Source organism: Bos indicus x Bos taurus, unplaced genomic scaffold (assembly GCF_003369695.1).
Source record: "Bos indicus x Bos taurus breed Angus x Brahman F1 hybrid unplaced genomic scaffold, Bos_hybrid_MaternalHap_v2.0 SuperScaffold_100166, whole genome shotgun sequence".
Taxonomy (NCBI): domain Eukaryota; kingdom Metazoa; phylum Chordata; class Mammalia; order Artiodactyla; family Bovidae; genus Bos; species Bos indicus x Bos taurus.
Window position 1 is genome coordinate 340416 of NW_020867072.1, and position 72089 is coordinate 412504.

General features: G+C 41.0%; 1 protein-coding gene across 4 annotated transcripts; it reads left to right on the forward strand.

The window, feature by feature from the left end:
* Nucleotides 1-34058: 34058 nt before the first annotated feature.
* SLITRK2 (SLIT and NTRK like family member 2) lies at nt 34059-46328 on the forward strand. Of its 4 annotated transcripts, none has more exons than XM_027535588.1 (4): nt 34059-34458; nt 38249-38302; nt 38410-38595; nt 38830-46328. In XM_027535588.1, exon 4 carries the CDS (start codon nt 38873-38875, stop codon nt 41405-41407), a length of 2535 nt encoding a protein of 844 aa, XP_027391389.1. In that variant the 5' UTR covers nt 34059-34458; nt 38249-38302; nt 38410-38595; nt 38830-38872; the 3' UTR covers nt 41408-46328. The 4 variants fall into 4 exon arrangements, 3 of the variants coding, with proteins under 3 accessions (XP_027391389.1, XP_027391390.1, XP_027391391.1); XR_003509981.1 differs by lacking the exon at nt 34059-34458 and having other exon boundaries at nt 37897-38302; nt 38830-43715; nt 44299-46328; XM_027535589.1 differs by lacking the exon at nt 34059-34458 and having other exon boundaries at nt 38062-38302; nt 38410-38605.
* The last annotated feature ends 25761 nt before the right edge of the window (nt 46329-72089 follow it).

Below are 72089 nucleotides of genomic sequence, written 5' to 3' on the forward strand. Positions count from 1 at the left end.
CATCCATACATGACTACAGGAAAAACCATAGCCTTGACTAGACGAACCTTTGTTGGCAAAGTGATGTCTCTGCTTTTCAATATGCTATCTAGGTTGGCCATAACTTTCCTTCCAAGGAGTAAGCGTCTTTTAATTTCATGGCTGCAGTCACCATCTGTAGTGATTTTGGAGCCCAGAAAAATAAAGTCTGACACTGTTTCCACTGTTTCCCCATCTATTTTCCATGAAGTGGTAGGACCAGATGCCATGATCTTCGTTTTCTGAATGTTGAGCTTTAAGCCAACTTTTTCACTCTCTACTTTCACTTTCATTAAGAGGCTTTTGAGTTCCTCTTCACTTTCTGCCATAAGGGTGCTGTCATCTGCATATCTGAGGTTATTGATATTTCTCCTGGCAATCTTGATTCCAGCTTGTGTTTCTTCCAGTCCAGCGTTTCTCATGATGTACTCTGCATAGAAGTTAAATAAGCAGGGTGACAATATACAGCCTTGATGTACTCCTTTTCCTATTTGGAACCAGTCTGTTGTTCCATGTCCAGTTCTAACTGTTGCTTCCTGACCTGCATACAAATTTCTCAAGAGGCAGATCAGGTGTTCTGGTATTCCCATCTCTTGAAGAATTTTCCACAGTTTATTGTGATCCACACAGTCAAAGGCTTTGGCATACAAAGAGGATTTTTGCTTTTTCGGGGGGAAAAAAAAGACAAAAACAAAAATAGTGTCAGTATTTGTTTTCAGTGAGCTGAGGGGTTATAGAGGCTGTGTGCACCCAGAGTACCCATAAGAATATCATGGCCAAGCTCCTCCTGGGAACCACACTCAGCATCCAGTTTCCATAACTTCAAACTGTGTCTGTGAGCATCTGTGCTTTGTCTACGTGAAGTAGTACATCTCATCTCCTTAGTAAGATATGTTCTAAGGTAATAGTTTTCTTGCTTATGGAAGATTTCATAGGTACACTTGCCTTTTGGAGAGCAGGGGAAACCTGTATTCATGTTCATACCCAAATTTGTATCCTTTTTTCCTAACTGGGTCCCCTAAATTGTAAAAGCTTCTGGCTACTCAAACAGTCAATCTGTACTTGTTGAGGATGGATAGATATATACATAGACAGAGAGATACCATTTCTTTCAAACATATTCAAAGAAGAATGACAATTTGATACCTTGGTCTAATTTATAATTCTTTTTTGTTTTTAATTTGGCCACACCACCTGGTTTGTGGGATCTTAGTTCGCCCACCAGGGATTGAACTGCACCCTCAGCAGTAAAAGCACTGAGTCTTAACCACTGGACCACCAGGGTATTCCCTAATTTATAATCCTTAACTCACACCCTTTGTCCCCCCAACTCTGTAGATGGTGATCTACTGTCTTCTTCAATTTAGTATTTTGGAGATTAAGGGTAGTCTGATCTTTTTCCTTTGTGCAGAACTATTATTAGGTTAATATGTTTGTTTGTTTGTTTGTTTGTTTTCCTTTTGGTGAGCAGTAAAGACTTGACAACCAGGATTCTTTGACTAAATTGATTTATGTGATTTGAATCTATTTTTATTTATATTTTATAGAACCCAGTGAATGCTCCCACTTTCTACATTTAATGCCTTTCTTGAGATCAGAAAGATTTCCCCATGCAGTTTTCGTCAATATTCCTTCTGTTTCGTGTGTTCTCCCCTATCTTCTAGCTGTCTTTATTTGTAGCTCCTATTTATAGGATCTCTCCGCCATATTTACTATCACCACTTTCATTATTTTCATCTCTTTTTCTCTGTGTTCTGGGAGTTTCTCAAATTTATCTTTTTATTTACGAATTCAATTTTCTGAGGTGTCAATTCAATGAGATACTCACTACTTGCACACAGTTTCTTCACTATATTATTTATTCATCTCTGAATAGTCTTTCTTTTATTTACATTTATAAAATATCAAGTGAGATGTGATAGGAACTTCAATTAAAAAAGACAGGACAGTGATGCTGGCCCTATGCATTATATCTGTTCTTATCCCAAACTCCCCAAAGAGAAAGGTCTTAAAAGTTGTCTGTGAAATCCATTTCAGTGTTAAGAATATATCAAGAAAGCACTGGAGGGGGTTACATTGTGGGGGAGTTGAGGATAGGTTTCTGACTAATGTTTCATTATAACTCTAGAACTTAAGAGAGACCCTGAGGCTCTGGCAGGTCATAACACTCCATTGTTCATCTGTGGAGCCAGGGAAAGATTGAAAAATGAGGAAGTCCACAAAGCAGAGAACTGAAAACCTTACTCTACACATGATTACCTTAATTAATTTACCTCAGCATTGCTTGGGGATGCAAGAAGGTGGAGGGCACCAGACCTACCCACCCAGTGAAACAAGAAGCAAGCGTGCCCATGGACATCAACAAATTGCCCATCCAGAATCTCTGGACAGGCTCACTGGCAAGGGGTTTTGTCTGCTGAAACCAATCTGTAAAGAATTATGGAAGAGGTGCCTACTTCCTTAAATGTGCAGACATCAACACAAGGCAACAAGGACAATAAATAATCAAGGAAACATGACACCATGAAAGGAAACTAATAAACCTCCAATTAATGACCCTAAAGAAATGGAGATCTGTGAACTATCTGACATTCAGAATAACCTTCTTAAAGAAATTCAATTAACTACAAGAAAGTAAAGACAAACAACTAAAGAGAATTAAGAAAACAATGCCTGAATGAAATTAGAATCTCAACAATGAAATAGAAACCATTAAAAACAAAACAAAACAAAAAACAGAAATCCTAGCATTAATGAATACAACAGATGAACCGAAGAATTCAGAAGAGAGCTTCAACAGAAGACTTCACTATGCAGAAGAAAGAATTAGTAATTGGGAAGACAGGTCATTTGAAATCAGGCAGTTAGAGTAGCAAAAAGAAAAAAATGAGGAAGAAAGCCTACGCAAATTATAGAATATCATTAACAGAAATAATCTATAAATTATTGGAGTTCTCAGAAGGAGAAAAAAGTGATAAAGGGATGGGAAGCTTATTCAAAGAAATAATGATTGAGAACTTCTCAAATGTGGGGAGAGATTTGGGCATCCAAGATCATGAAGCTAGTAGGTCACTCCACAATTCCAATTCAAAATGATGTTATCTAAGATATATTAAAATAAAACTATCTAAAAATCAAAGGCAAAGAAAGATTTTAAAAGAAACAAAAGAAAAAGATTCCTGACATATAAACCACTTTGGAAAACAGTATGACGTTTCCTTTAAAAACTAAAAATAGAGTTGCCATATGTCAAGAGGCAACACTTAGAACTGGACATGGAACAAGAGGATCCAAATTGGGAAAGGAGTACATCAAGGCTGTATATTGTCACCCTGCTTATTTAACTTATATGCAGAGTATATCATGTGAAATACCAGGCTGGATGAAGCACAAGCTGGACTCAAGATTTCCAGGAGAAATATCAGTAACCTTAGATATGCAGATGACACCACCCTTATGGCAGAAAGTGAAGAAGAACTAAAGAGTCTCTTGATGAAAGTGAAAGAGGAGAGTGAAAAAGTTGGCTTAAAACTCAACATTCAGAAAACTAAGATCATGGCTTTCAGTCCCATCATTTCATGGCAAATAGATGGGGAAACAGTGGAAACAGTGAGAGCCTTTATTTTTGGGGGGCTCCAAAATCACTGCAGATGGTGACTGCAGCTTTGAAATTAAAAGACTCTTGCTCCTTGGAAGAAAAGTTATGACCAACCTAGATAGCACATTAAATAGCAGAGACATTATTTTTCCAACAAAGGTCCATCTAGTTAAAGCTATAGTTTTTCCAGTAGTCATGTATAGATGTGAGAGTTGGACCATAAAGAAAGCTGAGCACCAAAAAATTGATGCTTTTGAACTATGGTGTTGGAGAAGACTCTTGAGAGTCTCTTGGACTGCAAGGAGATCCAACCAGTCCATCCTAAGGGAAATCAGTCCTGAATATTCATTGGAAGGACTGATGCTGAAGCTGAAGCTCCAATACTTTGGCCACCTGTTGCAAAGAACTGGCTCATTTGAAAAGACCCTGATGCTGGGAAAGATTGAAGGTGAAAGGAAAAGGGGACGACAGAGAATGAGATGGTTGGATGGCATCACTAACGAGATGGACATGAGTTTGAGTAGGCCCCAGGAGTTGGTGATGGACAGGAAAGCCTGGCATGCTGCAGTCCAAGGGGTCACAGAGAGTCAGACACGATGGAGTGACTGAACTAAACTGATGATCCTGCAATCCTACTCCTGGGCATATATCCAGAGAAAAACTATAATTCAAAAAGAAGCATTCTCCCACTCCAACATTCATTGCAGCACTATTTACAATTGCCAAGACATGGAAAAACATGATGTCCATCAACAGATGAATGGATAAAGAAGATGTGATATAGATATACAATGAAATATTACTTATCCATAAAAAAGAATGAAATAATGCCATTTGCAGCAACATGGATGGACCTAGAGAATATGATACTTAGAGAAACAAGTCAAACAGAGAAAGGAAATATTATATGATATCAATTATATTTGGAATTTAAAAAATAATACAAATGAATATATAGACAAAATAGAAACAGACTTACAGACATAGAAAACAAGCACGTTACCACAGGGCAAGTAGGGAAGGGATAACTTAGGAAAATGGGGTTAACAGTTACACATTACTATGTATAAAATAGATAAGTGACAAAGATTGAGTGTATAGCACTCAAATATACTTAATGTCCTGTAATAAACTATAATGGAATATAATCAACAAAAATAATGAATCACTTTGCTGTACATCTGAAATGAACACAGTGTAATTTAAAAAAAAAAGCAAACTCTAATTGAAGACTCTCAAAATGAAGTCTATTAACTTAAAAAAAAAAAAAAAAAAAAAAACACTAACAACTGGAAAAAAGAATGAGAATTACATGAGGGAAATCGAGGGTTAATTAACCTGAAGTGGAACACTGGCAGTGCATGTGCAAGAGAGGCTTTTTATCAAAACTATAGTTGGTAAAACGGAGAAGGCATTGGCACCCCACTCCAGTACTCTTGCCTGGAAAATCCCATGGATGGAGGAGCCTGGTAGGCTGCAGTCCATGGGGTTGCTAAGAGTGGGACACGACTGAATGACTTCACTTTCACTTTTCACTTTCATGCATTGGAGAAGGAAATGGCAACCCACTCCAATGTTCTTGCCTGGAGAATCCCAGGGACGGGGGGCGGGGGGGGGGTGCCTGGTGGGCTGCTGTCTATGGGGTTGCACAGAGTCGGACACGACTGAAGTGACTTAGCAGCAGCAGCAGCATAGTTGGTAAATAGTGTATGAGTTGAAGATGACTCTAGTGTTTCAGATACTCAGAGTGATTTTAATTAAGAAGTAAGATTTCTGTACAGTGAGGAGTTTTTTCTGTTTATGCATAACCCTCTTATGCAAGTAAAGAAGTAGCTACACCAAGCGAAGAAGACCTCATTGATCTGTTTTAATTAACTATGTGTATTTTCCAATACATGTATTGTTTACACTCAGGAACATCAGATTATGTCACTCAGAAATTTCATGGGTGCTCATAGTTTAAACCACCTCAAGTGGAATGGAGAAATAGAAAGAAAATGACTTTGTAGAATGTTGTAGAACAAGCCTTTTATTTTTGGCAGTAGACAGAGAGAATAAACAGAGAAGGCGATGGCACACCACTCCAGTACTCTTGCCTGGAGAATCCCAGGGATGGGGGAGCCTGGTGGGCTGCTGTCTATGGGGTCACACAGAGTCGAACACGACTGAAGTGACTTAGTAGCAGTAGCAGCAGAGAGAATAAAATCAGGTTGACCTTATCTGTGTATCCAAAAACAATCACTGTTAGGGGAACAGAGTGCTCTTTATTTTATTTATTTATTTTTTTTGAACAACCTACAGCAACCAGAGTGATATATTTTTAAATTTTATTTTATTTTTAAACTTTACAATATTGTATTAGTTTTGCCAAACATGGAAATGAATCTGCCACAGGTATACCTGTGTTCCCCATCCTGAACCCTCCTCCCTCTTCCCCCACCATACCCTCCCTCTGGGTCGTCCCAGTGCACCAGCCCCAAGCATCCAGTATCATGCATCGAACCTGGACTGGCGACTCAATATTGATCAATGGAACAAAATAGAAAGCCCAGAGATAAATCCACGCACATATGGACACCTTATCTTTGACAAAGGAGGCAAGAATATACAATGGATTAAAGACAATCTCTTTAACAAGTGGTGCTGGGAAAACTGGTCAACCACTTGTAAAAGAATGAAACTAGAACACTTTCTAACACCATACACAAAAATAAACTCAAAATGGATTAAAGATCTCAACGTAAGACCAGAAACTATAAAACTCCTAGAGGAGAACACAGAGTGCTTTTTAATGGGAGATTTCAGCTCATGTTGCCTTTAAAATCTCTCTATTACCTTAAGTAACCGTGGATGCTCCACCCCTCTGTGTTCAACAGTCTGAAAATTAAGCAATGGTATGAAAATTGATGTTAAAACATTTTTGTGCTCAAGTTAAATACCATACCTTATCTCTGTGATTATGGCATTTAGAAAGGACATCACCCAAAAGGACAGAGCATAAATCACCACAGAGAGCTACCGAATCAGTATTTGGCACGAGTGAGAAGGAAGTCCCACAAAGCATCCACTGACCTCCAAGAGAGGCTGATGGAAGGGCCATTAGCTCAGATGATGACTATGTAATCAGATACGTTAGCTGATAATTTGTACAAAGTGCTTAGGAAACTCCTTAAACTAGAAGAGTGAAGGTTGACTTATTTCTGTCTAATAAGGCACGAGGTACATTCCCACCAATAGATGATTTTAATAAGAAGATAAAGAGAAAGCTGGGCTTCAAGTATTAAAAGGTGGATTGAACACACATATGCTTCTCTTCCCTCCCAAGAGCCTCTTGAAATTATTAAAAAGAGTATTTTTTGGGGGGTGGGGGCAGGGAATGAGGGAAGAAAAAGCCATTGCAGTGTCAGAGAAGTCAGAAAGGCAGCCAGGAGTAGACTAGAGATTTCGAAGGAATTCCAGATGGTAGAAACATCGTAGAACACAGATGAGGTGGGACTGACTGAGGAAAAAAGATTGAAAACCACAGCCCAAATAGCAGAGTCAGGGGCATTAATGATAGCAGTTATGAATGGCGATGCATTGGGAATAGCTAAGACAGCCACCACTGTCTCTGTCTCCTTCAGCATTCTCCTCAGGGTGCTGGTGTCCACAACTCTGGCTCTCTGGGTCCTGAGGACTCCTTTCCAAATGACATAACCTAGTCTGCCTGGTGAGGAGTCTTGAGATATCTTTTAGGGCCTGGGAGAGAAGAGTTTGAGGTAACTCTGAATTCTCATGTAAAGTGCAGAAGGAAAAATATAAATGAAAAAAAAAAAAAAGGCAAAACAAAAAAACTCTCCTTCCTGGGGTGCAATACACTAAGAACCTCTCCTCCCCCTAGAGAGTAGGACCTTCCCTCTTTTGAAGCTTGTGGGACATGCTATTTGTCAGTGGGGTCTTCAAAATCTTCCCTTGTGGCTCAGATGGTAAAGAATCTGCCTGCATTTCGGGAGACCCGGGTTCCATCCCTGGATCAGGAAGATCCCCTAGAGAAGGGAATGGCTACCCACTCCAATATTCTTTCCTGGTGAATTCCCATGGGCAGAGGAGCCTGGTGAGCTACAGTCCTTGGAGTCACAAAGAGTCAGACACAACAGAGCAACTATCACTTGCACTTTTCAAAAGCCAAGCGAAGGAAAAGGGTAATTTTTAAAGCCCTGTTAGAACTGAGATGCTACAGAAAGTTTACTCTGGGCAGGAGAGACTGTGGGCTGAGATCAGCTGAGAAGAGTCTGAGAAATGCTGGGGTAAGATTTGACCTCCTCTCTCTTAAACTTCGAAAACTTGAGCTCAAGAGTGTGTTTTAGACATGTGATATTATAAAGGAGAAAATGATTGTTCTTGCTCAAATTTTAGTTTGAAAAGCCCGTGCTCAAGAATTCCTCTTACAATCTTCTTTTCCTTATAATGAATGTGGTCCAATGACCTTTTTTTCCTCCCTGAAGCATACTTTATTTATGGAAATGCAGATAAAGTGCCATGCAGAGAAACTCAACCTTATTTTATTTTATTTTTTTCTTGAAGATAAGGAGTTCGGTAATCAGGAGTCACCTGTCAGGGCACAGGCAAACATTGGCAGTTCCAGGGGAAAGAGCCATAGGCAGTGAGCTGAAGGCTTTCTTCTCTCCCCCCACTTGGCTCTCCTCTGGGGAGGGCACACTTCTCCAGGGAACACTGAGGAGATTGGGTGTCAAGAGCTGATAGATGAGAAGAGCTTGTGGTTATTTATAAAAATCCACTTGTATAAGATAGCTTCTGGAGTGCTCCAGTGTGTGTATTTGCTGTGAGTTCTGCTTCTGCACTGTGGCTGCCAATAAAGATGCAGAGCTGAAGAGCACAGGAGCTGAAGGCTTGGGGTGGCTAGGCATGATTAGCCTTGCTTCTGCATGAAACTTTGCACACAAATAATTAAGTACCTTTTGAGTAATCCCTAAAGAGGGAAATACCATTTCTGGCGATGATTAGGAACTGTTCTATGAAATGGCAGCTGGATTTAAACAGAACCTGACTTCCCTGGTGGCTCAGATGGTAAAGCATCTGCCTACAATGTGGGAGACCCGGGTTCGATCACTGGGTTGGGAAGATCCCCTGGAGAAGGAAATGGCAATCCACTGCAGTACTCTTGCCTGGAAAAATCCCATGGACAGAGGAGCCTGGTAGGCCATGGGGTCGCCAAGAGTCAGACTCGACTGAGCGACTTCAATTTCACTTTCCCTTTCCACAATGAGTAGATTTCAGTCTTTAGCACTCTCTTAAACCAAATAATCAGTTGAAAACACCCACAGCATTCTTATTCAAAAGTATCAGTTCAGTTCAGTTGCTCACTTGTGTCCAACTCTTTGCGACTCCATGGACTGCAAAACGCCAGGCCTCCCTGTCCATCACCAACTCCCAGAGCCTACTCAAACTCATGTCCATTGAGTCAGTGGTGCCATCCAACCATTTTATCTTCTATCGTCCCCTTCTCCTCCTGCCTTCAATCTTTCCCAGCATCAGGGTCTTTTCAAATGAGTCAGTTATTCCCATCAGGTGGCCAAAGTATTGGAGCTTCAGCTTCAGCATCAGTCCTTCCAATGAATATTCAGGACTGACTTCCTTTAGGATGGACTGGTTGGATCTCCTTGCAGTCCAAGGGACTCTCAAGAGTCTTCTCCAACACCACAGTTCAAACGTATATTTAATACTTATTGGTTGATCTTCATCCTTTGAAGGTAAATTTTCAGAAAAAGATGCCATTTGAAGCTAACACTGGAGAAAAAAAAAGTGAATGATCAACTCTGGTATTATTCTTTGAATCTAAAGCAATGTCAACTGAGAAAATAATGACATTAGTTTCATTTGTTCCTGGAAAAATAGATGAGAAGATGATTCCAAATGATTCCAGAGTGGGTCAACATCCTGAAATAAGTGGGTAGTGTCCAGAAGAAGAATAAGGCCCTCTAGGACAAGATGGGTCTTGTTGATTGTGAAGACAGAAACACTTTATGGTACTTGATTAGCCACCTATGAGTAAGGGAGGTGGACTCAAAAGAGGAGAGGGATCTGAGAATACTGGCAGGCAAAGGGGGGTGGGGTGTAGAAACAGGATTGGCCTCTAGGGCAAGACTCACATATCAGAAGTAAAGTCCAGAAAGGTTTATGGAAAATACAGCACAGGTAAAAGCTGAGAATGATGGTAGGTGAAAAATCAGGAAACAATTGTATGGGGTACGATTTCAACTACAAGAAATATTATAGATAGAAAAATCTGTTTATGTCTGTGCATCTATCTGTCTGCCTCACAGAAAGAGATTCCTACAAGATTGATGAATTTCACAGGTACTCCCCACAGTTGTGCAAACTGATGGTAATCCCAGATGCCAGGGAAGGTTGGGACAAAATCACTGTAATGTTGACTGGTGGGAAGGAAGGAAGAAGATTGTACCCCAAATCTGGGCAATAAAAGGGCTATACAGACCTTGTTGCCCATTAATGCCTGTGGGTATTAGGCCCTTTGGCTCTTTAATGTAGGAGAGTTAAAGGTTGTTACAAATGCCTTTAGTGGTTATTGAAATGTTTTTTCCTGCCCTTGTTGGATTCTGGTTCAAAGGATGAAGATCAGTCAATTGCAGTCTCCCAGGATGGAGAAATGAAATAGATCAAGCTATGGATATTGGGGATGGGCCAAGACAGAGCCCAGAATGACATTTCTAGTTTCTTGAGTTAAGAAGTCTCATTATTGGGTTGTCATAGTCGGAGAAGAAATGCCAACTGCTTCAGTTAACTTGCCTGGATTCACACTGCAAACAATTAAGAAGAAATTAATTAGAAATGCTTAGAAAATTCACAGCTATTTTGCTATTCATTATCTTTAAGGGCTCAAATACTAATGGAATTTTATTTTCACTTCAATATTTAGTGTTTGAGCAATGTCTCCAAACTTGATTCTCCTGATAGCTGCTCCTTTCCCCCTGTATTGTGGTAAACACCGTTGGCATTCTACCCAATGTTTTTATGTCCCTTCTTCCTTGCTAGGACAACCAAACTTTCGTTCAGATTTTTCTGAATTGCAATATCCTTCTCTGTACTTAGGTGATGATTTTTTTCCTTTTATATGGAAAGGCATTTTATTTTATTTTTAAAATTAATCAATTTATTTTAATTGGAGGCTAATTTCTTTACAATATTGTAGTGATTTTTGCCATACATTGACATGAATCAGCCATGGGTGTATATGTGTTCCCCATCTGAACCCTCCTCCCACCTCCTTCCCCATCCCATCCCTCAGGGTCATCCCAGTGCACCAGCCCTGAGCACCCTGCCTTATGCATCAAACCTGGATTGGCTATCTGTTTCACATATGATAATATACAAGTTTCAATGCTATTCTCTCAAATCATCCCTCCCTTGCCTTCTCCCACAGAATCCAACAGTCTGTTCTTTACATCTGTGTCTCTTTTGCCATCTCACATATAGGGTCATCATTACCATCTTTCTAAATTCCATACATATGCATTAATAAACTGTATTGGTGTTTTTCTTTCTGATTTACTTCGCTCTGTATAATAGGGTGCAGTTTCATCCACCTCATTAGAACTGATTCAAATGCATTCTTTTTAATGGCTGAGTAATATTCCATTGTGTATATGTACCACAACGTTCCTATCCATTCATCTCCCAATGGACATTAGGTTGTTTCCATGTCCTGGCTATTGTAAGCAGTGCTGCGATGAACATTGGAATACACATGTCTCTTCCAATTCTGGTTTCCTCAGTGCTTATGCCCAGCAGTGGGATTGCTGGGTCGTATGGCAGTTCTATTTCCAGTTTTTTAAGGAATCTCCACAGTATTCTCCATAGTGGCTGTACTAGTTTGCATTCCCACCAACAGTGTGAGAGGGTTCCCTTTTCTCCACACCTTCTCCAGCATTCATTGTTTGTAAACTTTTGGATAGCAGCCATTCTGACTGGTGTGAGATGGTACCTCATAGTGGTTTTGATTTGCATTTCTCTGATAATGAGTGATGTTGAGCATCTTTTCATGTGTTTGTTAGCCATCTGTATGTCTTCTTTGGAGAAGTGTCTGAGTATTTTGGTCCATTTTTTGATTGGGTCATTTATTTTTCTGGAATTGAGCTGTAGGAGTTGCTTGTATATTTTTGAGATTAATTCTTTGTCAATTGTTTTGTTTGCTATTATTTTCTCCCATTCTGAAGGCTGTCTTTTCACTTTGCTTATAGTTTCCTTCGTTGTTCAAAAGCTTTTAGGTTTAATTAGATCCTATTCATTCATTTTGGCTTTTATTTCCAATACTCTGGGAGGTGGGTCATAGAGGATCCTGCTGTGATTTATGTCAGAGAGTGTTTTGCCTATGTTTTCCTCTAGGATTTTTATAGTTTCTGGTCTTACGTTTAGATCTTTAATCCATTTTGAGTTTATTTTTTGTGTATGATGTTAGAAAGTGTTCTAGTTTCATTTTTTTACAAGTGGTTGACTGGTTTTCCCAGAACCACATGTTAAAGAGATTGTCTTTTCTCCATTGCACATTCTTGCTTCCTTTGTCAAAGATAAGGTGTCCGTAGGTGCGTGGATTTATCTCTGGGCTTTCTATTTTGTTCCATTGATCTATATTTCTGTCTTTGTGTCAGTACTATACTGTCTTGATGACTGTAGCTTTGTAGTATAGTCTGAAGTCAGGCAGGTTGATTCCTCCAGTTCCATTCTTCTTTCTCAAGATTGTTTTGGCTATTTGAGGTTTTTTATATCTCCATACAAATTGTGAAATTATTTGTTCTAATCTTGTCAAAAATGCCATTGGTAGCTTGACAGGGATTGCATTGAATCTATAGATTGCTTTGGGTAGTATACTCATTTTCACTATATTGTTTCTTCTGATCCATGAGCATGGTATATTTCTCCATGTATTTGTGTCCTCTTTGATTTCTTTCATCAGTGTTTTAAAGTTTTCTATATATAGGTCTTTTGTTTCTTTTGGTAGATATATTCCTAAGTATTTTATTCTTTTTGTTGCAATAGTGAATGGATTTTTCCCCTTAATTTCCCTTTCTGTTTTCTCATTATTTGTGTGTAAGAATGCAAGGGATTTCTCTGTGCTAATCTTATATCCTGCAACTTTACTGTATTCATTGATTAGCCCTAGTAATTTTCTGGTGAAATCTTTAGAGTTTTCTGTGTAGAGGATCATGTCATCTGCAAACAGTGAAAGTTTTACTTCTTCTTTTCCAATCTGGATTCCTTTTATTCCTTTTTCTGCTCTGGTTGCTGTGGCCAAAACTTCCAAAATTATGTTGAGTAGTAGTGGTGAGAGTGGGCACCCTTGTCTTGTTCCTGATTTTAAGGGAAATGCTTTCAATTTTTCACCATTGAGGATAATGTTTGCTGTGGGTTTATCATATACAGCTTTTATTTATGTTCAGGTATGTTCCTTCTATTCCTGCTTTATGGAGGGTTTTTATCATCAATGGATGTTGAATTTTATCAAAGGCTTTCTCTGCATCTATTGAGATAATCATATGGCTTTTATCTTTCAATTTGTTAATGTGGTGTATTACATTGATTCATTTGTGGATATTAAAGAATCCTTGCATCCCTGGGATAAAGCCCACTTGTCCATGATGTATGATCTTTTTTAATATGTTGTTGGATTCTGTTTGCTAGAATTTTGTTAAGGATTTTTGCACCTATGTTCATCAGTGATATTGGCCTGTAGTTTTCTTTTTTTGTGGCATCTTTGTCTGGTTTGGGTATTAGGGTGATTGTGGCCTCATAGAATGAGTTTGGAAGTTTACCTTCCTCTATAATTTTCTGGAAGAGTTTGAGTAGGATAGATATTAGCTTGTCTCTAAATTTTTGGTAGAATTCGGCTGTGAAGCCGTCTGGTCCTGGGCTTTTGTTTACTGGAAGATCTCTGATTAAAGTTTTGATTTCCATGCTTGTGATGGGTCTGTTAAGATTTTCTATTTCTTCCTGGTTCAGTTTTGGAAAGTTATACTTTTCTGGGAATTAGTCCATTTCTTCCAAGTTGTCCATTTTATTGGCATATAGTTGCTGATAGTAGTCTCTTATGATCCTTTGTATTTCTGTGTTGTCTGTTGTGATTTCTCCATTTTCATTTCTAATTTTGTTGAATTGAATCTTCTCTGATTTTTTTTTTTTTTTTGATGAGTCTGGCTAATGGTTTGTCTGTTTTATTCATCTCAAATAACCAGTTTTTAGCTTTGTTGAGTTTTGCTATGGTCTCCTTTGTTTCTTTTTCATTTATTTCTGCCCTAATTTTTGTGATTTCTTTCCTTCTACTAGCCCTGGGATTCTTCATTTCTTCTTTTTTCTAGTTACTTTAGTTGTAGAGTTAGCTTATTTACTTGATTTTTCTCTTATTTCTTGAGGTAAGCTTGTATTACTATGAACTTTCCCCTTAGCACTGCTTTTATTGAATTCCATAGGTTTTGGGTTGTTTTGTTTTCATTTTCATTCGTTTCTATGCATATTCTGATTTCTCAGTGTGTACACGTCAACCTCAAACTCCTCATCTCTCCCTCCCCACAATCCTTCCCCTCCTGGTAACCTTACATTCATTCTCTAAGTCTGTGAGTTTGTCTGTTTCGTAAATAACTTTATTTGTATGATTGTTTTAGATTCCACATATAAGTGATATCATATCATACTTGTGAGGAGTTTTTGATTAGACTTTCTAAGTCAAGCATTCCTCTTGCTAAGTGCTTGGTTTAGCATGGGCAAGACATGTAATTCTGGTCAATGAGACTTTAGAGGAAATCTGCTGGAGGCTTATGGGAAGATTTTATTTAAAAGGAATATAAGAGATAGACTACTGTTCTGATAATTAAATGAGCTAATATATATAAAGTGCTTTGAACAGTGACAGTACATAACAAGTCAATAATCATTTGTTATCATTGGGCTATTGTTGCTGTGTTTGTTAATGTAAATGCATAGCATCCCAGAGTGTCCATGGTATCCTAGAAGTGATATAAGATGTGTACATCACATTTCTGTCTATGTAACAAGGACAAACATTAGCCTACAGTGGAGGCACACAGCCACAGGAAGAGTTTTGACAGAAGCTGAGAAAACCAAGCTCTTCAAGAATTTTGCGACTTAAACATACAGAAGCTGGCTCAGAGCTGACAAGATGAATATGGCGCAACAGTATTCATCCCCCTGTGGCCCTGGAGAGAGCTCTGATGCATTCTCGGTAAGAAGGAGGAATAATCTCACAGAACTTGTGTTTATCTTTCTTTATTCTCCATTGGCTGTACCACTCCAACCCCCAAAACAAATCTACCATGTGTATAATTTATGTATTGGCCACACGGTAATAACAAGATTACAAAAGCTGAAATCATAAAATAATATAGCCTAGAAAATGAAAACTTCAAGTGTAATGCATCAACATTTCAATTTCCAGATAATTTCTATTTTCATTCACTTATCTCTAATATGAATACTAATGGGAAAGTTTATAAATACTGGCACATGCAGGACACAAGCGCCATGTCCTCTGTGAACTCTTCAGCAAGATATTAAAGTATAACAAGTATGAATATTAAATATTCTAGTTTTATAGTTCATTTGTGTTTTGCAAAACACTACTTAATGTGAACAAAACTAACTAATGAGCAAAAAAAAACTTTCAGTACCATAAAATAATATAATGCCACACTAGTTCGTGACTTAAAAAGTGCTGTTATTAAGTTTCCATTTTCCACCAAGCAGAAGATTGGCCCAGATGATGCTAGGAAGGGTCTAGATAACCCCTATTGCTATCTAGACACTAGGTTTTTGAATATTGGCCAGAGGTATTCTTTTGTACTGAGGGATGTTAGAATATCAGGTTTTTTGTGTCCATCCTACTTTTCATGATTTTTATATACAATATTCTGCCTTGAGAGTATTTATTGTACTGTTTTATATCATTTACAACCATTATTAGTAGTAAATAAAGTCTACAAAATAACTTTTAAACAATACATTATAATCTCAATGTTTATATAACAAGAAATCAAAATAATGTAGAAATAAAGTTAACTAGTATTTATTGTATGAAATAATATTACAACCACTCACAGAATAACCCTCAAAAATGAACCGAGTCCAAAGCTAAGGATGAGTCAGTGAGGCTTTATGGTACTCTGTCTCTCCACTTCTGTGCATATTTGAACATATTTTTGGAAAGTTTTTAGAAGATGTGGGGCAGAATATAGGCCCCAGAAAGGTGTCCACATTCTACTGTGAGAACCTATGAATATGTCAGATTACATGGCATAAAAGAATGAACACTGCTGACCACTTGATCTTGAGATGGTAGATTATCCTGGATTATCTGGCTAAGTGTAATGTCATCGCAAAGGTCCTTAAGCACAACAGGGAAGCCAAAGAGTGAGAGTCAGGGAAGGATATGTGAAGCTGGAAGGAGGGTTATAATGATTCAGTGTGAGAACAATTCGATCACACATTTCTGGCTTTGAAAATGTAGGAAGGAACCATGAGCCAAGGAATGCAGGTGGCCTCTAGAAGAGGCAAAGAAATGGATTTTGTGCTGGCACCTCCAAAGGAATGTAGCCTTCCTGACATCTTGGTTTTAGCCATTTCAGACTTTTGGCCTACAGAACTGTAAGATGATAAATTTGTGCTGTTTAAGCCACAAAGTTTGTTGTCAATGTGTTATATCAACAATGGGAAACTGGGACTTTCCTGGCAGTCCAGTGGTTAAGACTATGCACTTCCAATGCAGGGGATGCAGGTTCGATCCCAGGTTGGGAAACTAAAAGCTTACATGTTGCATGGTGTGGCCAAAAAAGAAAAAAAAAAAAAAAACAATGGGAAACTAACACAGGGAGAAACATGTGTCCTTTTCCTTCCCATTTGGACAGAAGTACAGTAGGTCCCTCCAAAGATGTACATATTCTAATCCTCAGAAACTGTGACTACGTTAATGTTACACAGCAAAGGGGACTTACAGTTGTTTCATCAACTGACCTTGCAAAGGGGAGACTACCCTAGATTATCTGGATGGGCCCACTGTCATCATAAGGGTCTTTAAAAGTGAAAGAGAGTGGCAAAGAGAGGGCAGAATCAGCCAAGTTTGAAGATGCTCTGCTGCTGGCTTTGAAGATGGAAGATGGGGTGACAAGCCAAGGAATGCAGGTGGCCTCTAAAGGCTGGGAGAGAGAAGGCAGTGGATTCTCCCTTAGACCCATCAGAAGGAACATGGACCTACTGACATCTTGATTTTAGCCCAGTGAGCCTCATTTCAGACTTTCTGTAAGATAATACATTTGTATTGTTTGAAGTGACTCCATTTTAGTTATATATTATAGCTGCATGAAAAAACTGATCTATGAAAATATTTTTGTTGTTGTTGAATATCTCTCTGTGCTTAGCACTGTGATGCTCACTTAGATGCCAAAATGATTTGGTCCATGCCTTTAAGTTGCTTTCCATCAGCTCAAGGCTTACACAAGGAATGCCTAGGGGGTAATAAAAGATGACAGAGTGTTTAGAGATAAAATGAAGGATGAAGAGGATAAATCCTCCTGGAATTCTGACCACATAAACAGACAGAAATCACAGGACCTAGCTTGCTCATAACAGAGAGTTCTGTAGGTGCAGGAGGATGGTGTTGGAGAACTGCTGACACAGCTGGGTTATCTGTACAAGCACACATTGTACTGTGTGCTTCAGGCCTGTCATGTTACAGCTGAGATCCCTGGGCATCTCAAGGGAGCAAGGGGTGATGGGTGACTCTCACCTCCCCACTGATGTGCTGCCATACACCATGACAAAAATAGTCTGTTAGCCTATGCTTTCCTGGCATTCTTAAGAATCCCTTCCACCCCCTAGACATCCCCAGCTAACACTGCCACACCACCTGTGGAATGTGTCTGTCCTTATGCCCTCATTCCAGCCCACTGCTCCTTATTTTCAACCTAACTGGTACTTCCGTTCACCTTTTCCAAGCCCCTGCAATTTGTTTCTGCCAATGGGAACTTAGCCATGGGAACTTGGGTGACTTCCCTTTTTTGTGCCTCCAATTCCTAATCTGTAAAATCTGGAGGCTAACAGCACTGATATGGTAGGGGAGGCAGCTCTGAGGATTAAATGACACACTGTAACTAAAGTGCTTAGTCTCCATCAAAGTGTAGAAAGGTTATTAGTATCATTCATTAGGACCATGTACTACTTGATCATAAATAGAGAGATCAAATGTCCAGTTTGCACAGGGCAGCCCAGGTTTATACCTGCTTTCCCAGATTAGTTATTAATAGCATCCCTTTTTGCTCACAAAAATGTCCCCACATGGCACCTTAATCATAAGGAATGAGGCAAGAAGTCAATTATTAGAATTCAGCCATCAGATCAGCATCAACAAAAAAGCTAATTTATAGTCAAACGTCTGGCTCATAGCTTCTCTCCATCTTCCCTGCCGAAGGAACAGCATTGGTGCTGGGACTCCAGAACAGGTCAAGGGCAGAGAAACGGCTATGGACAGAAGGCTTCAGAGAGATGCTATACTTTTCTTCTCCTTGAACAATTTCTTCTTCATCTTCCCTAATCCAGGGAGAAAGCAGGGATTAGAAAGATCCAACTATGCAGCCATTTGATTATTTCAAGCAGGCGTTTTTGTCTGTCTCCCTAGAAAGAACAAAGTCAAATCCTTTTGATATCAAAATGCTATGATAGTTTAAAGCTCCAGAGCTGTGATTATGGCCTGAAAATAGCTCTTGACATAAAACACAGATTAAAGATTCAGGTGAGTTTAAAGATGAGTTTTCCTTAGTTCGAAGGAGGCTAAAACCAGAGTTAGACCAAACAACAATCTATTACAGAGATAAGATAAGGAGCTGTATCCAAGTGTTCCTCCTTTATAATAGCTTTTCTTTTAGAATGACCTCTCTTTCAACCTTTCCATTCATGATTTTATATGTATATGGATGTGTGTGTGTGTATATATATATATATATATTCATATCTAAATCATCTTTATGTATTTATGTATTGTCAACTTTACCTCCCTGGAGAATTCCATGGACAGAGGAGCCTGTATGTATGTGTGTGTGTATATATATACACACACACACACATACACACAAGACTTTGACTCAATTTCTGCAAGAACCTGTGCCCCTCAACTCCCTCTATGACTGCACCTGTAGCTGAAGGTCTGTTCATGCTCTGACTCACCTTGTCTCCAACCGCCTGACCACCTTTCTCTTCCACATGAATCCTAGTCAGCTTCTCAGGCTATAGTGCTGCCTAACACTGGACATCCAACTCCAGGGGCTTCCTAGTGAGGAGTTAGAAGGTACTGGGAGCAGGAGAGTCATAAGCCACTAGAGCCACCCCTTTCTCAAATCACACCAAATTACTAGCTCAATTCTGTGCCACTGTGCATATGATGAAGTGAAAACAAGGCCCCTCCAGGAGCTCATGTGAGCTTGCACTCCACTCTTGTAATCAACCAACTTTTTTTTTGAATGGCTGTAAATATTTCTCCTAATTTTAGTAAAAGCCAATTGACTTTTCCTGCCAGGCATTTTCCACTTACACTTGAGTGCATTTCTGCATTTAACCATCTAGTTGGTTAAGAAAGAAGAAAAGAAGACATAAGTGTGAAGCCCTCCAAAGGAAAAAAGCAACCCACTCCAGTATTCTTGGAAAATCCCATGGATGGAGGACCCTGGAAGGCTACAGTCCATGGGGTCACAAAGAGTCAGACATGACTGAGCAACTTCACTTCTCCAGAGTAAAACAGTAAAAAAAAAGAAAAAGAAAGAAAAGAAAAGCAGCAGACTCAGTAACTGTAACATTGCTCACCATTAAGAGCTGTTCTGACTTTATTATCCATTACTAATGTAGCCCGTCATTTTTGCTGCAGTTTTTCATTAGTAAGCCTGTCTACAGTGTACTGTACATAATAGCAGCACTTTACTCACTCTAGGACATGGCAATCAAATGTGAATCATGATGCTCATGAGTAAATACCAGTAACTTGTGGTCATTTAATACTGGTGGGAGGGGGGTTCAGGATGGGGAACACATGTACACCCATGGTTGATTCACGTCAATGTATGGTAAAATCACTACAATATTGTAAAGTAATTAGCCTCCAATTAAAATAAATTAATAAAAAATACTAGAATGTTAAACTCAATGTTCTCAGTATTACTTTGTATCATGATTCAAAACAAAATATGTGATTATAAAAAATAAACATTGATATTAACTGCAAAACTTTTCCACTAGATATGAACTGCAAAACTCTTCCACTAGATATTCTCAGCATAACTCTTACTCTTAATACTCTGGATTCACATACATGTTTCCACGTTCTTCCTGGAAATGAACACTCTTGATAGATAATTCATTAAAGTTTTATTGTCATCTGACTACCAAATGTCACCAGTTCATATTAACTGCAAAGAAGATTAGTAAGAATTAATTTTAAAAAGGTAAAGAAAAATACTTTCATTACAATAACATAGAATAAGACAAATTTCCAATTATAATATTTCTAAGCATTTGCCTCCCTGGTAATGAAAATAATGCTGCCTTTCAGGTGTTATGAGCAATACATGAGATCATGTGTATCAACTGTTTTACACAGGTGCTAGAGTAGATATTGGCAATGGCACCCCACTCCAGTACTTTTGCCTGGAAAATCCCACGGATGGAGGAGCCTGGTAGGCTGCAGTTCATGGGATCGCTAGGAGTCAGACACGAATGAGCGACTTCACTTTCACTTTTCACTTTTATGCATTGGAGAAGGAAATGGCAACCTACTCCAGTATTCTTGCCTGGAGAATCCCAGGGACGGGGGAGCCTGGTGGGCTGCTGTCTCTGGGGTTGCACAGAGTCGGACACAATTGAAGTGACTTAGCAGTAGCAGTAAATATTCAAGAGAAACAGTATTTATATTATTATGAAACCCTAGTGCTCCCACTTTTCTAGCCTTCTAAGCATCATCTTTCTTGAATGTCTAAATAAAAAATAACTTGAGAACTCATCCTGGGTAACACAGAGTCCTCCTGTGTATTTCAAATCATTCCTGGGGAGTATAAATCTATCTCTCCTGAGCCAACTAAAAATTGGCACTTGCCATCTGCCTCTACAAGGACTTATTGACAAGCCACTGCAACTATAGGCTTCAACACCCACTGAAAAGAGTTCAAGGTGGAGATAAGGAATGAGGCCCTCTGCGCTGGGAAAAACTGGCAGACCAGGTCTTTAGACCGTTGGATATACAGTTGGATATTTTCAGGAGACAATTTTATGAGTCCAATTCTTGCATCTCCCCATATCTAGAAAAACACTAAGATCATTGATGGTGATGTCTGTTCCTCATGACTAGCAGCAAGCCTCTGCCAAAATGTGTGCTTGACTACACATACTCCCCATCTTCACTAAAACCATATGTAACACTGACCTTACTCCCTGCCTCTTTGAAGCAGTTTCTAAGACCTACCTGAAATGGTGTCTCCTGGGTGACAGTCATTTTCCCTCAAATAAAACTTAACTCACACTTCTCACGTTGTGCATTTTGTTTTTCTCAGTAGACACCTGCTTTTTCCTTGTGACACTTGGCTCTAAACTGATGCCTGTGAATTCTCTAATTCACTCTAATTTTGGTCCATCTCTACTTACCACTAAGCCATGCCACTCCAGTTCTCAAAAACCTCTTTCTGAATATAGAAACAGAGCCCCTTCCTCCCCACCCCAAGGAAATACAACACAAGAGGCTGTGGTGGTTAACACATTGTGCTGGAAACGTGATTACAGTGCAGGAAAGGATAATTGAGTTCAGTATCAGACATCAAATATGGAAGGTCTGTAGCAGACCAGCTGTCTGTGTTTCTTCTCCCGTCATCTCTCTCTTTCCAGTTTCAAGGTTCTTCAGCTTTTGCCCAGAGCATGCCAGATGAAAGGGAACATCCCTAGATATCCAGGAGGGACTGGGTTCCCATCCCTCCATCCTCATCCCACCAAAAGTAAACTTTTGCATTATTAGAATGTTAGCATTCCTCTCAGAATTATTTACACTTATATTACTTCCAAAATCAGAGAACAAAGAATAAGTACTTAGCTTACTTCTGCATGTCGATAAAGCTCAGGATTAATCCCTTCCAGAACAAAGAGAAAGACTACCTACTCCCAAAGCACATTCCCACTTTCACTCTTCCAGCCCTAGGAAGGAAATTTTCTGCAACTTTAAAAAAGCAGTTTTTTCCCTGCTGCTAGTCATCAAGGAAGCAGAAATATTGAGTTTCAGTTTTGGCCCACCTCGATACAACATGAGTAACAATAATAAGGTCTTGCCAAATTATTTTAGTAAATAAACAATACAATATTGTAAAGTTAAATAAAATAAAATTTAAAAAAATAGATTTTTAAAAATCATTTAAAATTAGCACATTAACTGTTTCTATGCAAACATGAAGCTGCCAACTTTCAATTAGAAAGCAGTTGGTTTCCCCATCTTGAACCCTGTGGTGGATGCATGTTGATGTATGGCAAAACCAATACAATATTGTAAAGTGAAAAATAATAATAATAAAATGTACACACCAAAAAAAAAAAAAATCCTAAAGGAAATCAACCCTGAAAAAAAAAAAAAAAGAAAGCAGTTGATTTCTAGGTAAGTCAACAATTACCCTGCATATTTGTTGGGGAAATTTTGTGTGTGTTAGTTACTACAAAGATAAACTGCAGCCTAGATTGCACTCAAATCATCCCCACCCCTCAAATCAAATTAATGAGCTTTTGCCAAACTGTAAAGACAGGCTTTGTTTCTTACTAATATTAGTTAAACAATCCAGAGTGGTCATATTTAGATATGGTCACAGAATTCTCTAGTAGACAAAGTTCTTATATATTCTTAAGCTTAGCCTGCTGTTTTGTAGGAAAAAAAAAAATCAGGTTTTACACAACTCCCGTGTCAAGGTGTATGGATATTTTTTCTTAAATGGCAAAATTCTTAGGATGGTATTGCTTTGGCTAAATATATCTGTTTGGATTGATATTACCTGGGTATAGATGTTTAATGCTCACATTAAACACACACACATACACACAAATAAACAATTGAGGGCTGGTATGATGGTTCAACATGGTACTTAGGACCTTAACACCTTCTAGGAATCTGTTCTACCACTCCCAGAGGGTTGTTGTGGCTGTTTAGTCACTCAGTCGTGCCTGACACTTTGTGACCTCACAGACCGTAGTCCTCCAGGCTCTTCTGTCCATGGCATTTCCTAGGCAAGAATACTGGAGTGGGTTGCCATACCTCCTCCAGGGGATCATCCAGATTCAGGGATCAAACCCGAGTATCCTGTATCTCCTGCATTGGCAGGCAGGTTCTTTCCCACTGAGCCACCAGGTAACTTTTGTCTTTATGATCCAAGATGACTGTAGGAACACAATCAAAGTAGGGCAGAATAAGGGGATTCACCTTGCCTCTTAAAGAGATTTTTCAGAACCCCCAAATGACACTTTTCACTCTCACTGACCAGCACTCAGCCAGATGGTCACATGTAGCAGTTTAGTAATGATCATCTTGATTCTGGGAGATAATGTGCAGAAATCAAAAAAAAAAAAAAAAAAAAAGAGCTTCTTAGACTAAGCAAGCAATGGCGAGCAGACACCAAGAGGCTACTAGCAAAATCTGTGGCAGTAGCTTTTGCTTGTTTGAGGTCTGTTTTAAGACTTCCGGGGACAATTTTATCTTCACAAAGAATGACAGCCACTTTTATTCCCAGTGACTCTAGAATTCAAGGGAATAACATGTCCATATGAGGTCTGGTTTCTTGGTAGATTACACTGCACCTATAAGAACCCTGAGCTTAAAGCTTAGCCACATTGGTGATGCAGAATGAGACAGGACTGCATATTTTTAGCTGACCCGAGGAGCAGGCTTGCCAGAAGTCTATTTGTGGGAAGGACTGAGGAGATTCCTGGCAGCAAATTCACCTTAAGAAAGAAGTGATTCATTTGTTGTTTCCATTTATTCACTTATTCAACAAATATTGATGAAGTATACACTGTATGTCAGTCACAAAACATATACACATTGGTGAACAATAGCAATGACAAATACCGTGCCTGCATACACACCTTTCGATCTAATGGGGTACATAGCTATTTTATAAAGTAAATAATGAATAAGATAACTAAATACAATGTTATAAATAGTGTTAGATGCCATGGAAAAAATAAATAGGACGCTGTAATATATGAGAAAAACAAGCACGTACTCATTACAGTGAAAGCAAGGTGACAAGAGAAGGTGTTTATCACAAGGATGTGGCTTGTTTGCATTGGTGAAAAAATTGAAACCAACTTAGATGACTATCACTCTTGTAATTGATAAATATAATTTGATAGATGACTATAGCAGTCAAGCTGAATGAATTAGATTTCTATGCATCCACATAGGAAGATCTAAAAGAAACGTTACATTAAAAAATAAAAAATACTACATACAGTATTTTCTCACAAAACAGGCCTATAGATTGTCCATGTACATATATTTTTTAAATTTATATTTATACATACACACACACACCGATGTCTTTGCCTTTGGGGAGAGGTAAAAAGAATACAACCGGGAATGAGATACAAAAGTGGCTTCACCTGAATCTTCACATATTTTATATTGATAATATTGTTCCTATTTGCTTTAAGTCTCTCCTACATCATCAATTTGGGTAATGGGAACAAAGGTGTTTGCTGTTGTATTGTTATTATATTCCATATTACTCCTTTCTCTCTTATTTTCTCTCCTTTTTCAATCTTTCATTCTTTTATTTCTCAAAAAATAAGTGATAAATTTAATTTTTTCGCCCACCCAGAAGAAAGGAAACTACTGCTAATATTTTCCCTTGGAGACATACATTTCTGTTCTGCCACTGACTGTATTTATGTCACAAAGCATAAATGACAATTAAATTCACACACACACACATACACTCAAACACATTTTTACAAATCAGGCTAAGCTGCAACAGGAGCATTGGTCTTGCTACAATAAAAATTATTACCTCATAATGCCTCTAAATTCAGTATCTTTTGATATCTCAGACATTTGCTGAGTTTAAAAAGAACACATACAATGTATGACTAAGCAGAATTGACCTTCAGGAAGCATCAAACAAAGCATTTCCTCTGCTTTGAAGTTGTAAAAAGGATTTCGGTTTTGACAAAGTATAGGCTAAATCATGCTACTCAGATAAAAGAAACCAATGGTCAAGTTTTTCCTCCCAATTAATGAATAAAGATTTAGAACATATAGTAATGTCCCATTAAAAAATGTTCACTAGGTTACAGACATTTCATATTTTGAGTAGACCAAATTACTATGAAAAAATGAAGATGCCATCAAAACCCCCATGAAAACAGTAGCTATAATTTATTGACTCTCTACTCTTAGGGATTTGGGGGTGATAGCTTTTCCCTCCTTTAAATCCACTGTGGGTTCATGACTAACTGAGAATAAATGAAGATACCATATGGATGGGGATCAAAATACCAGCTTCATACTATTAAGCTTGAATTGAATAAGTTGTGGTCTATGGCCACAGCTAGGCTTCACAGAGAAGACTTCTGAAGTGGATAGGGCTGCCCAATCCCAGGCAGTGCTTGGCACACTCTGAGGATAGGTGACCCTGAAAGAGCGAACACAAGATGCATAGAGGTGAGCTTGGTCAGATTCTTCACTCAAGGTCAGTAACAAGGTCACTTCTCTTTCAAGATTGAGTGAGAGAGACAGAAACGCTCTTCCTGTTACTTCCAAGAAGGATAAGAGGATGGTATTCCTTACTCTGTGGACCAACCTAAGGACAGTGGAAGGAGAACATGGTTCCTGCTTCACCTATTAAATGTGCACAGCATGAAACATTTTATATCTATTTTCCATGTTTTTCACAACAGCCCTCACAAAGTCAGCATAATAGGCTTTACAAGAAAGCAAAGTGAGACTTGGAGAATTTAAGCAGCTTGCCCAGTACTCACACTCTTGTTAGATGGTTGAGTTGTGGTTCAAACGTAGGTCTATATGACTCCAAAGCCCATACATTTTCTACTATCCCCACCTCATACCAATGAGATCACCTGATTTTTCTTGAAAATAATTATAGTGATTCAGACAGGGCATAAAAATATTATTAGTCCTTTCAAGTTTTTTAGATAATTGGTGCTTGTTAATCACATGCATTTGATTCTGTATTAGATTAGGATAAATGGAATGTCTCTTCACAAAAATGTATTAATTTCAAGTTAATTCACCTTTTTAATGCTGAGAGGTGAAGTCCTGTTCTGCCTTGGGTGTGTACACACAGTACCTATTAGCAATTAAAATGAGTTACAAATGTGTCAAGAAGAGATCCTGCTGCTGAAATCCAGGTCAGGTTACTTGAAATGGATATATATCTTCCTTTTCTAAATGTTAATTAGATGTTCTATTTTATCTTCAAAAGTTTCTAGCAGAAATTTTCTTGAAGTAGACACTTATAGGTCAAGAGAGCTTCTAGAGTGCATCCTCAGTCCCTAACCTAAAGGGTTTATGTAACTTTACTCAAAAATTTGAAATGAAGGAAAAAGCAAAATGAAACAAACAAACTACTATGGAGTCTGGTTTACCTATCATATCCTCAAAATGATTCTAGTATATGATAACATGAAAAGTAAGCTACTTCAGATTCCATTAAATTTGACATTTTAGCATCTCTGTGCCCATAATAAGGTAAATCTTTTCAAACTCTAAACCAAAGTTGGGGCTCATTTTTTTTTTCAATTCAATAAGTATTTATCAACCATTTTATTCCACTCTATATAGTTTATCACCCAAAGTACTAATAAATAGCAATAAACTTTTAGTCCAAAGAGTCTGGAAACAAAATGTTATTTCTTCTTGTGGCTGACCAACAAGCCACTTTTTATGGGCATTTTGTAACATGGTTCATAAGCAGACTGTACTGAGCAGCATTAAATTTTAACACTGATTGTCATTGAAAAATACAATTCTAAAACTAAAGTATCAAAACATTATACAACTTAATATTTGCATGACAGTTGGGAGATCTGAGTTTGGTTCTTGCTTTGTCTGGTTGACTATGAAAAAGGTTACTCAGCTTATCGGATCATTAGTTTCCCTGTCTATAAAATGAAGATGCTGGACTATAATTGGCCCTGCAAATTGCATCAGAATCCCTTGAGAATCCTATAAAAATGCCATTCCTGGACATTTTAACACAATATCACATTCCACCTCCAGAAAGTTTCATTCCATGAGTCTGGGGTGGGACCCAGAAAACTGCGTGTTTTCCAAGGGACCAGGAGGTAGAGGCTGGAGGCACACCCAAACCACACACCAAAATCCTCTAACTTTAAATCCCTTCTGGATCTACCATCTTCCCAGTCTAAGGAAAATCCAGTAAAAAGAGAACCATGATGGTGTCTTTCTGACCTATGTGGTCAGAAAGCTCTATGTGGTGTTGGGTCAGTTCAAATCATCATTTTCTCAGGATACAGACTGCTGAAATACCTAATTGTGGATGAATGAATTCCCAAATCAGAAAAAAAGGAAGAGAAGAAAGGAATGAAAGAAGGAAAGAAGGAAGGGAGGGAGGGAGGAGGGAAAGCAGGCAAACGTGCAAAATAGAAATTCTTAGGCTATCAAGTACTTTTAGTCAACATCGCTACCCAAAATACTCACTGACATTTGGCAAGTAGAAAATTCTTAAAGATGACTAATTACTTTGGTATTTCAATGAAAGATAACAACTGAACATGCGTGAAAGCAGCTTGGGAAATCTGCGGAGTTTAGCTATAGATCACTCATCCTACACCCTTATATTTTGAGGTCTTTCTACAGAGAATTTGGAGAAGGGAAAGGCTACCCACTCCAGTATTCTGGCCTGGAGAATTCCATGGACTGTATAGCCCATGGGGTCACAAAGAGTTGGACAGGACTGAGCAACTTTCACTTTACAGAGAATTATTTGTTATATTAACATATCATAGTAGTTTTAAAAAATGACTTAAGGTGCTATTGCATATTAATATTGAAAACAGATCAAGAAATTGGATAACTTAACTCCATATAGGCATTATGGGTTATTAGCATTCTAGGATTCGTTTTGGACAAACCACTTAAAAAATCAGTGGAGAAGTACAATTTGGTGAAGTCAGGAAGCCTGTGATTAATATTATTACTACAGTTTGAGACTGAATTTGGCTAAGAGCCATAGCAGGGGTAACGAGCAACTCCATTACTGCCTAATACACCCCAATGTTGTCAACATAAATCATAGCAAATCTGTTCTGACCCCTGAGTAAATCATATGCTAGAATTCCAAGCAACTGAAACTGTAAATCAGGGATTGTTCTATACTATTTATTTGCATTTGAGAGTTAGGAGTTATCTTAGATTGAGTGGTTATATTTTATAAAAATTGTAAGAAGGGCATTGATTCATTAATTTGACAATTGTCCTTTCTTGCTGTAAATAATAGCCAACACAATCATTTAGAAATACTGTACACATGTCCTTAATATTAGTATTTCTATTGAAAATAATCTATTAAGATAAACCTATTCAATATGTTTAAATGATGACAAAGAAGTTATCTAGTTCAAATAGTGCTGTTTCCTGACCTGTACCAACTAGGTCAGTATGTAAACAGGTAAGGGTACAGCATACTGAACTCATTATTCTGAAGCAATGATGTGTAGCAAAGAACGAGCTTGCTTTTCCCTCCTTTCAAAATATTAACAAAGTGACACTGACCCTACTACAGTACTTGAGTTGCCGTGGCAATGTCTAGGGTGGGCGACAAATCTGGTGATGATTATGCCTACAATTTTGTCATGGTGTCCTGGAGTTGCCACAGACTGATGTTTTTGAGACACTCCATATGGTTCCTCAACCCCAGATACACATCAGATTATTTTTCTGAGAGGACATCAAAGATATCTAGGTTATCAAAAGTGTCATAAAATTTGAAGGTTTTTTTTTTTCTTTTTAATTAGCCTAAGAACCATGGTATGACCAGACAAGTGCAGAAGTTGTTTGATATATGTCCTGGAGTCATTACGTTTGACTTAAAGGTGACCTCAGCTGCAATAATCAGGTAAATCAGGGTGTGTGCCAGGTGGCATTGTAATATCACTTAGATAACTTCCTGGAAGATGAAAAATAGAAGGAAAATTTAAAAGGAACTGATATCACATATGAGTAATAAATCATCAAGATTCAAGGTAAAAAACAATCCTTTCTCCTCTCATTGATTTGCAATGACGGTTGAATGCTGCATCTAGCTATTACTTGGAAATGATTTTATTTACTTTCTAAATCTTACCTTCCCTCTGAATCCATAATTTCTAAACCCTGTTTCATTTTGTGCAAATCACAAGTTCAGGATAGATTTGGAGTGTGTCATTCTTGCTATTTTTGAATATTAACGGCCTTGTCATCTTCACAAATAATGGCTTTTTAAAAATTTCAGAAATACTTAATGCAAATCCTTAGTAGCTGGTCTTCTGACTGTAACTCTTTAGAACTGGGCAACTTGTGTGCAGACACTTTTGAATGTTCCAGCAGAGTCAGCATTAAACTCTCTGCCACAGCACATACTTTACCATATATTTATACTAGCCAAACATAAATACATAAATAAAATAAACAGAACTTAGTACAGAGGCTCGACTGCATTATACCGCTGCAATAATGTGCAGTGTCAAACCAATAAATTTGGTTTCCTTCTGAGCGCATTAGGTTGTAACTCCAGACCAAAACATAACTTCCAGCTGCAGCGAGATTAATAGGGAAGAATGTGTCAGGATAAATGAAATACTTACTAACGCTGTCCTAAGTCTGATCTGTAAAATCTATGGCTTTTGCAATGTATATTCCCTCCCAAGTCCAGTAAGCTTAAATATGGTTCTAAGTGATGAATCACTCTACTTAGTCACCATGGATGGATGGAGATCTGGGACCCTCAGCGAACAGGTGCCATCACTAAGTGACATTCGATTTGAATACAATCAGTTGAGAGCTCTAAGTTTTACTGTAACTTTGCACCATATGCACTTCTCTTTTCCCTCTATTTCTAGTCTCTCTCTTTTTCTTTCCTGCTTCCTTTTCTTTTTTCTGGCTCACTGTTCCTCCTTGGCCCGATCCACTGTATCAGTGTTTTTTAAACTGTGAGATACAACCTATTAGTCCTTTATGAAATCAATTTAGCAGACCATGGCCAGCAGGTTTTAAAATCAGCTACAAGAGAGTATTTCAGGGTGCATGGCTATGACAAGAGGAATACTGCTTCAGAAACTCTGGTTTCAACCCATGACAGTGCCCTGGGTCATGATGGAAAATACCTTTCTTCACAAAGAGCAGCACCAGTATGTGTTGTCTGCCTCCAGTGATAGTACTTGGGGTCATAGAAGTGGCAGGCAGGCTTCAGGGTGAGGCAGACCAAGAAGCAGGGCATCAGGGAGCCTGGGCTCTTGGTCTTGCTCTGTTGCTAAGTCATCATGTACATTATGTTACTCCATTTTGTTTAAGTGTGAAATAAACATATCATACACACATACCATATATATACATATACACATATACATACATAAAACATATGTATATATATAATAGATAGAATGCATATACTACTTAGTTGCTCAGATGTGTCTGACTTTGTGCAGCCCTATGGACTGTAGCCTGCCAGGCTCCTCTGTTTATGGGGTTCTTAAGGCAAGAATAGTGGAATGGGTTTCCATTCCCTTCTCCGGGGGATCTTCCTGACCCACGGATTGAATCCAGGTCTCCTGCACTGCAGGCATATTCTTTACTGTCTGAGCCACCAGGGAAGGCCAAACATATAGTACATGTATATAAATATATAACATACTGGTGCTACTGGAAATTGGGAGAAGCCAGGGATGCTTCTAAACACATTAAGTACACCAGCCCTCCACAGCAAACACTGATCTGATCCAAGAAGTCAACATCCTGATATACACATAAATCTATGTATTTGGAAAAAAATCTAGGGAAAAGATGAAATGTTTTCAAGTTTTCATTTGAATGCCTGACATCATACAGCTCCAATGAGAAGAGTAAAACATCTTTCAAATCCTGATTCTATTATCCAATTTCAGGTAAAATGATGCTTTCTCACTAAAACCATTGCTTTGCATCAATTACTTTTCTTAAGAAAGGAGTTTAGGGATTTCTCATTTCAATATTTCACCTCACATATGGGTACTCATCCTTACTGACTCCATAGGACAAGTGGTAGTACCCAGTTTTGCACATGGGGAAACTTAGGGACAGGATCTACCCTGGAATTTGAACCCAGGTCATTGGTCTCCAAGAGTTTGGATATGAGTTTGATTAAAAGACAAACTGCTCTGGGTCCTGGCCCAGCACTATTCCAACCAAGCCAACATGCCTGCCAAAATAATCAAAATAATTGCATTGACTTTAAAAATATCCAGACTTTCAATAGCATCAGAGAACCAACGTATACAATATCCTTAAAACTATAATTACCGGTATTAACGACATGTCCTCTGCGTCTCATTTCTTTATTTAGGAATTTGTCTGTCTCCGTCTGAACACTTCTTTGAAACCTTTGGTTTAAAGGGACACTATTTTCAGAAAACACCTCACACTGGTCTTAGATTTACTGACTCTGCATGAGGTCTCTACTTGGTCTTATTTTGTAAAATTTTTAAAAGCTTTCCAGCCCTGGATTGTTGTGTAAAGGTGGAAAAGCAGCATTCTCAGGCAAACTGTGTACTCTCAGTAACTGGGCAACATTTGCATTGTCTTGGTAATGTCTTCACATTTCAAAACTTCATCCTATGTGAAGCTTCTGACTTTCTCCTAAATTTAGCTTGAAATTTCAAAAGCCCAAGCAAAATTTAACAAAATTTTCTCTATTGCCCCACCAGCATTGCAATCAGGGATCTCTAAGCCCTTTGGTGACATAAACTCATCAACTGAGTTCAGCAGACAAACACAGAGATGCATTTACAATGCCACTACAGCAAAGAATCAAGAATGTCATTTTTACTAATTCACACACATACATTAATATGCATGTCTTTGATATTCAATTACATCAGGAATTTTCCCTGTAACACAGAAACTTTTAGAAAAATCAGTATGAAACAGCTTTCCAACAAATTGGTACATTTATATCTTCCACACACTTAAAACTCCCTTCTGTAATTATCTATGCAACAACCCTCACAGAAAGTTCTGTATTGCTCCTGATTTTGTGTGCTTGTGTGCATTCAGGGTATCCTTTGAAATAGCTATTCAACTACTTGAAAATGTTATGCTGACAAAAAGTCTGCTCTTTTTCATCTTACTATCAGTGTGGTCTTGTGCAGAAAGGCAGGCTGCTAAGTGCTTTTCTGAAGGCTGATAAAGATATTAGACTTGCTTACAAGGCTGATTAAAATGAATGCATGCCCATTTTACAAGTTTCTGCTGCTGCTGCTGCTAAGTCGCTTCAGTCGTGTCCGACTCTGTGCAACCCCATAGACGGCAGCCCACCAGGCTCCCCCGTCCCTGGGATTCTCCAGGCAAGAACACTGGAGTGGGTTGCCATTTCCTTCTCCAGTGCATAAAAGTGAAAAGTGAAAGTGAAGTCGCTCAGTCGTGTCTGACTTTTAGCGACCCCATGGACTGTGGCCTACCAGGCTCCTCCGTCCATGGAATTTTCCAGGCAAGAGTGCTGGAGTGGGGTGCCATTGCCTTCTCCGTTACAAGTTTCTACTGGACCAAAATAAAATAGCATGTTCCTCATCTCATCTGTATATGTCATGGCTTTTGTGTGTGTCCCCTATAGCGAGGGATACACCACTCTTCTCAGTAAACTGTGTCTTTTTTTTTTTCAGCATGAATGTGTCATTATTTCTGCCTTTGAATAGCCCCTCAGCTCTGTGCCTTGTAGTTGTTTATAGCCCCCATTAAATGACTACACAAAAAGATGACACCGTCCGAAATGAGGTAAAGACAGATGAAGAAACAGTATTAAATGTTCTCAGTAATAATATAATGAGTTCAGGCTGCTGCTATAGTCATAGTGAACAGGTTTTACACGAATAAGGATATTAAAGAAAAGCAATGTTTCTGACTATGTAACTGTAAATAGCCTGCCCATGTGCATATGTGAGAACTCTATTATTCTGAAACTGCTTGTCTGAATGGCAGGGGAATATCAAAAAGGCTTTCTCAGGACTGAAGTCAATAAAAGGAACAGTAATGCTCCTTACAACCTCAGAGACATATGAGAAAATTCTCTGGACTATTACTAAAATAAAGTCTGCCTACGTGCATAAGATTATCAGTAATTTTCCATTAAAGAGGCCCAGAGTGGTCTGCTTAGAAAACCATTAAGAAAAGAAAGCCTAGAAGAGAAGAAAGAAGCACAAAATATTCCCCAGGGTAAGGACAAGAATGAAGTGGAAGTTTGTGCCAGGAGAAAGTGGTTTAAACGTGCAGGAAATAACCTTGAAACAGACAAATTGCAGTGCAGATTCATTAGCCCAGAGCTAGTTTTTGCTCTGTTGCGTCTGTCTCCTCCCCTCAGCTCTCCTTCTCTGCCACCAAGTGAGTGGATTTCTGAAGAACTGGGGTTTTACAGACCCTGTAGAGAGGGAATGAAAAGGATAGGGGACAGTGATGACTCTCCTTACGGCTGCTCTGCTCCAGGACTGAGGGGAGAAAGTCTCAGTGCCAACGCCATCTACTACCTGCTCCCGTCTTCAATGAATACAACTGCAACTTTCTCCCGGAGACCCAGGGAAAGCGGGTGTGGAAGGAACCGCGACGCTCTGGGCTTTTGCGCATTTCCCTCTGGGGCTACCATGACCCTCGCCTATAGCATCTTCCCGTGATCAAAACACAACCACCTGGACTACTAATCAGAGAGGAAAGAAAGGAGAAAGCAGAAAGGCGGGTGGCCCCGAGTCCGCTCCAGTCGATCCAGGCAACCTCGTGAAGAATGAAAAGAATCAAACGGAACCAGGGATTGGGCCGTGGCGAAAGGCTGGCTCTGGCGCACGCTGGTGTCGCCCGGCTCCACGTTATATGGAAATGCCGTGTTGACTGCCTCGTCAGGGGTCCTTACACATCTGCTCGCGAACGGCGAGCCCTGGGCGCTCACTAGTTAAGGGGGCAGCCGTCCTGGACGGTGCCGGCTCGAAGAGCTGGCCGCTTTCAGTTGTCCATAACTTCCACCCTGAGGTCTCAGTGTCCCCTCGCCTACGGTCCGGACCCCGTGCCATCCTGATGTCACTTGACCGTGTCCGCGCCGCAGCCCCCGGTGAAAGCTGCAGGGGCTGGGCAGATTTCCAGGCGAGAGGGGCCGCCGGGAGGCGGGAGCTGCGCTCCGCGGCACAGGTCAGAGAAGCCGAGCCAGGCTCGTTTGTGGGCCGGTCCATTGCCATCCGGGTGTAGCGCAGTGACACCTGATCTGCGGGGTGATTGATAAGCGCGGGCGGGGGTCCGCCGGCCCGCCCTCTACCTCGCCTGCCTCCTCCCCCTCCCGCCTCCTCTCCGCCTCCCTCCCGGTTCCCTCCCTCCTTCCTGCCGGTAGCGCTGCCCGGCGGCGAGCGGCTCCAGTGGGGATCTGCCTGCCCTTGGGGGCGCCGCCCGCGCTCTCCGCCGAGCCTTTGCTCCCGGGCCGCGCCGGGCTGAGGCCGCGCCGCCTCCCGCGCCTCCCCAGCTCGCGGATGTCGGGGGCGCCTCCGGGGGAAGCTCCGGGCGGCGCGTTCGCCGGGTAAGTTCTGAGCATTCGGGGGACGCCGCGGCGACGCGGCCGGCCAGCCGGCTCCCTCGGCAGAGGGAACGGGCAAGGAAAGACGGCGCGATCCGCCGGGGACCGCGCGCGGGTGGCCGGCCGTCCCCGCTCCGGCTGCCCGGCCCCGGGACCGTCCGTCCGCGCGGGCGGGCGTGGTCCGGCTCCGGGCGTCGCGCGGCCACCGCTCGGGCGGAGGACGCAGCGACCCGGGCCCGGGAAGGGGGCGGCGCGGCGCGAGCGGCCGTCGCGGCGATGGAGACGCGAGAGCAGGAGAGGGCTGCGTGAGCGGTCGGGCTCGGGGCCCGGCCTCGGGGGACTCGCCGGGTTCCTGGGTCCCGAGAAGAGCTCTCGAGAAAGGCTGGGCCGCGGGAGGCGGAGCGGGGGCCAAAGGCTGCTGGCTGGCGGGCGGCGGAAGCCTCCTCCCCGGGCCGGCCGGGCTCCGTGAAGCCCCTGGCGGCCGGAGAGGAGGAGGGCTGCGCGCACGCTCGCACTTGCCGCCGGCGGCCCCGAAGACCCGAGTCCCGCTTCATTTGGGAAGATGCGAGGGAGACCGAGGCGGCGGAGTCCCAGTTTCTCCCTCCATCGCCCCCGCGGGGACAGGGAGCGTTTGCCCGATTTTAGCGTCCGCCTCTGCCTCCCGCGTGCTCCGCGTTCACTTGGCCCCTTTCCGCCGCCCCGGGAGCCGCTGTCCCCGGCGGGGAGCCGCGGCGGCGCTTCCCGACTCGCGGGGCTGAAGGAAACTTCCTTAAAGTGCTTTCCGGCGTGGAGGCTGATTTGTTCCCCGTCACTGTGTTTGGGGAAGCTGCTGCAGCAGCCCGGGGACCGGCGGGAGATGCGGCAGTGGTGGGAGGGTCCACCGACCCGCGTCTGAAGCCAACCACGGGAGGGGACCGCTGCGGCCCTCGCGGGGTCCCCAGTGCCGCTCCCCTAGGCAGCCTACCGCGTCGTCTCCCTCGCCCCGTGATGTCGAGGACTTCAACCGCCTCCGTCATCCATTGACGACCCCCCGCCCTAATTCCTAGTAGATGCTGTCCTAAAACTGTATTGACAGAGTCATCCGTCTCCTGCAGGAAATTACGATCTTTGGAAACTAAAACTCATATTTGGTATTTCACTTTCAAAATTTTTGTTTTTAAGAACACATTTCAGTAAATCACCACCACCACCACCACCAATTCACGGTAAGCAGGAGTGAGTTTTTTGGAGAACTGCTGGCCTGGGACTCAGAATCCCTGGGTTCTGTTTCTAATTTTATAGATTCTTGAACTTAAGCAAGTCAGCACTTCCCCTGGTTGAGGAAATGTCCTCATCTAGAAAATGAATCTGATTGCAAAGGTATTGTCCAGCTCTCATGTTGGCTTCCACTTCAGTGAAATATTAACCTAATTAATAAATGTTTGTTATATGAATGACAGAATAAACCATCTCTCTCTAGGAACTCTATATATTTAACATTTGGAAATATGTAGAAACAAATGCCCCTCTGCTCTGGAAGGCAGTTTAATCGTGCTGGCACTGCACCATTCCACTGGCAATGATGTAGTTGCCAGGGTGGGTGGGAGGCTATGCCCTCCAGCTCTGGGGCAGTTCCTCTACTGTTGCCCTTTAGCAGAGAAGAAGGAAATTTGAGGGCCCAGAAGGAAACAGTGTTGCCCAAGGTGAAGCCAGAATTACTGGATGGGGATGGGCTCTTCCCCAAAAGAAAAGGAGGGGAAAGGCGAAGGCCTGCTACCAATTGTGGAGGAGACTGGCCAAAGCCACAGGTTGCTTGAAAGCTGTTTATAAACTAGAAAGCCCTTCTTGGGGAGGGAAAAACTTGTCTGGGTGGGACAATTCTAGGACATCAGCTTCACAGGAAAGGAGGAGGGGAGAGGCAGGAGGCTTGCTGTTCTCTGAAGGCTGATGACCTCTGCCAGAACCTCTCTGCCACCCTTCGCCCAGCCATGGGACCCTGTGTGGACTGTGGCAGGCAGGGCCCAGGAGGCAGGGAAGAATCGCTGAAGTGTCTGGCTGGACTGGCACATAGCTCGGTCAACTCTTCCCATTCTCTTCCATCCATTACTTTTGCTGCCTCATCTCCCCCATTCCCACCAGAGGCAGTCCCTGGCCCTTCTGGGCCATGGGCAGACATTCCCATTTTGCAAATGGACTCCAACTGTGCAACTTAAAAGTTGCCTTAAAAGGGGACCTTAAGATAATTAGGGGAAAACAGAGATACTGAAGGCAAAAAGCCAACACCTGGCCAATAATAATCCTGAGGAAAGGTTATCTGAATGCAATTGATTAGCAGACCTGGGAGGGGCCGAATAGTCCACCCCCTTGTGCCAGTGGGAACGGGAAGATCCAGAAACAAAGCAACACACCTGGCTACAGAACTGAACCAGAGGCCAGGTCTCCTGAGTCTCAGGCCAGGACTCGGGTCATCCCTTTTCTTTCTCAGAAGCAAGTCTTCCTGCATCGGCGGTTTCTGTCCCCCTGGGTCCCTGGCTCCTGCAGCCTGGAGGGCTCTGCACCCTTGTGGACTGGACTCCCAGCTAAGGCGCAGCCTGGCCGTGCCTGTCTGACACCCACCCCTCTTCTCCTTCCTTCAGGCTAAGAGTACACGTTTAAACCTCATTATCTAGCTAAGTATAAACCTCAGGGGGAGAAGGGTTTTGTTGTTGTTTATCTCAGTCTATAGGCTAATGTTGTTGGGCTGGCTGTCAGAATCCAGGCAAATATCTGGCCAGTCACCACCCAGAAAGTAATTTTCTGCGCACTGAAACAAAGCTCTGAATGCAAAGCATAGAACCCCCGGGAGAACTCCTCGTCCTCCCACACAGGCTCACTGGTGCACACACAGCCCGCTCTCCGCACCAAGAGCATCTCAGCTAGGAGGCTGGCAGGCGGGCTCAGTTCTGTAGCAAAGAGGCGCGCGAGCGCGGGTACGCGCGCGCGCGCACACACACACACACACACACGGAAGATGGGACACACTCGGAAGATTTGACACACACACACACAGAGTCCTGTAGCAAAGAGGCACACACACACACACGGAAGATTTCACACACACGGAAGATGGGACCCCTGCTCCAGAATCTGTAATGAGACACCAACATCCCCGCCCCCCAACCCCAAGTCCCAGTGGAAGGGCCAGGAGGGAGGGGCAGGTGGAAGAAACCACTCGGAAGGGCCCGAGGCGTCCCGGCGGTGCCAACCCCATAGTGGGGCCGCTCCTGGAGAACCCCCTCTCCAGGAGCTCCGCCAGCCACCCGCCGCCCGCCGGGCTGGAGGTGGAGGAGTTCAGAAGCAACTGACGCAGCCGGGATTCGAGCTTGGCGAAGCCACTCGCTGGGAAAGGGAAGCGTCTGCCCCTCCCTCCCCCGCCGCGCGCCCTCGCTCCCCGGCCTGCCCCCTCCCCCGTGACGTCACCCCAGCCCTGTCCCGGGGAACCCGCAAAGCCTCTCAAATTCAAACTGCCAGGCGCACTGCTGCCACTGCCGCGGGACTGGAAGTGAGAGCCCAGGCTCGGCCGTCGCCGCCGCCAGCCGACCGGGCCGGCCGGCTTCGCCAGCTCCGTGCGCAGTCGCACCCCCCGGGGTCCCCGGAGACTCAGCTGCCCGCCGCTCGGAGCGTCCTCGGCCTCTCCTGTCGCCTGCCAGATTCCGAATTCGTGCGCACCCCCACCTCCCCACCCCCCAGCAAAATTAAATCAACCAGCAGAAAACAGCATCCCTCCGGAAGCAGCGGCGTCCCCTTTTACCTTGCTCTTCCTCTCTTTCTGAAGATGCTAAACTACCGGCGGACTGCAGAGGAGAGGGGTCCCGTCTTCTCCTGATGCGTGAGTAACAGACCCCCGCCCCAGCACCCCGCGCTGTCTTTGCTCGTCCACCCTCTCCCTTCCCCCCGCCTCCAGTCCCCTGATTTTCCCACCCCCTTTTTGCGCAGTTAAAAAAACAAAACAACAACAAAAAAAAGTAGAGCAATTTCTGCTGCGAGCCCAGGACGGTCAAGCCGCCCGAGATAGCTTCAAGATATCCCCCAGGGGCGGAGGAGGAGGCGATGGGCTGGATTTAGTAGGACAACTCGGTTACTAATGACTTCGTGGCTGGCTGCGACCCGCTGGGAAATCAGGTGCAAGCATGTGGGTGCCGGGACGCGTGGGTGGGTCGGTGGGTGGGTGGGCCGGGAGTGGGGAGGAGAGCAGAAACCGCTGGGGAAAAAAAAACGCAGTGATTTCATTCTGCCTCGCTGCCCACTTCCCGCCGTCTTCCTCCCTCCCACGCCGCCCCCTCGCTTTGCCATTTTAATCGGGCCTCCGTGTTTCTTTCTCCCCCGCCTCCCGCTCTCTCTTGCCCCCCGCCCAAGGTTTGCCTGTAGGTACCTGAGCTGACCCCGACGGCGCCTAAAGATGCTGAGCGGCGTCTGGTTCCTCAGCGTGTTAACCGTGGCCGGGATCTTAGAGACGGAGAGTCGCAAAACTGCCAAAGACATTTGCAAGATCCGCTGCCTGTGTGAAGAGAAGGAGAACGTCCTGAATATTAACTGCGAAAACAAAGGATTTACAACCGTCAGCCTGCTCCAGCCCCCCCAGTACCGAATCTATCAGCTCTTCCTCAATGGCAACCTCCTGACCAGACTGTACCCCAACGAGTTCGTCAACTACTCCAACGCTGTGACTCTCCACCTGGGCAACAACGGGCTGCAGGAGATCCGTACAGGGGCGTTCAGTGGGCTGAAGACCCTGAAGAGGCTGCACCTCAACAACAACAAGCTCGAGGTGCTGAGGGAGGACACCTTCCTGGGCCTAGAGAGCCTGGAGTATCTGCAGGCTGACTACAATTACATCAGCGCCATCGAGGCGGGGGCCTTCAGCAAGCTGAACAAGCTCAAAGTGCTCATCCTGAATGACAACCTCCTTCTGTCGCTGCCCAGCAATGTGTTCCGCTTCGTCCTGCTGACCCACCTAGACCTGCGAGGGAACCGGCTGAAACTGATGCCTTTCGCGGGGGTCCTCGAGCACATCGGGGGCATCATGGAGATCCAGCTGGAGGAGAACCCCTGGAACTGCACATGCGATTTACTTCCACTCAAGGCTTGGCTGGACACCATCACCGTTTTCGTGGGGGAGATTGTCTGTGAAACCCCTTTCCGCTTGCACGGTAAAGATGTCACCCAGCTGACCAGGCAAGACCTCTGCCCCAGAAAAAGTACTGGTGACTCGGCTCAGAGGGGTGGCCACACCGACACACACATCCCGAGGCTGTCACCTACCCTGAATCCTGCTCTCAACCCGACCCGGGCTCCAAAAGCCAGCCGGCCACCCAAAATGAGAAACCGTCCCACCCCCCGGGTCACAGTGTCAAAGGACAGGCAGAGCTTTGGCCCCATCATGGTGTACCAGACCAAGTCCCCAGTGCCCCTCACCTGCCCCAGCAGCTGTGTCTGCACCTCTCAGAGCTCCGACAATGGGCTGAACGTCAACTGCCAAGAACGGAAGTTCACCAACATCTCCGACCTGCAGCCCAAACCCACCAGTCCAAAGAAACTCTACCTGACAGGGAACTATCTTCAAATGGTCTATAAGAATGACCTCTTAGAATACAGTTCTTTGGATTTGCTGCATCTAGGCAACAATAGGATTGCAGTCATTCAGGAAGGTGCCTTCACAAACCTGACCAGTTTACGCAGACTTTATCTAAATGGCAATTACCTTGAAGTGCTGTTTCCGGCTATGTTTGATGGGCTGCAGAGCTTGCAGTATCTCTATTTAGAGTATAATGTCATTAAGGAAATTAAGCCGCTGACCTTTGATGCTTTGATTAACCTACAGCTGCTGTTTCTGAATAACAACCTGCTACGGTCCCTGCCTGATAACATATTTGGGGGCACGGCCCTCACCAGGCTGAATCTGAGAAACAACCATTTTTCTCACTTGCCAGTGAAAGGAGTTCTAGATCAGCTTCCGGCTTTTATCCAGATTGATCTCCAAGAGAACCCCTGGGACTGCACCTGTGACATCATGGGACTGAAGGATTGGACAGAGCATGCCAATTCCCCTGTCATCATCAACGAGGTGACCTGTGAATCTCCTGCGAAACACGCCGGGGAGATCCTGAAGTTTCTGGGGAGGGAGGCAATCTGTCCAGATGGTCCAAACTTGTCAGACGGAACCGTTTTGTCAATGAATCACAACACAGACACACCTCGCTCGCTCAGTGTGTCTCCCAGTTCCTACCCTGAACTGCACACTGAAGTTCCGCTTTCTGTCTTGATTTTAGGATTGCTGGTTGTCTTTATCTTATCTGTCTGTTTCGGCGCTGGCTTATTTGTCTTTGTCCTGAAACGCCGGAAGCGGGTACCCAGTGTTCCCAGGAGTGCTAACAACTTAGATGTAAGTTCCTTCCAGTTACAGTACGGCTCTTACAACACTGAGACCCAGGATAAAGCAGACGGCCACGTCTATAACTACATCCCTCCACCTGTGGGCCAGATGTGCCAAAACCCCATCTACATGCAGAAGGAAGGAGACCCGGTGGCCTATTACCGAAACCTGCAAGAATTCAGTTACAGCAACCTGGAGGAGAAGAAAGAAGAGCCAGCCACACTTGCTTACACTATCAGTGCCACAGAGCTTCTGGAAAAGCAGGCCCCAAGAGAGCCCGAGCTGCTGTATCAGAATATCGCTGAGCGGGTCAAGGAGCTGCCCAGTGCGGGACTTGTCCACTATAACTTTTGTACCTTACCTAAAAGGCAGTTCACCCCTTCCTATGAATCTCGACGCCAAAACCAAGACAGAATCAATAAAACCGTTTTATATGGAACTCCCAGGAAATGCTTTGTGGGGCAGTCCAAAGCAGACCACCCTTTACTGCAAGCTAAGCCGCAATCAGAACCAGACTACCTCGAAGTTCTGGAAAAACAAACTGCAATCAGTCAGCTGTGAAAGGAAATCATTGACAACCCTCTGGCATCAAAGGATGCTGCTCCAAACTCTTGGAGGCTGGGCGTTTGCTTTTGTGTGTGTCTGTTCTCCGTTTCTCAGCCTCAGTGGGGGACTTTGAAGATGTTTGGGGGATGGGGTGAAGCAATGATACTGCTTTTTCAAGTTTTCCTTTAAATTATTTCTCTCTTGCTCTCCTCCCTCCCCCACCTTCCCCCCACTTCTCTCCTTAGGAATCATCATTGAACATGAATGTTTCTACAGTGCATTTTTTCATATACTTTATGGTTGTGTTTCCTTTTTCTTCTTTTATTTTTCCAGTGTGGGAATGGGAAGAGGAGATTATAGTGAATGAAGAAACAGTAAGCAAACTTTTAAAATGAAAATGGATATTTAGTGTATTTTGTAGAAGATCTCCAAAGATCTTTTGAGACTATAAATTCTTTTGTAAATAACGATATATGGTATTTCGAACTTCAGTTACCAAGCATAGCCACTGGGCATCACTTCTTCATGTTAAAGTGCCTTTGCACTTTAAGTACATTACTTAAATGTTGCTTTTAGCTTTGATAAATTGAACATATTTTAATGTGTTGTATTTTTGAAATTAAAAACACTGTAAAATAGATTGAAATGTCAGCTATATTAAGTCAACGTACAGTTTGCTTGAGTTATAGAAACCAGCTTGTCATCAAATGATTCTAGTTCTAGGACTTTATAGATTTAACTGTAAAATGTTTCCTTTCCTTTGGGTTTGTTCTAAATGATTTTATTTAAGTCAACTAAGGGGATTTAACAGTGGACTAGAGGTAATAAACCACCTCAGTTGGGATTAGTAATTCATTAATAAAATATATTTAACCCAATATGAGTGAATTGAACAATTAATGCCCTTCCATAAATCATTATTTTACACTAACATGGTCAGTGTTTTAGATTATTTTCCTAATTAAAGAGTACATTACACAACTTGTAATATATTTTTCCTGCATTAAATTAGATATTTTTATATTTAAATGAAAGAGTCTGTATTTCTAACTTTTTAATTGAAATTAATATTTTTTCTGCCTATTGAAACATTTTCTATAAACACACACCAGTAGAGGCCGCCACACACCTCATTTAATAAAGACATACGAGCCATTAAATGCCTTGAAGGAAGACTTCAAAGGTGAGATTTAAACGTCCCAAGTAAGTTCTCTGCAAATTCAAGGCAACAGAGACAAATCTATACATTACTTGCTATTTCTTTTAGGATTAAAGGTTAGACTCAGAATCCATCTCAATTTTCCCATTTTCGGAGAAAGCAGTGTTTTCCTCTTGAGTTTATGGAAGCGTTAACAGGGAGCTATCAAATGATGTACCCTGTGTGTCTCCAACGCAATTAATAAATGCCTAAATGGAGAAAGTAGCCATCTTTTCTTCCCCTGCCTTCTTGAGGCAAGTGTTGCTTGAATTTTTCCTTGGCTTGACCAAGCTTTTCGTTTTGGTGTTAGAATTAAAATGATTTGAACTAACCAAGTCTACATAACATTTATGAAGCCTTATTAGCCTGTAAATAATTTTTAGATGCAAATATTATTGTGTGATTTAAACAAACAGCCCTTCTTTACAACAAAAAATAGTTTTGTTTTGTCTATTGTAAATCCTTATGCAACTGGGGTGGTGATCTGCATATAAAGTAGTCCAGCTTTTCAGTTCCTTATTAAAGCAATTGATGGCATCTGAAAGAAGCACACTGTTTCCTTTTCATAAATAGGTTACTGCACATAATAATCCTTTATTATCATGTGGAGATTGAAGTGGATCCTGATGACTTACTTTTAAAGCTTTAAAATGACTAATAGTTTATTGTCTGTCACTATAAACAATTCATGTGATAGGCTTTCAATTAGAAATTACTTAAATCCAAATTATTTGGATTAATAGCTACTGGTGCAAAATCGTTTTTTTAACAATAGAAGGTAATTGTGTATATATAAATGTAAAGGGCATTCAGGAAAGTAAATGCCTTTAATGCCCTAAAATCTCTGAACATCTACAGTGACAAGCTTACGTGTTCATTCTTTGATTAGAGATCATAATTCTTATTTAAATCCATTAGATTGAAGTTTAAAACGGTGGGCTGAAATGATCTACAGGAAGGTTAATGTCCAGAGATTTTACATTTCATAGAAGAGGAGCAAGAGTGATATGCCAGTTGAACTTGGAGATAGCTCCCGGAAACCATCTCCTCTTATATATATAAGAAATACAAAAGGACTGTCAGGTCTGCTCTCATTTGGTGCAACGATAAATACAGAACACTGAGGTAGGTATTTGAGGGAATGATTATGAAGGCAAATTAATATCCATCTTCTATTAAGAGAGTTTTTTGGTTTAAACTGTATGCCTAGAACCACTGATGTGGTGATTCCACTTCAATGTTCGTATTCTCCTGAAAATAAAATCATTCCTGTAAAATACTAGTCTCTATAGAAAAACTAATTCATTCATTTTAAGCAGAGATTGCTTACTATTCATTTAGTTACATGATTTTAAAGCGGCCTCCTGGAAGAACTCAGATTCATAAACTCTTTTGCTTAATAACTATGGTTTAATTTTAAATTCTCATGCTTCTTAGATGTGTACTTTATTTTGTTTTAGGTTTTAAGATGAAATTGTTTGAATGTGGTCCAGACTATTTCATTTAAAGGCATAAAACACCATATACTGTGAAGCTTTATTTTTTTAATGCAATCACAAACACTTTGTTTTTTAACTTATTAGCATCCCCACTGATTGTATTGTTTTGCTTTATCCATTCAAGTGCTTTAAACCATATTTTATTTTAGGATTTTTATTTTTATCTCCTACAGCTGGATTTTGCTATTTCACTTTTATTTCACATGCAGCTTGTAATGGGTATGAGCACAAGCACAGCGAAATGGTTCCAGCCAGCAGAATGTGATCTCCCCTGGCCCTGCCTGAAACAGATCTGTATATCTGGCAAATGGTAATTCCCTCTGATTCTAGCTCTTAATTAGTTCCTTCTGCTGTTTCTGAATATACCTGTGTCTAAGTTTGTATCAAAACTCTCAAAAGCACCACTTCTCAGTCTGGACACAATTGCCAAAAGTCTAATTTGCTTCTGGACTTTGGTCAACCTGTGTGCCTTGTTACTTCCCTCCAGCAGTTGGTGAGTAAGGAAATGACCCTTCAGTTTCCTCTGCTTTATCCTCTGGCCTCTAAGGTGATTTAATTTTTCTAAATATTTTCATTTCATCAAGGGCTCAATATTCTATGGATTTTACAAAAAGGGTCTAATGAAAAAGAGGGACATTCTGTGATTTCTCAGACTCTGGAAATTCATTTTAGCTGTACACATTTCAGAAACATAACTGGATTGGAAGCTAGACTGAAGGAAGTCTTCTAGACAATTCTCCTAATCCAGTCATTTCTTCATTCATTCACTAAGTAATTGAGTGTTTGCTTCCTAGGGGCCAGGCTTTGTGCTGTGTGCTAAGACGGTGCAGAGATACAGTAGTCAGGATCTCTGTCCACCCCCTCACGCCCACACCCTGCAGAGAGCTTAGTACTAAAAAAAGGAGAACCTTATCTGAATGACCATCACCTGAAAAAACAGTGGGGACAGCAGTGAAATGCAGGAAGTTGAGTTTTTGAAGATGATTTTGTGCAATGAAATATAACACTGACACATCATGTGCTAGTTACTGTGTAACCACCATTAACATCATTTTAGAGTTACACAGTTAAACAGGGAGAACACCCACAAAAATAAAAACAAATTTCTGCAGAATAGGGTCCAATATTATGGCCTGAAAATAGCTATATACTTCTGCTATCTAAAGATGTACATTATAAAGATGAATCCCCAAATTGTAAATACAAAAAATCACAAACATACTTATAATTTTGGAATATCCATGTTTTAAAGGCAGTATTGACTTTCTATTTCAGTGGCTTAAAATATAACATTTGGCTTAAGTGTCTTTTACAAAGACAATAAGACACCTAAATCCTGAGAGAAAATTAAGTACTGTATACAGGTGTACTTTGCTTCCCACAATGGTTGTGCAAAAAGTCACATATAAATTGAAGTTTTGTAAGTTAAATTGTATTTTAAAAGCATTAGGAGAGCTGCCATTTAGAGGAAACTTGTGAATCAATCTTTTTATAAGGCAGAAAACCATTTTATAATACAAATAATCTGTCTAATTTATCTTTTTTGTATGTTTGGAGTTTCAATATCAACTTTGCTTAAAACACAGCCCACCTGCATAATAAGAGTGTGTTTTTCCAGTGCTGCTTGTGCTACCAGTTTCTTGGTTGCTAAGGGCTTATACTTGAAAATCCGCTGCAGTTTTGTGTGACTGGAGCTATCAAGCGATTCTCTGAGGGCGCAGTAGCATTCCGGAACAGTCCGAGTAGCCAACCCATTTCAATTCCATTGACCACAGGACTTTTCTGCTCCGAAGCATTTTCTCTGTCAGATGTGGCCATGATTCATTAGACGGTAGAGTGACTCCTGTATTCACATCCTATAAAGTGCTTAGAGTCACAGGTTTTATAATAAATATATGTGATCATGTAAACATATTAAACTGCATGTGTGTTGTAATTTTTTAGCAGTATTTTAGCTTGAAAGTACTTGTACAAATACTGTTAGATTTAGTTGCAAATAATTGTTCTCAAATTACTGGAATAAATGGAAAATGAAATGCACTCTCGTGTAAATAGACTTCTGTGCCAAATAGTGACATTGTTTCAAAAAAATGAGTGCCATATTTTGGGCTGTTAATAGGGAAAATGAAATACTGAAAATGTGATCAAATGATACTGTGTTTTATTGGATAAACTTTATATAAAATTATTTTTTATGCTACAGTTAGCTTTCAATTAATAAATATTCACAAAAAATGAACATTTGAATTAGTTAGAAAAATTCTTTAGACTCTTGAGAAGAGTTGATGACAAAGTATTGCTGGAACCATTCTCTTTGCCTTGGTCTATACTGTTCAAATATTTACAAATTAAGGTCTTCTTTGTATGATTAGAATTTACATATTAAGGGTAAATGTCCTTTTAAAAACATACTAATACTTTTCTATGAATACCCATTGGTATCAGCCTTAAAAAATTAAAAGTAGAAAGAACAATAAAACAATTAAAATTGAGATCTCTCTAGGAATTGAAAGTCTGATTTCACACTGCCTTCACCACACACACCAACCCACACAACAGCCAACTGTTTTTCATTACAAAATTCTGTCTAATACCATAGGTGATTTAATACTTTTATATCTATAAAATGAGAAAGATTGGCATGCAAATCCAAGAAATAGAAATTATGAATTCATTAAAGAAGATGTTATACTGTATTCGCAGAGACTAGAGTCAAAACGAGTGAGAGAGAGATGCATTTGTTGCTGTAATCATGGTAATACTATAGCAAAGTGACTTATTTGGTATTTGCATTGGTTGGACATCAGAATATATCTGCCAGGTATGCTCCATCCACAAATGTACAACAAAGGACTTGAGATTTGTGTGATGAACAAGAGGATTTGCAACTAATTATCCCCTCTTTAGATTATTAATTTACTGTCTTCACCATATATTCAGATTATTCATATGGCCTTCACAAGTCTGTGAAAACAATTGGAATAGTCTCATTCTAGAGTGTTTTAATGAAGAATGAGAGTTGGTGCTTAGTACACGAAATTATTTCATCCAAGTGAAAGCTGCTCAGTCGTGTCTGACTCTTTGTAACCCCATGGACTATATAGTCCATGGAATTCTCCAGGCCAGAATACTGGATTGGGTAGCCTTTTCCTTCTCCAGGGGATCTTCCCAACCCAGGGATTGAATGCAGCTCTCCCACATTGCAGGTGGATTCTTTACCAGCTGAGCCACAAGAAAGATAAGTTGAAATGGAATGGGAATGAAAGGGATATACAGCCCCCCATTCTGAACACATGTCATATCAGACAGCAAATCATATGTGCCTGTTGATCCTAGGAAAAGACCATCAAAATAGATGTTGTCATTACTGAATGGAGGCTGGAAATGCACCTGGTCCATATTTCCCTGGGCAACAGTATGTGATTAGTTATACATCATTTTTATTAATTTGATTTTTCAACCATTATTTTGTGTTTGCTATCAACATTACCCTAAAAAGGAACATTAGAGCTAATTATCTGTCAGATCTAGTTACCTGGCATTTTGGGATACATTTGATCTTAACAGAATGTTGGGTACAACATCAAATATAAGGTAATTTCTGGCTCACAAAAGTGACTGTTGGGCAAATAGGAGAGGTGAATGGGGTGTGCTCTGGGTAATCTTTAGCCAAGTCGCTGACTCCTCAAGCCCCTTTCCCTTTCACAGCATTAACGCCTGCCATAGTGATTTGGAATATATAACCCTTCAATAAATATTTCCATAATGAATGAATGAATAATACTGGCTCTCATGTGAACACTGAAGAAGGGTGAAAAACTGAAGGATCTAAGTTCAAAGCAATTGTAATGGGTTTTTAGCTGTTCCAGGAAGTACTAAACAAATATTTACTGGAACGATTTTCAGAGCTTATGAAGAACACACACATGCACACTGTGATGATGGTAGAGAAGTTACAGTAACACACAGCTAAGATCCAAAGTTTATTACATGCCGGCAGGCCCAATTTTAAGTGATACCCGAATCTGTCTATTGAACCCAGCGATCGCATTCTAGACTTAAAAGAAGCTTTACTGCTGAGCGCTGAGATTTCCTTGTTATTGGCTTTTGGAATCAGGAGATTCCAAGTTGAGAGAAAATAAACTCCCTGACAAAGCTTGAATGATGATTCAGAGCTTATCATTTAGGTCTTCCTAGGACCTGTGTGTCAGAGAAGGCAATGGCACCCCACTCCAGTACTCATGCCTGGAAAATCCCATGGACGGAGGAGCCTGGTAGGCTGCAATCCATGGGGTCGCTAAGAGTCAGACACGACTGAGCGACTTCACTTTCACTTTTCACTTTCATGCATTGGAGAAGGAAATGGCAACCCTCTCCAGTGTTCTTGCCTGGAGAATCCCAGGGATGGAGGAGCCTAGTGGGCTGCCATCTATGGGGTCGCACAGAGTCGGACACGACTGAAGCGACTTAGCAGCAGCAGCAGGACCTGTGTGTTTGGTTTGTTTCTTAAGTCTTCCATATAGAAGAGAAATTCTTTGTGTTCAGACTACATTAAGTCATATTTCTGTCAGAACACAGTTGTTTCATAAAGTCCGACTTGTCCAGAAAAGAACCTAGAGGTGGTATTTCATAACAGAGTCCCAGGATCTGAGGTTCTGATCTTTGTACAGCTAAGAAGCTATAAGGATAAGTCATAGTTCTCACTGGGTCTCAGTTTTCCTATCTGGAGCAGTGTTGGCCTGTATGAACTCAATGGATATGCTCTGATTCTAGGTTATTTGGGGAGTGACTGCTACACACAAAATGGATAATGCATGAAGTCAATTATTCAGGTACTTCAAGCCTGAAAATCTCTTACCCTTCTCCTTTCCAGTGTCTAATTTGGACACAGCCATCTCTGATTTTATTTTTTACAAGATTCAAATGTAACATTTGTCTCAGGTTAGTTTATCTTCCTAAAGCTTGACTTTTAAAATGCTTAAAACATTTTTCTTCTTTGTAAATCACAACATTCTACTGCTTTGGGGGGAGGGGAGGAAGGTGATGGGATTTTTCATTTAGCTGTTTGGTAGGGGGAGTTTTCTATGGGGCTTATTCTGTGTGATAATTAGGAAAGTTAAACTATGAATCTCTCTAGGAAAATCATATTATCACATTTCAGGGCACAAAGCAGTTTTCCCATTTGGTTTGTTCATCATCCTACCCTTTTATCCAACACTGCCAAGTTTCTTATCATCAAGGAAACTGACAGACCCTTGGACAATTCAGTTGAGCTTCAGAAATTCAACGATTCATTCCAGTTAGCAAAGCTGTTAGCTGACAAGTGTATTTGGCTTCTAACTGATCATAGACTTCAGCCATAGTTTTATTTCTGGGCCACTGTGTCTCTAGTTGGTCAGATTGATTTTAACTGGAAACAAAAAAACAAAGCCCTCAATCCTGTAATATTTGGCTGACATAAATTTTGCAAGGGTAAAAAAGAGAAGCAAACATTTACTCAAAAACTTCCTCTGCTTTCCAGGTGTCTGAAGGGCTTATTAAAAGCCTTAGTGAATGCAAGGAAAACCCATCTACACTTTGCTTTCTGTTTTCTTCTGTCATGTTACAGAAGGTTGTGGAAAAGGACATGTAGACTATCTTGTCTAAGCCATTCTCTTAAAAGATTTAAAAAATAGGATGCCACTGAGATACTCAGGATTTACAGTATAATTACATTTCAAATGTTTAACTCGAAATTTTTGAACAAAAGCTATTTTATGTACTAAATAGATCTCTGAAAAGCAAGTACATTTTAACCATTAATCTGGACAGTTTGAGAGCAGGGCTTGTTGAAGGAATCTTACTCTTTTTAAATTACATTTATTCAGATAGAGACAATCTAATTGTTTTGTGCAAATTTCTCAGAAAGTTGTTCAGTTCTACTACTCAAACAGTTCAAATATTATAAAATTTTAAAAATATGTTTATTATTCTGTTCTTACATATTAAAATGGATAAGGCTCTGACTGTGTTGATGGAGTTTGTGGTTTTCCAGTTGGACTTTCTGAGTGTCTGTATATAGGGATGGATATTTGTACAAAGACAAGGTAAAGTCTTAGGGGTAAATAGACACTTTCTAGAGTGATTTATAATAGATGGCCAGGAAATGGGGAGTTTCACAAAATATTGCCTTGTGTCAGAAATCTTTCCCCAGCTTTGATTCCTTATCAGGAGACAAACATTTTCCTATGGCAGTAAGACTGTGGGTTTTTCTGAGTTCTGCTTTGTTTTGGTCTTCAATCACATTGATTCTTTCTGATTTGCTGATGAAGGAGGATCTGACAACAGTGGGGGAACATTCCCCAAGGACAAGGTGCCCTCAGATTTTGCCTCCATGCCTCTGCTAACTCTCCATGTGACCTTGAACCAGTCCCTTCTCGGAGCCCCAGTTTCCTCATCTGAAAAAGAAAGTAGACAGCCATGCCAGTCAAGAAAACAATTGAATAAAAAGGAGCTTACTACTGGGGAAACCTGAAATCCACTTTGATTTATAAAAAGTAGTAAATCATCTGCAAAGTTGACAGGTTAATGATCATTAATAACAAATTATTTTCAACAATCCTCACACCTGTTCTGTGACACACCAGTGAAAACATTTGAACTAGAAGTTCTATAGTTTCTTTCAGCTTTAAAAAAAAAAAGAAAGCAAAAACAGTCTCATGCTTTTCTTTCCCTCATCCTTATTCCAGCTCCTAAACATTTTAATTGTATAAATCCATTTACACAAAGAGTATGAGTAATTTCTGGTAGTCCTTATGTGGTAACAGATTGTCTCTAAAAATACAACTTCTGGAGTGCTCATTGTGTGCCGAGCACTTGAGCAGATGCTGTGCACATCTAAAACAAATCCACAAGTTCCTGAAGGCCTAGTGCTAGGAGGAGACTCCGTTGGGGAGAAATGAAAAAATTGGCTCCTGTATGTCGGGGAGACATAACATATACACTAGAAGTAAGACGTGCCTCTTGCCCTCATGGAATATAAAACTAAATTGGAAAGATGAACTGCTCGTCCTTGAAAAGGAGAGGAGAAATCAGGGTCACAAAAGAAAAAGATCAATGCAGATTAAATTGGAATTAGCTGAGAAGGCTCATGGGAGAAGACAGGGCACAAAAAAAGAGCCGTAAGTTAGGGAAAGGCTTGGGGAGTCACCAAGCTTGACAATATAAAGACAAATAAGCCTGTGAAGAAAACAAATGGTTACTGCTGTGCTGGAGGGGTGGGGATAAATTGGGAGATTGGGATTGACACATACACACTGATGCTGATAAGTCACTTTAGTCGTGCCCAACTCTGTGCAACCCCAGAGACGGCAGCCCACCAGGCTCCTCCGTCCCTGGGATTCTCCAGGCAAGAACACTGGAGTGGGTTGCCATTTCCTTCTCCAGTGCATGAAAGTGAAAACTGAAAGTGAAGCCGCTCAGTTGTATATGACTCTTAGCGACCCCATGGACTGCAGCCCACCAGGCTCCTCCGTCCATGGGATTTTCCAGGCAAGAGTACTGGAGTGGGGTGCCATTGCTCTCTCCTACATACACACTACTATATATAAAACAGTTATATATATGTGTGTATATATATATATGTATAATATATATATAGTTATATATACATAACTAATAAGGACCTACTGTACAGCACAGGGAGCTCTACTAAATACTCTGTAATGACCTATATGGGGAAAAGAATCTAAAAAAGAGTGAATATATGTATTGCATTGGCCAAAATGTTTATTTGTATTTTTCCATAAGATGTTATTGAATACATATATGGAAGATATGTATAACTGATTCACTGTGTTGTACACCTGAAACTACCAGAACATGGTAAGTCAACGATACTCCAAAAAAATTAATTTAAAAAAGTAAAAGGCAATGGGATGGGATAAAGATACTGCCCATATTGACATATGATATAGCAATTTATTTGAAAATTCAAGAGAAGTAACAAATGATAAAAACTAATTAAAAAGTGAAAAAGAAAGAAATAGGCCTGTGAAGGATAGTGAAGAAGAGTGTGGAAAGCTGGCTTGATGCACCTTTTGATGACTTTGAAAGCCACAGTAAGAAATTTGGACTTGATTTCACAAATAATGCAAGTTTCTTCAAGCAAAGTAAAAATTGTAGAAGTGTTACTATTTGTATAGGACTTTCCTGGTGGCTCAGACGGTAAAGCATCTGTCTACAATGCGGGAGACCTGGGTTCGATCCCTGGGTCGGGAAGATCCCCTGGAGAAGGAAATGGCAATCCACTCCAGTACTATTGCCTGGAAAATTCCATGGACAGAGGAGCCTGGTAGGCTACAGTCCATGGGGTCTCAAATAGTCAGACACGACTGAGCCACTTCACTTTCCTAATAGGGCTTTATAAAGCATTTAACATGCATTTCCAACATTAATCCCTACATTACCATTTGAAATTATTATATTTGGGCTACAATGATGAAACCTAGATTAGTTTTGGTATTTACCCTGGTGACCCAGTGAGTATAGGCTGAGTCCGTCTACTTCACCGAGTCAGCACAGAGACATGCTCCCAAGCAGGCAGGTACTCTGCAGCCCATGTGCTGAAATTTGAAACCCAGGCCTGCCACTCACCCACTGTGTGACCTTGGGCAAGTTGTGAAACCTCTCTGGGCCTCAGTTTCCTCATCTGAAACAAGGAAAGAAGGATCGTATTTGCCCTAACAGTGTGGTTATGAGAATCAGTGACTTAATATTTGCCAAATAAAGCAAAAGGTGGCAAAGGTGTACTTTGAAATCAGTCCTGACTGACTTGAAACCCATGTCTTGTCCACTCTATCACTCGGTCTCCCTGGATAAACAGAGTGAGTCATCTGGCAGAACGAGTGATCTGAGCATTTGGGGAGAGAGATTAGGGCCCAGGAAGCTGCTCTGGTGACTCAGGATGAAGGAAGCAGACCCTGTGATGAGGGGAATGGAGAGAAGATGAAGCCAAGAGGCCTTGCTCTCTAGTTCAACTGCAGACTGTCCAGGAGCTGGGAGTCCTGGCTGATGGTTTAGAGAGCCAAATTTAGTAACACATCTGTCTTTTATCTTCAGCAGATTCTTAATAATATTTTTATTCTCTAAGGAAAAAGCGTAAGGCAAAAATGGGTTAAAAAAAAAAAGTCTGTTTCTTCATGGATCCTGAAGGGATAGAGGCTCAAAAGGCTTGGTTGTGAGTGGAGAAACCTGAGGCCCCCTGGGGAGGCATTTCCGGCTTCCCAGAGCTTCACACAGGCCTCTTGGGTGGGTGGGGGGAGACCTGCACAGTGTCAGGACTAATGGCAATCCTATATGCAAGGCAGCAAAAGAGACACAGATGTAACAAACAGACTTTTGGACTCTGTGGGAGAAGGTAAGGGTGGGATGATTTGAGAGACCACTGTTGAAACATGTATATTATTATATGTAAAATATATGACCAGTGCAAGTTCAATGCATGAAGCAGGGCACTCAAAACGAGTGCTCTGGGACAACCCAGAGGGATGGGGTGGGGAGGGAGGTGGGGGGGTTTGGATGGGGGACACATGTACACCCGTGGCTGATTCATGTCAATGTATGGCAAAACCCTACAATATTGTACAGTAATTATCCTCCAATTAAAATAAATAAAAATTTTTAAAGTACCTAGAATTGTCTCACATGTAGTCTAAAGCTCTGCCACTTTGACAATTCTTGAAATTATGAGGAACTTTTGAACAAGACATCCTCCATTTTCATTTTGAACTGGTCCTCACAAATGATGTCAAACCAGCCCAGGGTTTGTGACACCATGGACTTGATGAACACGCCACCAGTTACTCCTCAGGCAGCTCTGTGTGTCCCAGGACTCATACCTTCTGAGCAGCCTGCCCCATCTCATCTTTCTGGCCAAGTATCTCTCTCAGGCTGTCTGACACTGAACAAAATTGTGGATGCTTCTCCTTTCATACACATTTTATTTACATTTGACGCACTTTTTGATTAATTCAGAATGTGTGTGTGTGTGTAAATGAAAGCATCCAGGGCTAAAGCAGAGGCAGTGTCAGGGGTGGCTGTTGTTATCTCCACAGAGCTGGTGAGAGCGGTCGAATGAGTTTGTGGTGTGAGAAAAGCAATTTGGCTTTTGTAGGGCAGGTTAAAAAAACAACTTTGTATGATTTGGTTATACTTTGTGGGAAAGAAATTGTGTACTTTTTAAAACTCTTCATGTACCTCTGTCATCTAAGCTGTGATCACAAGAAAAACTTCCAATGGGCCCAGGTTTCATTCATCATCAGAACAGCCTTAAGAGGAAATTGCAAAGAAGAAAGCAGAATTTTCTCCATTGAAGAACATAAAGAAACAGAAACATTTTGAGGGGAAGTAGACACAGTTAAGTTAGAGCAGGTCTGGACGATGATGAAAGCCTGATTCACGGCATCAGGATATTTAGACTGTCTTCTATTCCTTCATTGTAAATAAAATTGTTCCAAAGCCTTTGAGGATTTCCAGTAAATGGTACTTAGATAAATTTTCACAGTTATTCATAGCAAAAGTCTTTAAATAGTAGATGAGAAAGGTCACGTCATGACAGCATTGTACAAGCAAAACCTCCCCCAACGCCCATGCACAGATTTCTATCAAGCACTTGTCAGGCACATAGGAAGAGCTCGTAGGCAACCCTCACAGCTGTCTCTGAAGCCCACAGCATTTGGAAGCCTGAGATATTGGGCCACATATCAGTCTTCTGTTTACATCTGACCCACAAACCACGGGTCTTACTTGGAATGCAAATGAATGAGCCTTAGGGACAACAGGACCTTTGACTGATGTATTTGGGCTTTCTGACCTGAAAATGCATCAATTATGAAGGGCTGTGTGGGCATGAGTGGGACTTAGAAAACTCCACAGTGTATGTTGCGTTCAAAGCTTGGGGCTTACATTCTTCTTCTTCTACTTTTTTTTTTTTTTTAAGTAAAAGCACTCAGAACATTCCCCATTGATTCCTTGGGCTGACAAAATTTCAGTAGTGCCAAGTAGTGCAGAAGCCTGGAGCCCTAGGCAGACAAGAGAGACAGCCTTCACCGTGGGGCTGGCTGCCTTGCTTCCTCAAGCATGGAAGTGTGGATTCAGGCACCAGAAGACTCTCCTTGAGCTCTGGAACTGCTCGCATGGTCACAGATTCAGAAAGCTTTGTTCTGCAACTGTTAAAAGTTGCCGAATTGCAGTAGAGAGAGCTAGTCTGTGACAACCTCTGGCATTATTTGTTTTGTTTTGCCAAATAATCTTCATGTTATGAAATTTCATTCATGATTGTTACAAACACTCAAGCCAAGTAAAGATCATAAAAATAAATGTTAAAGACTGACTTGGAAAATACATACAAACGTATCTGGCTTGATGCTTAAATAGACAAATCAAGAACTCTTTACGTTTGTATTTGGTTATCCCTAGAACTGGTAGATTAAAAACTGCTGTATGGCTTTTTACAAGCATCTCATCTCACACAGCCAATTACTTTTCTATAAGGAGTAAGGACATAAAAATCTCCTCAAATCTGTTACCTGCATTGGACAAAAATTGTCCTAAAACCTCTTTTGATCAAAAATGCATGAATCTATGGATTACTTTACAAATTGTGCCATGATTAGAATTAGAATTATACTAAAGTAAATCTGTGCATTAAATTTTGGATGTAGAGGTTTCCACAGTTTTGTAAATTGAACAAGTATTTTTTGCCTACAGCAAGCAATTTACTTTTTATTTTTATTTTTTTTTAATTTACTTTTTAAACCATGCTACTACATTTGTAAATTCACCTGATCTTCATAAAATTTTGAAAATCAGAACAATATGAAAGTCTTTCCTTTTCACCTTTTAGAGACCAGAAATCTGGATGGAAGAATTTGATGGGGTTTTTTCATCTGGTAAACACTGCAGGGAGAGGACTGAAATAGGGGTTAACATCACCTTATGGCTCCCAGGGTTAAAGACAAGAACTTTTCACTTCTAGCTATTGTTAAACAAACCATGTTTTCAACAATCTCATTCCTGATATTTTCCAGCATGTAACGTCTGTCTTTAAAAGGTTTCAAGCTAATGCCCACACGTGTCTACTTTAAAATACTTTCTCATTTATTACATTTCCTTTCCCCAGACCTCTGGTAGACTTAAGAGCCCTCATTATACCATATGGCAATAAAGAGATTCCCAAATGGAAAAAAGACTGTTTTGAATGCTGACTAATGTCCATAGCAGGGGGAAATAATTAGCTCATTACCTCACTCATTCACTCATGTAACAAACATTTATTAAACACTGTGAAGAAACTCTGGTTCTAATCCTCCAGGAGTTCACAATCAAGTGGTGCAGAAAGTCAAGCATAAAACGAATGCTAATGCAGAGCTATAAATGCCACGTTAGAAGGATACATAGAGCGCTCAGAGAAGAGAGAGGAAGCAACCACTAACTTCCTCCGGGCAGGAGGCCTAGCAAAACTTACCCTAGAGCTGGTAAGTAGAATTGCATTGGCTGCAAAAGGTGGAAAAGGGAACTGAGAGTCTAAGGCACAGAGAGATGTGAGTGTATCACCTGTTTTGGTCTAGGTGAGACATCTGGTGGCGCTAACTCTAGGTTAGAGCATACAGCGAGAATGGCCAGGATGAGACTGAGAAGGTAGGCCACAGTCAGCTCATTAAGGCTCTCAAATGTCATGCTAAAGAGACTGAAGGCATTACGGGTTTGAGCAGGGTAGTAACAAGATTAAATCTGTATTTAGAAAAATCTCTTTTTTTTTTTTAAGAAAAATCTCTTTGATGCCTTGAATAATGGAATAAGGCAGGGAGAAAGTAGAGATGGGAAAACAATTTGGAAGTCAAAACGAGCTTCAGCAGCTGAAAGTAGGGTATGGACGTCCCAGTGAGAAAAGGAATTAGTGATTTTTGCAAGGTGAGAAAAATGGAGGGATCAAATCTTTCTAGAATCGTACATATTTCTATTGTATGAGATATTCACATATATTTAATTAAACCTTTGTATAATAAAAAGTCTTGGCCTAAAAAGCATTTGCTAAGCCCATATCCCTATTTGTGTGTTATCCCAAAGCACCTATGAGAAGCATAGACATTTTTACTTCTTCACATGCACCGAAGCCTTTTGTAGCTAAATAAATGGCTGTACTTCCATCAGAAACATGTATAACTGCCCTAATTAATGAATGTTTTAGCAGAGCCTCCAAATCCTGAACATTAGCTGTTATCTATTCTTTAGGACGGACATGCATGTGGTGACTGTATGAATATATGAATTCTATATGGACTATGGGAACCCAGTAACATGTGAATTTATTGTAAAGCTCAGATGATTTGGGAGTGGAAGTTCAGTATAGTTTTGATGTCAGTCATGTCTTACATACAGCAGTTGGAAAGCATTCAAGTAGAGAACTGTAACTGAGTTATCACTTACATTTGAGTCTTTCTCCATTTTGTTACTTAAAAGGGCTTGCATGATTTATATTGAAGGGAGCTATTTTAAAACCCGTAGGTCTACTATGATTGCTTTACTAAATGATTTATATAATGTATTTATTATGCTGTTACATCAATATTCAAGGACTTGCCCCATGCTAGGTACCAGAATCCTGCATGGATGGAGAAAGTAGGCAGTAGCCCTCATAAAGGTCAAGGGGATGTGGAAAAACATCACCTAGGAATATATTCTTATCAATTGCATTTGAAATCACAGCCACATAGCTCTCCAAAGAGCTGGTGCTGTAATCATTCATTCAGTCAATTCTTTGGGCACTTTCTCTGTGCTGGACACACAGTGGTAAATAACATAGACAAGGTTTCTGTCCTCATGGAGCTTACTGTGTCCCAGGGAGTACTTGCAGTGCAATGCTCTAAGTGCTAAGGTGGGGTTAACTAGAGACTGAAAGTTCCCAGGATACAATGGGCACTTGAAATTTCTGTGTACTATGTATACGATTGACAGAGAGAGAGAAGGAAGTAAAGGTACTCTTACCCTAATTTTACCTAAATATAACCACATTCTTTCAGAAGTCTGTGAAAGCAAACAAATAATGAAACAGGAAGAGGAGAAAGAAATGTGAAAGTCACACTTCCTCCGTGAAGTCTTTGCAGCTTCCTCCAAAATGGAAGTGATCTCTCAATTCTGGGCCACTCCCTCCAATTTATGGGCATGTTCTTTCTTGATTAAAACTAAAGAAAATCTCACACAATATCAAGTTATTTCCTAGTCCTACTTTTATTTTTTCCTACTCCTACTTTTAAATAAATCTGGGAAAAAACTTCAATCTTTGTCCTTCCTCAATGCTTTTTCTGAAAAAGATTTAGCAGAATGGTGTGTAAAGACTGAAAAAAAGATGAAGACCACGACTTGTTCAAGCTTTCTCTTCTGTGACTATTTATGCTCCTTTTTCTCCACCTTTGCCTGATGTAATCAGCCTCATCCTGAAGTATGTTAGAGAGATGCTGATTACATACAAGTCACAGGGTAATTTACCCTTTTGACCTTCCTTGAGCTCTTATAAATCTCTCCACTGCTGGGAGGCCAGGGTTTTGTTCTTCCCTCAGCAACAAAGGGCTATTGTTTTGTAAGCTGCCTCACAGAGCAGCAGAGAGGAAACAGTGAAAACTGTGTGTGAGACTAGCTGGGGGAGGGTGACTTTGACCTTGGCCTTTCTGAGAATGTGGGGAACCGCTTACCATTTTCCCAGTGTTAATGGCCCTCATCGTGCCAGAAGCAACGCTGGTGACAAATTGGAATGCAGTTATCAGTTGTGAGTGTAAAACGAGGAGGCTGGACCAGTGGATCTCAAATGCCCCTTCCGGCCCTCATGTTCCAGGATTCTAAATGTGTCTCAAGGGTGATAACTTGAAGAGAAAATTGAATAAGGCCATGAATTAGGCTTATGTGTGAGAAGCATCCCAGTGGATAGAGCCATTCACAAATCCCAGCTCTAGACAGTCTCTCCTGAACTCAGATGTCAAATAGGGAAGATTCGTTCTGAGTTGCGTTAAAAAAGACAAACAGCCTCACCTCTCTGCTGGCTAAGCAGGGGAATCTGACCACCCAGGAGAAGTTAGGCAGATGGGAAAATCATTTCAGCATTTGATTTCTCTAACTCTGAGAACCTTTAACCTCTGTGATCACATAGCTGCTCACAGATTCCGACTAATCCTCAAGAAGGAGAGGGAGGTTCTATGAAGGTTTGCCATAGTCCAGTGATCTCATTTGGTCCACTGGTACCTGCTGTCCTCTGGGATGCTGCTTATGGTATTATCTGACTTTCTGTTCTCTATTCATACCTTGATGCTGATTGCTCCCATTAATTCTTTAGTTTCTCTTTCTGTATTAATTTTAATGTGTAAAGGTGAGACCTCTTACAACTTGATCTATTTTTGTCAAGACTGTGAAGCAAATATCATGAGCAACGCAGTGTGTTTTATTCCTTTGGCCTGATATGGACATAGGCCTATCTTCATACAAGTAATAATAATAATTACATAGCACTTAACCTGTGTCACCAGAGAAGGCAATGGCACCCCACTCCAGTACTCTTGCCTGGAAAATCCCATGGACTGAGGATCCTGGTGGGCTGCAGTCCATGGGATCGCTAAGAGTTGGGCACGACTGAGTGACTTCACTTTCACTTTTTGTTTTCATGCATTGGAGAAGGAAATGGCAACCCACTCCAGTGTTCTTGCCTGGAGAATCCCAGGGATGGGGTAGCCTGGTTGGCTGCCATCTATGGGGTCACACAGAGTTGGACATGACTGAAGCAACTTAGCAGCAGCAATCTGTGTCACATAATATTCACAGTGCTCTGCATAAATTCATTCAGGTCAAATTCTCACCTGCCCTAAGTGAGTGAGTGTGTGTGTGTGTGTGTGTGTGTGTGTGTGTGTGGCTGATGATACACTCCCCCTGTAGGGCTTGTATTTTGAGTAGTTCATAGTATCCTGTGTTTTATTTTTAGTTTGAGGTTCTGAGAAAAGAAAAGAGAAATTCCCTTCATTGGTTCATTTCTCTCCTCTCTTACTATGGCATGCCGCCCTGGCCTGGCAGCCCTTCGTGCCCAATAAATATTTTGTTGGTGCCAAGTGCTCTAGCGGCTGCACTGCTGGCTTCTGCGGTGAGCACCCCTCTGCCTGAGTGCAGGCCCTGGTGGTTCCGCCTGGCACCAGGCACTTGCTGTGCCTCTTTTCCTCTCACTGAGGGAGGTATGCGACCTCAGGAGGGCCTCGTTTCAGAGGCGACCTGGGCGCTGTTCTAACCCAAGTCCCTGAGAGCAAGTTCTCCATGAAAGCTGGGCTGCAGCTCAGATTCTCAGCCTGGGTGTGGGAGGGCGACGACAGGGACACAGGCTGCAGGGCAATCGCAGAGCATAGCTACTGGGCCATGCTGGAAATAGGTAGCACATTTTGTAGTTTTATGAGAAGAGTTTTTGGCCACCTGCACAGCACCCTTGGCCTGGTCTTTCCCAGCACTACTTGTATCAACACAGGCTTATCCAAGCCCACATGCTAGATGATGCTTGAAATCCGCCAATAGAATACAATATTAAAACCAGGTCTGAACAGTCACTAAGACGGTGAAAGGAAATTCAACATTATCTTGTGAGACGCTAATGACCCTTTATCTGCTAGAGCTTTGGAAGATCCATTTGACTACCTAATTTACTCTGGCAACCTGAGCACAGAGGCTTCCTCCTTCAGCTAAGGGGTTACATGAAATGACAGTGGTTGTTTGTTGTCACGAGTTTATGATTAAGATGACATCTCAGCCATCCTACTCCCAGCCTGAATATGAATGACTTAGCAGGGAGAGGTATATTGGGTTTTACACATGCCCCTATTCCCCAAAGTCCACAGTGCAGTCTAAACTACACATTTTGTGAGACTGGGTCTGTGTCTGTCTGGGTGTGAATATCTTGGGAGTCTTGTGTGTCTCAGTGTGTTTTATTCTATAAAGCTTCTCATTCAATGGCTTCTAAACCCTGTTGTCAAAAGGGAAGCTGGCCTGCAAGTGGTAGCATCTTGCAGGCAGCATTGTGACATTTACTTTTCCCTCCCAGTACCTATAAAAATCCCAAGATTAAATTTGGTTTCCTTTTGTTTCTTTGACACCCTATGCTGGCTTTTCATTGCAGAGACTTCTCAGGAGCATTTTGGATGTGGGAATGGGCTGCCAACAGATGAAATTAAAAACACTTGCATCATTCTTCCTACCACCTCTGAGAAGCAGATGAAAATACTTTGAGACCAGGGCTTAAGTTTTGATAGCATGTACACAGTACACAGTATGTCACCTGGGTGCTTTTTGACTTAAATGCAGTCAACACAGCCGAGCACAGTGTAATCTGAGAATTTTGGTTACTTTAGAAGAGAGTAAATACATATTTCAGTTTTCAACAACAAAAGAGCAGAAATGTGCTCAACATTGTCTTGCTAATTTCAAACCATTGTAGAGAAATGTTTGTTTGTGCTTGCTAATGTTCAGTATAGACAGAAACACAGCATGCATGGAACTGGTTCCATGGGAGTCATTAGAAGGCTTGCTGAGAATGTGTGCTAAGAATAAGACACAATTCTTTGTGCTTGTTCTCTGACAAAACTCATTATGAGAAGTGATTCCAAAGTCATGGGAGATGATGTGTTCATCCCTCCTGGAAGAGGGAGGTTTGAATGGCAAGTGTCTTCCTTTGCTCCATCTTTCAGGACAGCACCTTTGGCTGGTACAGCAGGAAGACAGATTGGAAGCAGGCAGAGAAGATAAGGGAGAACAAAATCAGGGTGGAGGAGACCAGTCTAACATGTTATTGATCAACAATCCTGACTGTACAAGTTCCATTACACAGGACCTACGAGCATATCCCATCTATTTTATAAAAGGGCATTTCCTTTGCAACATAATGTGGTGGAAGAGAGTCTCAAGGTCAGAAAGCACACATTTTAATCTTAGCTCTACCACTTCCTCTGTGATCTCAAGCAAGTTTACCTCCTAGAAGTATCAGTTTTCTCAACTGGAAAATGGGCATAATGATAGCACCTTCCTCACAGTGATATAAGAATTAAATGCACTCATACATGTGAAAGTGTCTCTTGTATGGCTTGGCACCCAACTGTCAATTCATAAATTTTTAAAAAATCAGTATAAGAAATGAGAAAGTATTATGTTGTATTGTTTGACCCACTCCCAACTGTGCTAAGCTGTGAGTTCCACTTTAATATATTTTGGTTGGGGAATTCCCTGATTGGTGGCTAAGACTCCACATTCCCAATGCAGGGTGCCTGGGTTCAATCCTTGGTCAAGGAACTAGACCCCACATGTTGCAACTAGGAGTTCACCTGCTGTAACTAAGTATTCTGCATGCTACAATGAAGACAGAAGTTCCTGAATGTGGTAATTAAGACCCGGTGCAGCTAAATAAATAAACAAATACTTAAAGAAATATTTCGGTTCTTCCTAGAGCCACTGACTCTCCAGCCAGGTTTTCTTTAACTCGCAATGGCAATTTCCTGCTAAGCCCCAGATGCCCAGGCCACACCTGCAGAGATTCTTATTCAGCTTGTCTAGGGTGGGTCCTGAGGTATATTCCACATTATCATTTTTAAAAGATTCCAAGGTGATTCTAGTATAAAACCAGAGTCGAGAACTGATTTACAGGGTTTCCCTTGCTCTCCCCCATTGTCCTACCTTTTCTAGTAACAGTGACTAGGGATTGCTTGAGCCAAGAACTTCTTATTTTTCCTCATCTCAGGGCTTTGCATGGTCCTTGGCACCTGGTAAAGAAAGTGAAAGTGTTAGTCGCTCAGTTGTATCCAACTCTTTGTGACCCCATGGACTGTAGCCTGCCAGGTTCCTCTGTCCATGGGATTCTCCAGGCAAGAATACTGGAGTGGGTTGCCATTTCCTTCTCCAGGGGACCTTCTTGACCCAGGGATCGAACCTGGGTCTCCTACACTGCAGGCTGATTCTTTACTGTCTGAACCACCAGGGAAGCGGCAGGGGGTGGGGATGTTGGGGGGTGGTGGTGGTAAGTGCTCCATAAGTATTTCTTGAATAAATGAATGAATGAATGAATCATCAGTGATACCTGCTTGCAATGTTGCTTGCTGATATTAGTGAGTGATAAAATAAAATGAGTGCTGACTCAGGTCATAGAGAACTTGGGATTTTATTTTGATTCAATCACAAACTTGATGGGTGTTCATGGTTAACTTATCTATTCCCTCCAAGCCTCAGTTTCCCCATGTGTAAATGAGAGGAACAGATTAAATGATGCCTGGGGGCTTTTCTAGCTCTAACATTGTTATCCTATGAGTCTATGAAAAACCACAGCACTAATAGCTGTATTTCTGCCACCCTGATAAAATGACATGTACATGGGTAAAAGGAGTTTAATGAATCTTGTAAAAAGCACTTTCTGGAACTAGAGCAGCCATTTTCATAATGGCTTTTATAGATGTAGCTGGATACACATATGCACCTCTAGCCTTTAACACAGTGAAAACCCTGTATAGGCAGAATTGTTTCTTTATGCATCAAGCCATAAAGGCTTTTTGCAAATGAGAAGCTGGTCTTAGAAAGCTTAATTGCCTAACCTCCACAGCACCGAGCCCACACTGGTGCTCAGTAAAATTGGGACAGGGCCTGAACATGTGCTTTGCAATTTTTCGAGGTGATAATACTATGTTCCCTGGTTGAGATCCCCCCACATTCTAGTTCAAAACCCTACTGTACAACTGGGGAAACTGAGCAAAAGAGTAGTGAAAATTTATTGAAGCTGGTATCTGAAGGGCTCAAATCTAGGTCATCTGATTTCAACTACAGTTCTTTTTTTCCTGCTTGCTAGGCCAAAGTAGATTGAGGGCTTTGGGAGCGCCCACATTATTATACTCACATAAACCAAGGTCAGTGTCATAGCTGAGTTGTCTTTATGAAAGGTTTTGCTGTCTAGTGGTCGTCTGCTCCTTTCTGAGATAGCATTTTGGGACAATTAGAAAAGCTCTCTCATGAAGAGGCAGTATATTATGGTGCTTAAAAATGTGAAATCATGAAAAGATGCTTGACATAGATAATTATTAGAGAATTGCAAATCAAAACCACAATGAGATATCACCTCACACCAGTCAGAATGGCCATCAACAAAAAGTCTATAAACAGTAAATGCTGGAGAGAGTGTGGAAAAAAGGGAACCCTCCTACACTGTTGGTGGGACTGTAAACTGATACAACTATTATATGGAAAACATATACCATACTATATGGAAAACAGTATAGAGGTTCTTTAAAAAGCTAGAGTTGCCATATTGTTGTTGTTGTTCAGTGGTAAGTCGTGTCCAATTCTTTGCAATCTCATGGACTGTAGCATGCCGGGTTCCTCTGTCCTCCACTGTCTCCGGGAGTTTTCTCAAATTCATGTCCATTGAGTTGATGATGCTATCTAACCATCTCATCTTCTGCCTTCCCCTTCTCCTGTTGCCTTTCACATCTCTTCTTTTCTTAGCTATTTGCAAAGCTTCCTCAGAGAAACATTTTGCCTTCTTAGATTTCTCTTTCTTTGGAATGGTTTTGGTCACCACCTCCTATACAATGGTATGAACCTCTGTCCATAGTTCTTCAGGCACTCTGGTCAGCAGATCTAATCCCTTGAATCTATTGGTCACCTCTACTGTATAATCATAAGGGATTTGATTTAGGTCATACCTGAATGGCCTAGTCGTTTTCCCTACTTTCTTCAATTTAAGCTTGAATTTTGTAATAAGGAGCTCATGATTTGAGCCACAGTCAGCTCCGGGTCTTATTTTTGCTGACTGTACAGAACTTCTCCATTTTTAGCCACAGAGAATATAATCAATCTGATTTCAGTATGGACCATCTGGCGATGCCCATGTGTAGAGTCGTCTCCTGTGTCATTGGAAGAAGGTGTTTACTATGACCAATGTATTCTCTTGGCAAAACTCTGTTAGTCTTTGCCCTGTTTCAGTTCATACTCCAAGGCCAAACTTACCTGCTACTCCAAGGATCTCTTGACTTCCTACTTTTGCATTCCAATTCCCTATGAGGAAAAGGGCATATATATATATTTTATTTTTGGTGTTAGTTCTAGAAGGTCTTATAGGTTTTCACAGAATCAGTCAACTTCAGCTTCTTCAGCATTACTGGTTTGGGGCATAGGCTTGGATTATTGTAATATCGAATGGTTTGCCTTGGAAATGAACCAAGATCATTCTGCATTTTTGAAGTTGTACCCAAGTACTGCATTTCAGACTCTTTTGTTGACTATGATGGCTATCCCATTTCTTCTAAGGGATTCTTTCCCACAGTAGTAGATATAATGATCATCTGAATTACTATTAAATTTTCCCATTCCCATCCATTTTAGTTCACTGATTCCTAAGATGTTGATGTTCACTCTTGCCATGTTCTTTTTAACCATATCAAATTTACCTTGATTCATGTGCCTACCTTTTCAGGTTCTTATGTAATATTGTTGTTTACAGCATTGGACATTACTTTCACCACCAGGCACATCCATAACTGAATGTTGTTTCTGCTTTGGCCTAGCTGCTTCATTCTTTCTGGTGCTACTAGTAATTGCCCTCTGCTCTTCCCCAGTAGCATATTAGACACCTTCTGACCTGGGGAGCTCATCTACCGCTGTCATATTTTTTGGCCTTTTATACTGTCCATGGGGTTCTTGGGGCAAGAATACTAGAGAGTGTTGCCATTTGCTCCTCCAGTGGGCCACATTTTGTCAGAACTCTTCACTATGACACGTCTGTCTTGGGTAGCCCTGCATGGCATGGCTTATAGCTTCACTGAATTATGCAAGCCCCTTCACCATGACAAGGCTGTGATCCATGAAGGGGAGAGTTGCCATATATCCAGCAATCACACTCCTGGGCATATATCCAGAGAAGGCTATAATTCGAGATGATACATGTACCCCAATATTCATAGCAGAACTATTTGCAATAAGCAAGACATGGAAACAATGTAAATGTCCATTGACAGAAGAATAGATAAAGAAGATGTGGTATATACACACAATGGAATATTACTCATCCTTAAAATAGAATGAAATAATGCCACTTGAAGCAACATGGATGGACATAGAGATTGTCATACTAAGCGAAGTCAGCTAGACACAGAAAGACAAATATGATATTGCTTATATGTTAAATATGAAAAAAAGATACAAGTGAACTTATTCCCAAAACAGAAAGAGACTCATGAAAATAGAACTTATGACTGCCAAAGGGGAAAAGGGGGGGTGGAAGAAATTAGGAAGTGGGATTGACATACACATACTATTACATTATAAAATAGATAATGAACGAGGATCTACTATATAGCACAAGGAGCTCTACTCCGTATCTTGTAGTAAACTATAATAGAAAACAATCTGAAAATGAATTATATATAGATATATATTATGCATAACTGAAACGAACACAATATTGTAAAGAAATTATTACTTCAATAAAAAATAATCAAACAAAAAATATGCGGAGACTGAAGTGACACCAGGTGGTTTTACATCCTGGTTTCATCACTTTCAAGTTGTACAATGTTGGGTAAATTTCTTAACTCCTCTGAACTACAGTCCCCCCATGTGGAAAATAGGTATAATATTTGTCAATGTGACAATTACATGAGATCATGCATATAAAGTCTGAATTTGTTTAACGAGTTCATGATCTGAGCCACAGTCAGCTCCCAGTCTTATTTTTGCTGACTGTATAGAGCTTCTCCATCTTTGGCTGCAAAGAATATAATCAATCTGATTTTGGTATTGACCATCTGGTGATGTCCATGTGTAGAGTCTTCTCTTGTGCTGTGGGAAGAGTGTTTGCTATGACCAGTGCATTCTCTTGGCCAAACTCTGTTAGCCTTCGATCTGCTTTGTTTTGTACTCCAAGGCCAAATTTACCTGTTACTCCTGGTATTTCTTGACTTCCTGCTTTTGCATTCCAGTCCCCTATAATGAAAAGGACACCGTTTTTGGTGTTAGTTTTAGAAGGTCTTGTAGGTCTTCATAGAACCATTCAACTTCAGCTTCTTCAGCATTACTGGTCAGGGCATAGACCTGGATTGCTGTGATATTGAATGGCTTGCCTTGGAAATGAATCAAGATCATTCTGCATTTTTGAAGTTGTACCCAAGTACTGCATTTAAGACTCTTTTGTTGACTATGATGGCTACTCCATTTCTTCTAAGGGATTCTTGCTCACAGTAGTAGATATAATGGTCATTTGAGTTAAATTCACCCATTTCAATCCATTTTAGTTCACTGATTCCTAAAATGTCGACATTCACTCTTGCCATCTCCTGTTTGACCACTTCCAATTTGCCTTGATTCATGGACCTAACATTACAGGTTCCTATGCAATATTGCTGTTTACAGCATCAAACCTTGCTTCTATGACCAGTCCCATCCACAACTGGGTGTTGTTTTTGCTTTGGCTCCATCCCTTTATTCTCTCTGGAGTTATTTCTCCACTGGTCTCCAGTAGCATATTGGGCACCTAACGACCTGAGGAGTTCATCTTTCAATGTTCCATCTTTTTGCCTTTTCATACTGTTGATGGGATTCTCAAGGCAAGAATACTGAAGTGGTTTGCCATTCCCTTCTCCAGTGGACCACGTTTTGTCAGAACTCTCCATGACCCAACTGTCTTGGGTGGCCCTACACGGCATGGCTCACAGTTTCATTAAGTTAGACAAGACTATGGTCCATGTGATCAGATTGGTTAGTCTTTTGTAATTGTGGTTTTCATTCTGTCTGCCCTCTGCTGGAGAAGGATAAGAGGCTTATGGAAGCTTTCTGATAGGAAGACTCGGGGGGAAACTGGGCCTTGTTCTGATGGGCAGGGCCAAGCTCACTAAATCTTTAATCCAATTTTCTATTGATGTGCGGGGTTGTGTTCCCTTCCTGTTCTTTGACCTGAAACCAAACTTCAGTGGAGGTAATGAAGATAATGGCAACCTTCTTCAAAAGGTCCCATGCAGGCACTGCTGCACTCAGTGCTCCTGACCCTGTAGCAGGCCACCACTGATCCATGCATACACTGGAGACTTGTGGACACTCATGGGCAAGTCTGGGTCAATCTCTTGTGAGGTTACTGCTCCTTTCTCTAGGGTCCTGGTATGCACAAGGTTTTGTTTGTGCCCTCCAAGAGTCTGTTTCCCCAGTCTTGTGTAAGGTCTGGGGGCTCTATTGTGGGGTTAATGGCAACCTCCTCCAAGAGGGCTTATGCCATACCCAGGTCTACTGCACACAGAGCCCCTGCCCCTACAGCAGTCCACTGCTCACCTGTACCTCTGCAGGAGACACTCAAACAAAGTTTTAGCTCAGTCCCTGTGGGGTTTCTGGGTCCTGGTCTGCATAGGTTTCTTTGAGCCCTCCTTATTGCCCAATTCAGACTTAAATTGAAGAAAGTAGGAAAACCACTAGATCATTGAGGTGTGACCTAAATCAAATCCCTTACAATTATACAGTGGAAGTGACAAATAGATTCAAGGGATTAGATCTGATAGACAGAGTTCCTGAAGAACTATGGGCTGAGTTCGTGACATTATACAGCAAGCATGATAAAGACCATCCCCAAGAAAAAGAAATGGAAAAAGGCAAAATGGTTCTCTGAGGAGGCCTTACAAATAGCTGAGAAAAGAAAAGACAGGAAAGGCAAAGGAGAAAAGGAAAGATATACCATTTAAATTCAGAGTTCCAAAGAATAGCAAGGAGACTTAAGAAAGCCTTCCTCAGGGATTAATGCAAAGAAATAGAGGAAAAAACAGAATGGGAAAGACTAGTGATCTCTTAAGGAAAATTAGAGATATCAAAGGAATATTTCATGCAAAGATGGGCACAATAAAAGACAGAAATTGTATGGACATAACAGAAGCAGAAGATATTAAGGAGAGGTGGCAAGAATACACAGAAAAACTATACAAAAAAGATCTCCATGACCCAGATAACCTAAATGGTGTGATCACTCACATAGAACCAGACATCCTGGAATGTGAAGTCAAGTGGACCTTAGGAAGCATAACTACGAACAAAGCTAGTAAAGGTGATGGAATTCCAGCTGATCTATTTCAAATCCTAAAAGATGATACTGTGAAAGAGCTGCACACAATACACCAGCAGATTTGGAAAACTCAGCATGGTCACAGAACTGGAAATATCAGTTTTCATTCCAATCGCAAAGAAAGGCAATGCCAAAAAATGCTCAAACTACCACACAATTGCACTCATCTCACATGCTAGCAAAGTAATGCTCAAAATTCTCCAAGCTAGGATTCAACAGAACGTGAACCATGAAATTCCAGATGTTCAAGCTGGTTTTAGAAAAGGCAGAGGAACCAGAGATCAAATTGCCAATATCCGTTGCATCATCAAAAAAGCAAGAGAGTTCCAGAAAAACATCTACTTCTGCATTATTGACTATGCCAAAGCCTTTGACTTTGTGCATCACAACAAACCGTGGAAAATTCTTAAAGAGATGGGAATACCAGACCACCTGACTTGCCTCCTGAGAAATCTGTATGCAGGTCAAGAAGCAAGAGTTAGAACTGGACATGGAACAACAGACTGGTTCCAAATCGGGAAAGGAATATGTCAAGGCTGTATATTGTCACCGTGCTTATTTAACTTATACGTAGAGTACATCATGCGAAGCCAGGCTGGATGAAGCACAAGCTGGAATCAAGATTGCCAGGAAAAATATCAATAACCTCAGATATGGAGATGACACAATCCTTATGGCAGAAAGTGAAGAAGAATTAAAGAACCTCTTGATGAAAGTGAAAGAGGAGAGTGAAAAAGTTGGCTCAAAACTCAACACTCAGAAAATTAAGATCATGGCATCTGGTCCCATCACTTCATGGCAAATAGAGGGGGAAACAATAGAAATAGTGAGAGACTTTTTTTTTTGGGGGGGGGGGTCCAAAATCACTGCAGATGGTGACTGCAGCTGTGAAATTAAAAGACACTTGCTCCTTGGAAGAAAAGCTATAACCAACCTACACAGCATATTAAAAAGCAGAGAAGTTGCTTTGCCAACAAAGGTCCATCTAGTCAAAACCAGTTTTTCTAGTAGTCATGTATGGATGTGATAGTTGGACTATAAAGAAAGCTGAGCACTGAATAATTGATACTCTTGAACTGTGGTGTTGGAGAAGACTCTTGAGAGTCCCTTGGACAGCAACAAGATCCAACCATTTCATCCTAAAGGAAATTGGTCCTGAATATTCATTGGAAAGACTGATGCTGAAGCTGAAACTCCAATACTTTGGCCACCTGATGTGTAGAACTGACACATTTGAAAAGATCCTGATGCTGGGAAAGACTGAAGGCAGGAGGATAAGGGAATGACTGAGGATGAGATGGTTGGATGGCATCACTGACTCAAGGAACAAGGGTTTGAGTAAACTCCAGCAGTTGGTGAAGGACAGGGAAGCCTAGTATGCTGCAGTCCATGGGGTTGCTAAGAGTCGGACACAACTGAGCAACTGAACAACAACAACAGAACACCATGGTCTGCGATTTTATTTCAGAACCAGATCATGTTGTTTCCATACTTTTTCCTGTTTCATCTTCCATCCCTTCTGTTAAGCTACTACGTCATAATTAAGCATTTTTCTTTTGACTAATATCTGACTATGTACGAGAGGAAGGAGAAAAGTAAAGAAGAGACTTTCTCAATCCTTTAACACCCAGCCCAGAGGTGCTACAGATATCAGTATTTACCCACAAGCCCAACTCCCAGAATACAAAGATGCATTTTCTAAATGCTCTTATTGTTTTTTTTTTTTTTTTTAAATCAAGAGCAATGTTATGACTTATAAGAAAGGCCAATCAGGCATCTATTGTGTGAATTCAAACTCATTGGACAGACTCATTTCAGTGTGTTTTCCTTCCTGGGTAGTGATGCCCTTTGAAGACCAGCAAATGAGAGTCATCCACAATCATAGTGATTCTCTTTTCCAGTGTCTGGAATTTTCAATGCTTTCCAGTCTCTATGATGAATGGAGGTTTGAGGAAGAGATAGCTTCTCATAATCCACATTGCATTGCATTTTTTATTGTTTAATTGTGCTTATGTTCAGAGATATTTTAAAAATAAAATCAAAAGCATTGGATGTCTTCCCAAATCAATAGTTCAATATCTTAGTTACAGATACTACTGCCATTAATCTTGTTCTGTTTATAAAGCTATCAGTTATACATGATGTGGCAAGTAAATAAGCATGTCCTTTTATTGGTTTGGAACTCAACAAGATAAGTATATTTTAGATGTGCTTCACTTTAGGGAGGTGAGTATCATTATGAACCATTTAAATAAAACTTTTTTGCTCAAAAATATAATTTTAATGTCACTCTTTAAAAGTAAATAAAACATTTGTAACTAACTTTATGGTATGCTCAGTACACAGTGATATATGACAAATTTAAATTTAACTACATCAGCTATAGCCCTATATCTCAATTCATTTGTACTTTAAGATATTAATTTGTATAACAGAAATCTAACCCTTTAATGGAATTCACTAGGCTCTGCTTGAGAACTTATCAATGTTGAGTGAATTTTGTAGATGGCCATAAATGTTAACCATTAATTTCCTTATCACAATGATAATCTTCAATTTATCAATCTGGGAAGCAAATTGCTTCTTTAAAAGCTAGGTGCATGAAATCATATTCATTATTAAAATGGCTAGTCGGGTTTCCAGGAAGTGATTTTTACAACATTCATCAAACTCTTTCCCCAAGTAGAGGTCATTTTAGAAGGGAAGTAGCAATGTGGATATTAGTGTCATGGTTATCCACAGACTTTGAAATAAAGAATGTTAGAGTCAGAAGGGGTCTTAGAGATCATATAGTCTTCTCCATCTTTTGCAGGGAGAAAGTGAAGGCAAAAGAGGAGAAGGAAGACACTGGCTAAGATTTCCCAGCTTAAGTGG

Coding starts and splice junctions, on each gene's coding strand:
- SLITRK2 (XM_027535588.1), top strand. CDS start 38,873: ATGCTGAGCGGCGTCTGGTTCCTCAGCGTGTTAACCGTGGCCGGGATC.